Source organism: Triticum aestivum, chromosome 3B, assembly GCF_018294505.1.
Source record: "Triticum aestivum cultivar Chinese Spring chromosome 3B, IWGSC CS RefSeq v2.1, whole genome shotgun sequence".
Classification (NCBI taxonomy): domain Eukaryota; kingdom Viridiplantae; phylum Streptophyta; class Magnoliopsida; order Poales; family Poaceae; genus Triticum; species Triticum aestivum.
In genome coordinates, this window is record NC_057801.1 from 48968743 (window position 1) to 49040242 (window position 71500).

Genomic DNA, 71500 nt, shown 5'->3' on the forward strand with positions numbered 1-71500 from the left:
ACACGTACACTTACGTGAGACAGGTTCCACCGACTTACATGCACTTGTTGCATAAGGTGGCTAGCGGGCGCCAGTCTCTCCCACTTTAGTCGGATCGGATTCGATGAAAAGGGTCCTTATGAAGGGTAAATAGCAATTGACATATCACATTGTGGTTTTTGCGTAGGTAAGAAACGTTCTTGCTAGAAACCCATAGCAGCCACGTAAAACATGCAAACAACAATTAGAGGACGTCTAACTTATTTTTGTAGGGTATGCTATGTGATGTGAAATGGACAAAAAGAATGTGATGAATGATATGTGATGTATGAGATTGATCATGTTCTTGTAATAGGAATCACGACTTGCATGTCGATGAGTATGACAACCGGCAGGAGCCATAGGAGTTGTCTTAATTTATTGTATGACATGCGTGTCATTGAACAACGCCATGTAATTACTTTACTTCATTGCTAACCGGTAGCCATAGTAGTAGAAGTAATAGTTGGCGAGACAACTTCATGAAGACACGATGATGGAGGTCATGATGATGGAGATCATGGTGTCATGCCGGTGACGATGATGATCGTGGAGCCCCGAAGATGGAGATCAAAAGGAGCAAAATGATATTGGCCATATCATGTCATTTTTTGATTGCATGTGATGTTTATCATGTTTATGCATCTTATTTGCTTAGAACGACGGTAGTAAATAAGATGATCCCTCATTAAAATTTCAAGAAAGTGTTCCCCCTAACTGTGCACCGCTGCGAAAGTTCGTCGTTTCGAAGCACCATGTGATGATCGGGTGTGATAGATTCTAACGTTCACATACGACGGGTGTAAGCCAGATTTACACACGCGAAACACTTAGGTTAACTTGACGAGCCTAGCATGTACAGACATGGCCTCGGAACACAAGAGACCGAAAGGTCGAGCATGAGTCGTATAGTAGATACGATCAACATGAAGATGTTCACCGATGATGACTAGTCCGTCTCACGTGATGATCGGACACAGCCTAGTTGACTCGGATCATGTAATCACTTAGATGACTAGAGGGATGTCTATCTGAGTGGGAGTTCATAAGATGAACTTGTTTATCCTGAACATAGTCAAAAGGTTTTTGCAAATTATGTCGTAGCTCGCGCTTTAGTTCTACTGTTTTAGATATGTTCCTAGAGAAAATACAGTTGAAAGTTGACAGTAGCAATTATGCGGATAGTAGAAGGCTTATGTCCTTAATGCACCGCTCGGTGTGCTGGACCTCGAACGTGGTTTGTGGATGTTGCGAACATCTGACATACACGTTTTGATGACTACATGATAGTTCGGAAATGTTAAATGGTTTAGAATTGAGGCACCAAAGACAATTTTGAAATGTTGCAGAACATATGAGATGTTTCGAGGGCTGAAATTGGGATTTCAGGCTCGTGCCCATGTTAAGAGGTATAAGACCTCCGACGATTTTCTTAGCCTGCATAATAAGGGAGAAAAGCTCAATCTTGAGCTTGTGCTCAGATTGTCTGAGTACAACAATCACTTGAATCGAGTGGGAGTTGATCTTCCAGATGAGATAGTGATGTTTCTCCAAATACATTGCCACCAAGCTACTAGAGCTTCATGATGAACTATAACATAATAGGGATAGATAATGATCCTTGATCTATTCGCAATGTTCGACACCGCGAATGTAGAAATCAAGAAGGAGCATCAATTGTTGATGGTTAGTGAAACCACTAGTTTTAAGAAGGGCAAGGGCAAGAAGGGTACTTCATGAAATGGCAAATCAGTTGCTGCTCCAGTGAAGAAACCCAAGGTTGAACCCAAACCCGAGACTAAGTGCTTCTGTAATAAGGGGAACAGCCACTGGAGCAGAATTACCCTAGATACTTGGTAGATGAGAAGGCTGGCGAGGTCGATAGAAGTATATTGGATATACATTATGTTAATGTGTACTTTACTAGTACTCCTAGTAGCACCAGGGTATTAGATACCGGTTCGGTTGCTAAGTGTTAGTAACTCGAAATAAAAGAACTACGGAATAAATGCAGACTAGCTAAAGGTGAGATGACGATGTGTGTTGGAAGTGTTTCCAAGGTTGATGGGATCAAGCATCGCCTGCTCCGTCTACCATCGAGATTGGTGTTGAACCTAAATAATTGTTATTTGGTGTTTGCATTGAGCATAGACATGATTGGGTTATGTCTATCGCAATACGGTTATTCATGTAAGGAGAATAATGGTTACTCTATTTATTTGAATAATACCTTCAATGGTCTGGCACCTAAAAGAATGGTTCATTGAATCTCGATCGTAGTGATACACATTTTCATGCCAAAAGATATAAGATAGTAATGATAGTACCACTTACTTGTGGCACTGCCATGTAAGTCATATTGGTATAAAACACATGAAGAAGCTCCATGTTGATGGATCTTTGGACTCACTCGTTTTTGAAAAGTTTGAGACATGCGAGCCATGTCTATTGGTGTATACGCATGAAGAAACTCCATGCAGATGGATAGTTTGGACTCACTTGATTTTCAATCACTTGAGAAATGCAAATCATACCACATGGGCAAGATGACTGAAAAGCCTCGTTTTCAGTAAAATGGAACAAGATAGCAACTTGTTGGAAGTAACACATTTTGATGTGTGCAGTCCAATGAGTGCTGAGGCATGCAGTGAATATCATTATGTTCTTACTTCACGGATGATTTAAGTAGATACTAAGTATATTTACTTGATGAAACACAAGTCTGAATTATTGAATGGTTCAAGTAATTTCAGAGTGAAGTTGAAGATCATCGTGACAAGAGGATAAAATGTCTATGATGAGTTACGAGCTTTGGCACGCAATTAAGACATTGTGGAAATTGTTTCACAATTAATACCGCCTGGAACACCATAATGTGATGGTGTGTCCGAACATCATATTTGCACCCTATTGGATATAGTGCATACCATGATGTATCTTATCGAATTACCACTATCGTTCATGGGTTAGGCATTAGAGATAACCGCACTCACTTTAATAGGGCACCATGTAATTCCGTTGAGACGACACCGTTTGAACTATGGTTTGGAGAAACCTAAGTTGTCATTTCTTAAAAGTTTGGGGTTGCGACGCTTATGTGAAAAAGTTTCAGGTTGATGAGCTCGAACCCAAAGCGGATAAAAATGCATCTTCATAGGACACCCAAAACAGTTGGGTATACCTCCTATCTCATATCCGGAAGCAAAAGTAATTGTTTCTAGAAACGGGTCCTTTCTCGAGGAAAAGTTTATCTCGAAAGAATTGAGTGGGAGGATGGTGGAGACTTGATGAGTTTATTGAACCATCACTTCAACCAGTGAGTAGCAGGGCACAGGAAGTTGTTCATGTGGCACCTACACCAATTGAAGTGGAAGCTTATGATAGTGATCATGAAGCTTCGGATCAAGTCACTACCGTACCTCGTAGGATGACAAGGATGCGTACTACTTCAGAGTGGTACAGTAATCCTCTCTTGAAAGTCATGTTGCTAGACAACAATGAACCTACGAGCTATGGAGAAGCGATGGTGGTCCCATTGATGAAGTCATGTACCTAGGGTAGGGTCATAGGCCTGATCTAAGTGCCCTACCCAAGGACACCCTTAGAAGAAACTGCCTTCCAGTCGACCAAGAGGGACATCACTCGACGTACTCGAAGGACTCAACCATGAAGACACACTCGACCACCAGGAGATCAAGAGGCACTCTGCATCCAAACGGTCTGTAATCAAGTAGTCTTTATGGCATTTAGGACACTTTATGTAAGGCGTTACCAGTAACGCCTAGACTTAATGTACTTTAAACCCTGCATTACTGAGGGCCGGAGGGGTCTGGCGGACACTATATAAGCCACCCCCTCCTCAGTGTAAAGGGTTCGCACCCCTGTAACTAATACACATATAATCCAGTCGACCGCCTCCGGGCTCCGAGATGTAGGGCTGTTACTTCTTCCGAGAAGGGCCTGAACTCGTACATCCTTGTGTTCACAACTGCTCCATAGCTAGGATCTTGCCTCTCCATACCTACCCCCCATTCTACTGTCAGACTTAGAACCACGACAGTTGGCGCCCACCGTGGGGCCGGTGTCTTAGCGACTTTTGGAGAAGTTGCATTTCTTCCGATCACTTTCATCATGGTTGCTGGTGGAGTTTTGGTCGAGGGCCGCGAGATCCGTCTCGGTGCTCTCGCCTTCATCGCCGACGATTCCGCTTGGCTTCAGGAGGCTCCACTCGACATCGATGCGATCCCCGTCCGCGGGGCGACGCACTTTCGCGCATGTGTCTGCGGCGTTCTGCTGCGGCAACCATCGACTCCATATCGGTCGACTCCTCTGTCGTCATCCCTCCCTGTCTCCCGCCAGCACAAGCGTTCTGGTCGGTCGAGACTCCAGCGGTGGGTACGGCACGCAGTGGCTCGCCAGACGGCCACCACTCAAGTTGCGGCGATCGAGCCCGACGAGTCCCTCTACGGCATGTTCGATCTGTCGACTGGCTCCGTAGAGACTGCATCCGAGTGTGATAGCAGTGATCCAGCGGCAGAAGTTTTGATGGTCAACGGGCCTCGCAGCCCTCCCGGTTTCCCCCGCGAGGACGGGGTAGACGGTGGAGGCAACCCCGCTCAAATCCACGAGGAGTACCAACCCGAGCCACTTAATTCCCTGCCAAGGGAAGAACTTCGTCGCAGGAACATGGATGCCTTACATACTCCCATCGCGAGAGAAACCCCCGAGGCTCGCGCCTTGGAGGAGGCACGTTTGGCTAACTTGGTTGAACGCGCTCGTCTGGAGAACCTTCAGCGAGCACTCGACGAGCGCGCGCGGCAACGAGTACCCGACTCCAGTCGACGTCAACTCTTCCCGCCGACTCAGGTATATCGAACCCCGATTCAAAATTTAGCAGCTGCAACCCGAATAGCAGAGTCGATTCAGCCCTCTCAGTCGGAGGCTGGCAGAGGCTTGATGCAAATCAGAGATTTGCTCCGGGCAGCAGGAGATCAGAATTCAGCCATGTCGCAGTCGCGCAATAGGATTCACAGTCGATCCGTCGCTGCGAATACGGTTCAGTCGGCTCATAGCCCCAGATCGCCTCCGCGGCGTGAAGGACGCGAGAATCGACAGGACCAATATGGTGACCGATTTGATTGTGAGGATAGGCGTCGAGTGCCCACTCCTTTTCCGAGAGGCGGGTCTCACGCTCCTCGGCAGCAAGATGACAGGCGTCAGTTCAGCGTGGGGCGAAGAGCTCCGGTCGACCCCCGGGAACCAGGCTTCGACGCGCGGTCTATCATCGTGCAAGGCTTGGTCGATCGGAACAGGGCTCATCGGGGTAACCATGACAGAGACACGCCCACTAGCAGCCGAGTGCATGTTTCTGGTCCGGAATGTTTCAGCAGGGCAATCAGAGCCGTGGTAATTCCCCCTAATTTCCGGTTGGCGACTGGAGTAAGCAAGTTCACGGTGAGTCTAAGCCTGAAACTTGGCTTGAGGACTATCGAGTGGCTGTACAGATCGGCGGTGGGAACGATGAGGTAGCCATGAAACATTTGCCTCTCATGTTGGAAGGTTCGGCCAGGGCGTGGTTGAATCAGTTGACTCCAAGCAGCATTTACACTTGGGAAGATCTTTCCCGAGTGTTCGTCAGAACATTTGAGGGAACTTGCAAGCGACCAGCTGGATTGACAGAGCTGCAAGTTTGTGTACAGAAGTCGAATGAGACCTTAAGAGAGTATATTCAGAGATGGATCACTTTGCATCATACCGTGGAGAACGTGTCTGATCATCAGGCCGTCTGTGCCTTCAAGGATGGTGTCAAGAACAGAGAGTTAAGTTTGAAGTTTGGGCGGACTGGAGATATGACTCTGAGTCGGATGATGGAAATTGCCACCAAGTACGCCAATGGTGAAGAGGAGGACCGACTCCACAGCGGCAAGTATAAACCGAGTCAGTCGGAGAAGGGAAACTCCAGTCGGAAGCAGAAGCGGAAGGCCGAACCAGCGGCTCCTGGGGAGGCTCTGGCCGTGACTCAGGGCAAGTTCAAGGGAAAGCCCAAAGGATCCTGGAACCCCAAGAAGGTGAAGGATAAAGAAGGAAATGACGTGATGGATATGCCGTGTCACATCCACACGAAGAAAGACGAAGAGGGTAATATCATCTACCCGAAGCATACCACTCGCCAGTGCAGGCTCCTGATCCAGCAGTTCCAAGGTAAGCATCCCAAGGACAAGGAAAAGGAGTCGGACAAAGCTGAAGACAAGGAGGACAGTGAGGGAGGATACCCTCATGTTAACTCCACTCTGATGATCTTTGCGGATGTGGAAAGCAAGAGCCGGCTGAAGGTTATTAACCGTGAGGTAAACATGGTCGCCTCGGCGACACCCAGCTATCTGAGATGGTCCCAAACACCCATTACATTCGACCAGTCTGATCACCCGACTCATATAGCCACCCCTGGGAGGCAAGCTTTGGTGGTCGACCCGATTGTCGAAGGCACTCGACTGACGAAGGTGCTAATGGATGGTGGTAGCGGACTGAACTTGTTATATGCAGACACACTGAAGGGTATGGGCATTCCGATGTCCCGACTGAGCACCAGTAACATGAGTTTTCATGGAGTCATACCCGGAAATAAAGCCGAGTCACTCGGCCAAATAGCTCTGGACGTGGTGTTCAGTGACTTGAAACATTTCCACAAAGAGAGGCTGATGTTTGAAGTCGTGGACTTTCAGAGCGCTTACCACGCTATTTTGGGGAGACCAGCTTACGCACGATTCATGGCTCGACCATGTTATGTGTACCTCAAATTGAAGATGCCCAGTCCGAAAGGCGTGATCACTATCACTGGTGATCGGAAAAAAGTAGAAGAGTGTTTCCAGAAAGGCTCGAAAATTGCCGACTCCCAGGTGACAGCGGTCGAGCTAGAGGGATACAAGCAAAATGCGGATCCGAGTGATTTGCTGCGAGCCAAGAAGCCTGCCACAGAGTCAGCATTTTAGTCGTCCGGTGAGACGAAACCCGTCCACATTCACCCAACCGACCCCAATGCAGCTCCGACCCATATCTCCACAACACTCGACCCGAAATAGGAAGAAGCGCTCATCTAGTTCCTCCGTGAGAACTGGGACATCTTTGCATGGAAGCCTGCTGACATGCCGGGTGTTCCCAGGGGACTGGCTGAGCATCGCCTTAGAGTCGACTCAGCAGCAAAACCAGTAAAAGAACATCTTCGACGGTCCGCCGTCCAGAAGAGAAAAGCAATTGGTGAGGAAGTGGCTCGACTATTGGCGGCAGGATTTATCCGAGAGATATACCACTCCGAGTGGCTCGCCAATGTCGTCATGGTTCCTAAGAAGGACAACTCACTCAGAATGTGCATTGATTTCAAGCACATCAATCGGGCCTGCCCGAAAGATCATTTTCCTCTCCCTCGCATTGATCAAATTGTTGACTCGACCGCGGGATGCGAGAGATTGTCTTTTCTAGACGCTTATTCCGGGTACCATCAGATCCGTCTGTACGGACCCGATGAGATAAAAACAGCTTTCATCACTCCATTCGGGTGCTTCTGCTATATCACCATGCCATTCGGCCTCAAGAATGCCGGAGCCACGTTTATGCGAATGATTCAGAAGTGTTTGCTCACTCAAATCAGTCGGAATGTGGAAGCGTATATGGATGATATCGTGGTCAAGTCGCGAAAAGGTTCCGACCTGCTGACTGACCTCGCCGAAACATTTGCCAACCTCAGGAGGTATGATATCAAGCTCAATCCTTCAAAGTGCACATTCGGAGTACCTGGCGGGAAGTTACTCGGTTTTCTCGTTTCCGAACGGGGAATCGATGCTAACCCAGAAAAAATTGGCACCATACTCCGAATGAAACGCCCCGTGCGTGTGCACGATGTCCAGAAGCTTACTGGATGCTTGGCCGCGTTAAGTCGATTCATCTCTCGCCTCGGTGAAAAGGCGTTGCCCCTTTACCGACTGATGAAGAAGGCAGACAAGTTCGAGTGGACTCCAGAAGCTGATGCAGCGTTTGCCGAGTTAAAAACTCTGCTCTCCACCCAGCCGGTGCTTGCTGCTCCAATCAGCAAAGAGCCTCTGTTGCTTTATATTGCAGCCACAGGACAAGTCGTCAGTACAGTACTTACGGTCGAGCGGGAAGAAGAAGGGAAAACCTTCAAAGTTCAGCGCCCAGTATATTATCTCTCTGAAGTTTTGACCCCATCGAAGCAAAGATATCCTCATTATCAGAAGCTCGTATATGGGATCTACATGACCATGAAGAAGGTTGCCCATTATTTCTCTGATCATGACATTACAGTCGTCAGCGACGCACCATTGTCAGAGATTCTGCACAACAGAGATGCAACTGGTCGAGTGGCTAAATGGGCGATTGAACTCCTTCCCCTTGATATCAAATTTGAGGCAAAGAAAGCCATTAAGTCCCAAGCAATAGCAGATTTCCTTGCCGAGTGGATTGAACAACAGCAGCCGACTGAAGTTCACTCGGAGCATTGGACCATGTTCTTTGATGGCTCTAAGATGTTGAATGGTTCCGGTGCTGGGGTTGTCCTAGTTTCCCCCAGAGGAGATAAGCTCAGATATGTGCTCCAGATTCACTTTGACTCCTCCAACAATGAGGCAGAGTACGAGGCCCTCTTGTATGGGTTGCGCATGGCCATCTCACTCGGCGTCCGTCGCCTTATGGTTTATGGCGACTCAGATTTGGTGGTCAACCAAGTGATGAAGGAGTGGGACGTTAGAAGCCCAGCTATGACTGGATACTGCAATGCAGTGAGGAAGCTGGAAAAGAAGTTTGAGGGGTTAGAGCTCCATCATATACCCCGACTGAAAAATCAAGCGGCTGATGATTTGGCGAAGATAGGTTCCAAGAGAGAAACCATTCCCAGTGGTGTGTTCCTGGAGCATATCCATACTCCATCAGTCAAAGAAGATCCTTTTACTGAAGAAGCTCCGCAGCCCAAGAGTGCCACAGATCCGACTGAAGTTGAAGTTCCAGCGGTGGTCGACTTGGTCATGGAGGTTTTAGTGATCACTCCCGAGTGGACAGTTCCATATATCGCGTATATCCTAAGGAAAGAGCTCCCAGAGGACGAAGAAGAGGCTCGACAGATCGTCCGCCGATCCAAAGCCTTTACTGTGATCAAGGGGCAGCTATACAGAGAGAGCGTGACTGGAGTTGGTCAGAAGTGCATAACGCCAGAAGAAGGTCGAATAATCCTTGATGATATCCACTCGGGGACCTGTGGTCATCATGCGTCCTCTCGGACCATCGTGGCCAAAGCATACCGAGCCGGATTTTACTGGCCAAGGGCGAATGAAATGGCAAAGGAGATAGTGGACAAGTGCGAGGGATGTCAGTTTTACTCCAACATGTCACACAAGCCTGCGTCAGCTCTGAAGACCATACCACTCGTCTGGCCCTTCGCAGTATGGGGGTTGGATATGGTGGGCCCCTTGCGAACAGGTCGAAGCGGTTTCACGCATGTACTGGTGGCAGTCGACAAGTTCACCAAGTGGATCGAGGCTAAACCCATCAAGAACCTTGACGCCGGTACTGCGGTTAGCTTCATCAGAGAACTAATATTCAGATATGGAGTCCCGCACAGCATCATCACAGACAATGGATCAAACTTCGACTCGGAGGAATTCAGAGAGTTCTGCACATCTCAAGGCACACGAGTCGACTACGCTTCGGTCGCCCATCCACAGTCGAATGGGCAAGCGGAGCGAGCCAATGGCTTGATCCTCAAAGGATTGAAACCCCGACTGATGCGTGATCTCAAGCATGCGGCTGGAGCATGGGTCGACGAACTTCCCTCAGTGCTTTGGGGTCTGCGGACCACGCCTAATCGGTCGACCGGAAGAACTCCATTCTTCTTGGTCTATGGAGCTGAAGCAGTCTTGCCGAGTGATCTTCTCCACAATGCTCCTCGAGTTGAGCTTTACAACGAAGCTGAAGCGGAACAAGCGCGGCAGGACGCAGTCGACCTTTTAGAGGAAGAAAGGGAGATGGCTCTGATCCGATCGACCATCTACCAACAAGATTTGCGTCGCTTCCACGCCAGAAACGTGAAGAGTCGAGCCTTCCAGGAAGGAGATTTGGTTCTCCGAGTGGATCAGCAGAAACAACACAAGCTTGCTCCTTCTTGGGAAGGACCCTTCATCGTCACCAAGGTTCTCCACAACGGAGCGTACCGTCTCTACAATGTCAAGCACAATATCGACGAGCCCCGAGCTTGGAACGCGGAGATACTCCGCCCATTTTACACTTAAGATTTCACTCGGATGAGTTGTAATAAAAGTACTTCTGTAGTCCATATTTTGCAAGATAATAGTGTCATAATTTCCCCAATGATTTTTGTCACTTTTATTTGTTCAGTAAAAAATTCCCACCCAGTGGGTGACTTAGCTGCGAATCCGTTTCGCCTAGGTTTGTAAAAAAAATCCTTACCGAGTGGTGAGCCAGCCTCCCACTCGGGGGCTTAGCTGCGAATCCGTTTCGCCTAAGTTTCAATAAAATCCTACCGAGTGGTGAGCCAGACTCCCACTCGGAGGCTTAGCTGCAGTCCAAGTACTCGCCTAAGTTCCAATAAAATCCTACCGAGTGGTGAGCCAGACTCCCACTCAGGGGCTTAGCTGCAGTCCAAGTACTCGCCTAAGTTTCAATAAAATCCTACCGAGTGGTGAGCCAGACTCCCACTCGGAGGCTTAGCTGCAGTCCAAGTACTCGCCTAAGTTCGAATACAACGTGCAGTAGCAAGGAAGACGAGGTGCAGGTCGACTGCGACCCTCTCCTCCGAGCTACACCACAAGTACAATGTGCGGTAGCAAGGAAGACGAGGTGCAGGTCGACTGCGACCCTCTCCTTCGAGCTACGCCGCAAGTACAATGCACGGTAGCAAGGAAGACGAGGTGCAGGTCGACTGCGACCTTCTCCTCCGAGCTACACCACAAGTACAATATAAAAATCCTACCGAGTGGAGAGCAGACCTCCCACTCGGGGGCTTAGCTGCAGCCCAGTGCTCGCCTAATATATAAAAATCCTATCGAGTGGAGAGCAGACCTCCCACTCGGGGGCTTAGCTGCAGCCCAGTGCTCGCCTAAGTTGTAAAAATCCTACCGAGTGGAGAGCAGACCTCCCACTCGGGGGCTTAGCTGCAGCCCAGTGCTCGCCTAAGTTGTAAAAATCCTACCGAGTGTAGAGCAGACCTCCCACTCGGGGGCTTAGCTGCAGCCCAATGCTCGCCTAAGTTATAAAAGTCCTACCGAGTGGAGAGCAGACCTCCCACTCGGGGGCTTAGCTGCAGCCTAGTGCTCTCCTAAGTTATAAAAATCCTACCGAGTGGAGAGCAGACCTCCCACTCGGGGGCTTAGCTGCAGCCCAGTGCTCGCCTAAGATACAAAAATCCTACCGAGTGGAGAGTAGACCTCCCACTCGGGGGCTTAGCTGCAGCCCAGTGCTCGCCTAAGATATAAAAAATCCTACCGAGTGGAGAGCATGCCTCCCACTCGGAGGCTTAGCCGCAGCCCAGTGTCTGCCTAAGTAAATTGGGGAACAAGTCGACTGCAATAAGCATCTCGCTTTAACCTGCAAAAGACATCTCAAGCCAAATTCAAGCATATTCGAACGTCGAATCCAAGTTCGGATAAATACCTAACGGAACCGAAAGTGCTCAGGCGCTAAGCCTGTTAAGGTTTATCGGTTACAAAACTCACTCGGCATACCGAGGTAAATTTAAAGTATCAAGCTCAGAAGTTTTTTACCCCTCCTGTGGAGGGCTGGAAGGTGCCACAAACTCGTCCAGATCAGTTCCATCTGCAATCCGAGTGGCAGCGGCAATGAAGGTCTCCATGAAAGATCTAAAATCGTGCTTCTTGGTGTTGGCCACCCTGAGAGCCGCCAGCTTGTCCTCTCGTGCATCCTTGCAGTGAACGCGGACCAGAGATAGAGCAACATCCGCGCCGCACCTGGCCGAAGATTTCTTCCACTCCTGCACTCGACCAGGGACTGCGTTTAGTCGAGTCATCAGAGACTCGAGGTCATTTTGGAGCATCTCCCCGGGCCAGAGCATAGTGTCGATGCGGGAAGTAGCGACCTTCAGCCTTGCAAGATAGTCAGTGACAGCAGCAACGCGAGACTCGAGCCGGAACACATTCATGGCGACTTCATCATTCACCGGAGAGTTGATGGGGTCCAGGTTTGGTTCCAGTCGACTAGTCTCCTCTTCAAAGTTTTGGCAAAATTCTGCAAGTACAATCGCCGAGTCAAGGCAATGGTCGAATGGAAAGATCACTGTAAAAACGATTGTTTGGCGCAAAGGATTACCTTCGAGCATGAGGAACAACTTTTTGGCGAGTCCGCTCAGATAGGCCTCCAGATCATTCTTCTTCCCAGCCAACTGACTGGCCTTGTCATTCAGAGCAACTTTGTCATCTTTTAGTCGACTGACCTCCTTGTTGGCAATAGCGAGAGCAGCTTTCAGATTGGTGTTCTCTTCTTCAAGCCTGGTGACTGAAGTCAACTTCTCGTCTGCAAGTTTGGTCTTCTCTAAAGCTGTTCTCTGCATCTCAGCCAACTCAAGGTCTTTCTTCTTCTGGGCCTCCTTCACTTTGCCTGCAAAGTTGCAGCAAGGTCAGAATTTGAATCAATTAAGGGGCAAAAGCAGTCGTCGGAAGCCTCACCAAACATACCTTTAGCTTCTTCCTTCGCCTTCGCCAGATTCTCCTGGACCAGCTTCAGATCAAGCTCGGGCTGGATATGCTTGTTCTCCAGCTCGGTGTAACGAGCCGCAAGGTCACAGGATTTCTGCGAAGAATCAATCGACAGATGTCAAAAACAGTTCACTTCCGAGTGACTAAGGAAAAATCATACGTTTCTAAGACTACAGCCGAATACAAGCATTCGACCGTAGTCTCGGGGACTACACCCAGTGGGTGCACTCAGCATGCCCCCACTAGTTCTATCAAGGAAGAGTCGACCAGTCGACCAGCAAAAAAAAAGTAGGACATATTCTTCAGACTGTAGCCGACTACCAGTAGTCGACCACAGCCTCGGAGACTACACCCAGTGGGTGCACTCAGCGTGCCCCCACCGGTTTGGAAATCCATTCGACCTAGTCGAATGAAGGAAGAACTTAACTTATAAAGCCTATGGTCGACTGCCAGCAGTCCACCATAGCCTTGGGGACTACACCCAGTGGGTGCACTCAGCGTGCCCCCACTAAACCGGAATTTCAATCGACACACCCAGTGGGTGTAGGGCTACTACGGATTTCAGAAAGAAGAATTTTCAGAGATCATATCCTAACAGAACAGGCGATGACCGACTGACCTGAACGTTGCTTTGAAGGGCGGAACTGGCGTCATAGGCTGCCTAACTAGCTTCCCGGATGGCCTTCACCTGCTCCATCATGACTCCCGCCTGGCGTATCGCTTCTTTTGCAGCACTGGCTTGGTCCTCTGGGACGTAGTGGGTCGAGAAGAGTGAAGGCTGTGCGGCACTCGACGACGCGGGGTGAGCACTCGTCAACGGCACCGCGAAAGATACGGTGTGCCGAGTGGTGTTCTCCTCCTCTGCGACCAGTGTCTCGGGTGCTGGCACGTCTTGAGTCACCCTGCCAGCAGACGCTTTCCTGCCCCTCCTGTGCTTCAGCGGTTCCTCATCATCGTCGTCGTCGGGAAGGGTGATAACGACACTGGATGGAGCTACAGAAAAGAATCAGAATTAGAGACCAAGAGCCAATTGACTAAAAAACGGAATTAAGAGAGTGGTACCAGGTTTTGAGGTTGCAGCATCTTCCATCTCATGATCGTCAGCCCTGGCCGAGGTATCAGAAGTAGCAGCACTGCAATTCCAATAATCAGTCGGTTAACTCATGAGTCGACCAAAGATAAACTCGTGTAGAGCAAGAAGACTCAGATAGCATTTTTACCCTGATATGGTGGGAATCGACACCTTCATCTTTTGCAAGACCTTCGCCGGTTTCGACAGCGCCGTTCGAGATTGCTTCGGAGCCTTCTCATTCGGCGCCGGAGAAGTGGTCCGAGGACGCTTGGTAGACTGCGCGACAGTCGCGACCCCCTTGCCATGTTCAGTCGCAGGGTCATGAATGAGCTTCGATCGTCTTTCCGTGCGAGGCGGTGCGGTTTCCTCCTCCTCCTCCTCCTCTTCTTCCTCCCCATCGGAGTCATCATCATCATCAGCAGCAGCAGCGTCCGAGTCCCACTCCTCCTGGCTTTCGCCCCCACTTGCTTCCTCCTCTTCAGTCGGCGTCTGTGCTCCATTCAGCATCGAGTATAGTTCGGTGAAGGTCTGACAGACAGCAAGATAGGGATCAATCGACCAATTTTCAGCAAAAGCAGAACAAGTATGGCAAGAATACAATTGGAAATAAGGTGGGCATACCTTGTCTGGAGTGCTAGAATGGTCGAGTGGCGGAATCCTCCTGGCTCCTCGAGGGTTGTCCTTGTTCCCAGTGACCGCGGCCATCCACCTCTCCAGTGTGGCGTCGTCGACTGCCTCTGGATGGATCCGAGTCTCATCCTCAGTTCCACAGTACAGCCACATGCAATGGCCTCGGTACTGAAGAGGCTGGATGCGTCGCCTAAGAAAGACCTCCAGAAGGTCCATACCCGTCACTCCTTCCCGAACTAACTGGACTACGCGCTCCATCAACATCTTCACTTGGGCTTTCTCCTCAGGGAGCACCTTCAGAGAAGAGGGCTTCTGCGCTCGGTTCATAGAGAACGGAGGGAGACCACTCGACTGCCCCGGTGTCGACTCGTTTTGGCAGTAGAACCAAGTCGACTGCCATCCTCTGACCGACTCAGGAAGGGTCATGGCCGGAAAGGTGCTCTTGTTCCTCATCTGAATCCCCAAACCTCCACACATCTGAATAACCTTGGTCTTATCGTCATCTGGACTCGCCTTTTTCACGGTCTGAGAACGACAAGTGAATATATGCTTGAACAGACCCCAGTGCGGTCGGCAACCCAGGAAGTTCTCACACATGGACACGAAGGCAGCAAGGTAGGCGATAGAATTCAGATTGAAGTGGTGGAGTTGCGCCCCATAGAAATTCAAGAAACCACGGAAGAAAACACTCGGAGGCAGAGAGAACCCACGGTCGACGTGGGTAGCCAGAAGAACACACTCACCCTCTTCCGGCTGTGGTTGCCACTCGTTCCCCGGGAGCCTCGCTGCTCCGTGGGGGATCAAACCATCGTTGGCCATATCAGTGAGATCCTTCTCAGTGATGGTCGACCGGATCCAATCCCCTTGGACCCAGCCTTGCGGCAGGCGGGACCTGGACGAAGACCCGCCCCGACTGGTCGCTCTCCCTTTCGCCTTCCCCGTCGCCGTCGCCTTCTTCGCGCGCTCCAGCGCCGCCGTCTTCTCCTTCACCATTGTTGCCGGCGAAGCGTACGAGGAGCGATTGGGCGCGGGCGAGAGCGGGCGCAGCGGGTGGAGGCGGAGAGGGCAGGGGGAAGAATGGAGAGATACTGTTCAAAAACCCTCGCTGGGCACTTTTATAAGAGCACTTCCGAGTGAATGACAAGTGGGCCCAGGCAATCCAATCACATCCCGCAACAGTCGCGCGTACGCGATACGTGGCGAAAAAGGTGGCGCGGGAATCGAGGCGTCTATGCCCTATCCAATCCGAGCGCCGCGGTCCGCCCCGCTTCGCGCGCTTCCCCCAAAATTCGGATCCCACAAAATCCGCTAACAGCAGATCGATCTGTCAGACGAGAGATTTCCTGCGATCCGTCGCTCGGAAATTACTAAGTTCAAAAGTTCACTCGACAAGAGAAAAGAATGGATCAAGGCGACTGAAGAAAAGTTGTTGTTATCAACGAAGAGATTATTGGTCCAAGACAATGCATATCCAGAACACAAAAGCAGGTCGGAAATATTATCAACTCCTTCCTCACTCAAACCTCGATCCATTCGGGGACTAATGATGAAGTCATGTACCTAGGGTAGGGTCATAGGCCTGATCTAAGTGCCCTACCCAAGGACACCCTTAGAAGAAACTGCCTTCCAGTCGACCAAGAGGGACCTCACTCGACGTACTCGAAGGACTCGACCATGAAGACACACTCGACCACCAGGAGATCAAGAGGCACTCTGCATCCAAACGGTCTGTAATCAAGTAGTCTTTATGGCATTTAGGACACTTTATGTAAGGCGTTACCAGTAATGCCTAGACTTAATGTACTTTAAACCCTGCATTACTGAGGGCCGTAGGGGTCTGGCGGACACTATATAAGCCACCCCCCTCCTCAGTGTAAAGGGTTCGCACCCCTGTAACTCATACACATATAATCCAGTCGACCGCCTCCGGGCTCCGAGACGTAGGGTTGTTACTTCTTCCGAGAAGGGCCTGAACTTGTACATCCTTGTGTTCACAACTGCTCCATAGCTAGGATCTTGCCTCTCCATACGTACCCCCCATTCTACTGTCAGACTTAGAACCACGACACCCATATTCCGACAAATGGTTAGAAGCCATGAAATCCGAGATAGGATCCATGTATCAGAACAAAGCATGGACTTTGGTGGACTTGCCCGATGATTGGCAAGCCATTGACATAAATGGATCTTTAAGAAGAAGACAGACGTGGACGGTAATGTCACCGTCTATGAAGCTCGACTTGTGGCGAAGAGTTTTTTCACAAGTTCAAGTAGTTGACTACGATGAGATTTTCTCATCGTAGCGATGCTTAAGTCCGTCGGAATTATATTAGCAATTACTGCATGATTTATGAAATCTTGCAGATAGGATGTCAAAACATTGTTTCCTCGACGATATCCTTGAGGAAAGGTTGTATGTGATACAACCAGAAGGTTTTGTCAATCCTGAAGAATGCTAAAAAATATGCAAAGCTCCAGCAATCCTTCTAAGGACTGGAGTAAGCATCTCGGAGTTGGAATGTACGCTTTGATGAGATGATCAAAGATTTTGGGCTTATACAAAGTTTATGAGAAACTTGTATTTCCAAAGAAGTGAGTGGGAGCACTATAGTATTTCTGATGAGTATATGTTGTTGACATATTGTTGATCAGAAATGATGTAGAATTTTTGGAATGCATATAGGGTTATTTGAAAAGTGTTTTCAATAGAAAACCTAGATTAAGCTGCTTGAACATTAAGCATCAAAATCTATGAGGATAGATCAAAAACCGCTAAATGGTACTTTCAAATGAGCACATACCTTGACATGATCTTGAAGGTGTTCAAGATGGATCAGTCAAAGAAGGAGTTCTTGCCTGAGTTGTAAGGTATGAAGTTAAGAGTTAAAACTCGACCACGGCAGAAGAGAGAGAAAGGACGAAGGTCGTCCCCTATGCTTCAGACGTAGGCTCTATAGTATGTTATGCTGTGTACCGCACCGGAAGTGTGCCTTGCCATGAGTCAGTCAAGGGGTACAAGAATGATCCAGGAATAGATCATTGGACAGCGGTCAAAATTGTCCTTGGAGTAAATAAAGGACATGTTTCTCGATTATGGAGGTGATAAAGAGTTCAGCGTAAAGGGTTACGTCGATGCAAGCTTTAACACCTATCCGAATGACTCTGAGTAGAAAACCGGATATGTATAGTGGAGCAACCATTTGGAATAGCTCTAAGTGGAGCGTGGACAGCAGCATTTACAATATGACCTAGAGAATTGCGAAGTACATACGGATCTGAAAGTTGCAGACACGTTGACTAAAACCTCTCTCACAAGCAAAACATGATCAAACCCCAGAACTCATTGAGTCTTAATCACATGATGATGTGAACTAGTTTAATGACACTAGTAAACTCTTTGGATGTTGGTCACATGGCAATGTGACGTGTGAGTGTTAATCACATGACGATGTGAACTAGATTATTGACTCTAGTGCAAGTGGGAGACTGTTGGAAATATGCCCTAGAGGCAATAATAAATTAGTTATTATTATATTTCCTTGTTCATGATAATCGTTTATTATCCATGCTATAACTGTATTGATAGGAAACTCAGATACATGTGTGGGTACATAGACAACACCATGTCCCTAGTAAGCCTCTAGTTGACTAGCTCGTTGATCAATAGATGGTTACGGTTTCCTAGCCATGGACATTGGATGTTGTTGATAACGGTATCACATCATTAGCAGAATGATGTGATGGACAAGACCCAATCCTAAGCCTAGCACAAAGATCGTGTAGTTCGTATGCTAAAGCTTTTCAAATGTCAAGTATCATTTCCTTAGACCATGAGATTGTGCAACTCCCGGATACCGTAGGAATGCTTTGGGTGTACCAAACGTCACAACGTAACTGGGTGGCTATAAAGGTGCACTACAGGTATCTCCGAAAGTGTCTGTTGGGTTGGCACGAATCGAGACTGGGATTTGTCACTCCGGTTGACGGAGAGGTATCTCTGGGCCCACTCGGTAGGACATCATCATAATGTGCACAATGTGACCAAGGGGTTGATCATGGGATGATGTGTTACGGAACGAGTAAAGAGACTTGCCGGTAACGAGATTGAACAAGGTATCGGGATACCGACGATCGAATCTCGGGCAAGTACAATACCGCGAGACAAAGGGAATTGTATACGGGATCGATTGAGTCCTTGACATCGTGGTTCATCTGATGAGATCATCGTGGAACATGTGGGAGCCAACATGGGTATCCAGATCCCGCTGTTGGTTATTGACCGGAGAACGTCTCGGTCATGTCTGCATGGTTCCCGAACCCGTAGGGTCTACACACTTACGGTTCGATGACGCTAGGGTTATAAAGGAAGTTTGTATGTGGTTACCGAATGTTGTTCGGAGTCCCAGATGAGATCTCGGGCGTCACGAGGAGTTCTGGAATGGTCCGGAGGTAAAGATTTATATATGGGAAGTCCTGTTTTGGTCACCGGAAAAGTTTCGGATTTTATCGGTAACGTACCGGGACCACCGGGAGGGTCCCGGGGGTCCACCAAGTGGGGCCACCGGCCCCGGAGGGCTGCATGGGCCAAGTGTGGGAGGGGACCAGCCCCAGGTGGGCTGGTGCGCCCCCCCCCCCCCCCCACAAGGGCCCAAGGCGCCTAGGGTTTGGGGAGGGGAGCGCACCCACCTAACTTGGGGGGCAAGTTTCCCCTCTCCCCCCCCCTTGGCCGCCCCTCAGATGGGATCTTGGGCTGGCCGCTGCCCCTAGGGTGGAACCCTAGGTGGGGGCGCAGCCCTCCCTCTCCCCCTATATATAGTGGAGGCAAAGGAGCAGCCCAACACACGAAGTTCTTCTCATGTTGGCGCAGCCCTACCTCTCCTTCTCCTCTCCCGCGGTGCTTGGCGAAGCCCTGCAGGATTGCCACGCTCCTCCATCACCACCACGCTGTTGTGCTGCTGCTGGACGGAGTTCTTCCTCAACCTCTCCCACTCTCCTTGCTGGATCAAGGCATGGGAGACATCACGGGGCTGTACGTGTGTTGAACGCGGAGGTGCCGTCCGTTCGGCACTAGGATCTCCGGTGATTTGGATCACGACGAGTACGACTCCTTCAACCCCGTTCTCTTGAACGCTTCCACTTAGCGATCTACAAGGGTATGTAGATGCACTCTTCTTCCCCTCGTTGTTGGTTTCTCCATAGATAGATCTTGGTGACACATAGGAAAATTTTGAATTTCTGCTACGTTCCCCAATAACTTCACCATTATTTGGGCCTAGAGGAAGGCATTGGGAAGTAATAAGTAGATGATGGGTTGCTAGAGTGACAGAAGCTTAAACCCTAGTTTATGAGTTGCTTTGTAATGGGATGATTTGGATCCATATGTCTAATGCTGTGGTTAGGGTTACGTTAATACTTCTTTTGTAGTTGCGGATGCTTGCAATAGGGGTTAATCATAAGTGGGATGCTTGTCCAAGAAAGGGCAGTACCCAAGCACCGGTCCACCCACATATCAAATTATCAAAGTAACGAACGCGAATCATATGAGCGTGATGAAACTAGCCTGACTGTAATTCCCATGTGTCCTCGGGAGCGCTTTTCTCATTATAAGAAATTGTCCAGGCTTGTCCTTTACTACAAAAAGGATTGGGCCACCTTGCTGCACTTTATTTACTTTCATTGCTTGTTACCCGTTACAAATTATCTTATCACCAAACTATCTGTTACCTACAATTTCAGTGCTTGCAGAGAATACCTTACTGAAAACCACTTGTCATTTCCCTCTGCTCCTCGTTGGGTTCGACACTCTTACTTATCGAAAGGACTACGATAGATCCCCTATACTTGTGGGTCATCAACTCGCCGCTACCCCAACCAAAGATACGAGCGGGAAGATCCCGCTTTTCGCATCCCTGGGCGGCCCCCAGTGTCGAGACCCAATAGGCCGTCCAAAACTGGCCTCCATTGACTCATCATCAGTGCCGGGCGCGAGACGAGCATGGTCCTGCTGCCGGGTGCGAGACAAGGTCAGTCCTGCTGCCGAGTGCGAGACGAGCTTGGTCCTGCTGTCGGGTGCGAGACAAGTGATGGACCGCAGTTGTGGAGGGCCAACCCTTCGACGAAGATAGCGGCCGGAAGCTGAGGTGAGGGGGAGAAGGTTGAACCGGGCCACCTATAGACAAGCCAACGCCCAAAATTCAGGTGCCGCCGCAGCCGACCCGCCGAGCTACCGTGATGCCGGCTCGGCGAATGGAAGCCCCCATGCCAAGAGGGCCGAGCCACCTCGCTGCCGCCACCCACAACTAGAGCCGCCGCCACGCCGGGCCACACTGCCCCAACCCGCGCTGCCCACCGGAAAAGCTGTGTTAGATCCGGCTGGCACACATCCACCTCGGCTGGCCAGAGCCTTTCCAGCATGCCATCCACCCCCGATCAGGTGCAGCCCGACGCGCCACCACCACCACCCTCCATCGTAGCCGGTCGCCCAAGATGCCAACAACCACCACCGGCCGGATCTGGCAAGGAACCCCAAATCCGTTGCCTACATGCCCCTCAACGGGCCTGAGCTCACAAAGGCGAGCCAAGGCGCAACGGGAGCGGGGCCACGCTAGGAGAGGTCCCAAGACGTCGGGGAGGAGGTCAGAGCCAGGGACGAGAACCGCACCATGCCACGGCAAGGAGGGCAAGCCACGCATCGCACCATGCCAGCCAGGGGGGAAAGCAGCCCCGTCGTCGCCGACGCCGCGCGGGCTTTGCCCAGCGGTGCCCGCCGGTGACGGCGAGGGGAGAAGGGACGAGAGGAGAGGCATTTAGCCGACTGCGGAGAGGGGCTCTCGCGGGTCGCCCACGGGGGGAGCTGACACGGGAGACGGGCCGGACCATGTTTTGATTGAATAAAATCTAGTGACACTCATCAAAAAGAAGATGACATTTCGTATGCCCCTCAAAATCGTTCCAGAAGCAATGGCACGCTTCCATGGAGTAACTAGTTGACGAGCGCTCCTTCAGGAATCTCACAACGATTAGCGCCACTTGGCGCGCTCTCAGCCGTCTGCCATGTGTCGCGCTCTGGGCGCTCCCTCTGGATTTTATTTTTTATTTTTCCGCACGTGTTTTCGGCTTTTAAACGGGGGTTTCTGGTTTTTTCGATGTTTCGGTTTTCCACTGGTTTTCCTTAGCATTTGGATAATAAAAATTTGATTTTTTTGCACGAAAAATGCGTTTTCTTTTTTTTCTTTCTACGAGAGTCACGGTTTTGCTTTTGCAAGAGGCATGATTTTGCTTTCGCCAGAGTCACGGCCGTGCCTCTCGGAAACAAAAAAACATGTTTCCTGTTTTTTTCCTTCCGCGAGAGGCACGCCCGTGCCTCTCGGAAACAGAAAAAAATGTGTTTTCTGTTTTTTTTCTTCCGCGAGAGGCACGGTTTTGCTTCCGTGAGAGGCTAATGCGGCTTGAACTACATCGGTATTTCCCCATAGAGAAAGGGATGATGCAGCATAGCTACGGTAGGTATTTCCCTCAGTGATCAGACCAAAATTATCAAACCAATAGGAGAACCAAGCATCACTATGTAAACGGTACCTGCATACAAGGAACAAATACTTGCAACCCGACGTGTAAGAGGGATTGTCAATCCCTCCCGGGTAAAAGATAGATTTGTTTTATAGTAGATTGGATAAATAGATCTTGCAATAAAACAAAATAAAATAAATAAAAGAAAAGTACAGCAAGTTATTTTTTGGTTTGTGGAATAATAGATATGAAAATAAAAGCGAATAAAAATAGATCTCGGAGGCAAATATGATAAAGAATAGACCCGGGGCCCATAGATTTTACTTGTGGCTTCTCTCGAGAAAAATAGCATACGATGTGTAAACAAATTACTGTTGGGCAATTGATGGAACTTCAAATAATTATGACGATACTAGGCAATGATTATTATATAGGCATCACGTCCAAGATTAATAGACCGACTCCTGCCGGCATCGACTACTATAACTCCACACATCGACCGCTATCCAGCATGCATCTAGTGTATTAAATTCATGAAGAAACAGAGTAATACAATAAGAATGATGACATGATGTAGATAAGATCTATTCATGTAGGAATACACCCCATTTTGTTATCCTTAATAGCAACGATACATACATGTCATGTCCCCTTCTATCACTGGGATTGAGCACCGTAAGATCGAACCCATCATAAGGCACCTCTTCCCATGGCAAGAAAAATTGATCTAGTTGGCCTAACTAAACCAAAGATACGAAGAAGAAATACAGGCTATAAGTAATCATGCATATAAGAGATCAAAACTCAAATAACTTTCATGGATAAAATATATCTGATCATAAACTTAAAGTTCATCGGATCCCAACAAATACACGCAAAAAGAGTTACATTAAATAGATCTCCAAGAGATCATTGTATTGAGAATAAAAAAAAAGGAAGCCATCTAGCTACTAACTACGGACCCGAAGGTCTACAATGAACTACTCACACATCATTGGAGAGGCATCAATGAGGATGATGAACCCCTCTGTGATGGTGTCTAGATTGGATCTGGTGTTTTTGGAACTTGCGGCGGCTGAAATTGTGTTTCGTCGACTCTCCTAGGGTTTTTGGATTATCGGGGTATTTATAGAGCAAATAGGCGGTGTGGGAGGCGGCCGAGGTGGGCACAACCCACTAGGGCGCACCTGGGCCCCCAAGCGCGCCCAGGTGGGTTGTACTCCCTTCGGAGCCCCCCTCTGGTACTTCTTTGGCCCCCAGGTGCGCCCAGGTGGGTTGTGCTCCCCTCGGAGCCCCCCTCTGGTACTTCTTTGATCCAACAAGTGTCTTCTGGTTCAGAAAAAATCACCAAAAAGTTTTGTTATATTTGAACTCCGTTTGGTATTGATTTTCTATGAAGTAAAAAATAAGCAAAAAACAGCAACTGGCACTGGGGACTATGTCAATAGGTTAGTCCCATAAAATGATATAAAGTTGCTATAAAATAATTGTAAAACATCCAAGATTGATAATATAACAGCATGGAACAATCAAAAACTATAGATACATTGGAGACGTATCAGAGGCACAGTTGTGCATTCGCAAGAGTCACGGCCGTGCATCTCGGAAATGGGAAAAAAATATGTTTTTGTTTTTTTTCCTTCCGAGAGAGCCACGGTTTTGCTTCCGCGAGAGGCACGGCCGTACCTCTCCGAAACGAAAATAAAACGCGTTTTCTATTTGTTTTCCTTCCTCGAGAGAACGGTTTTGCTTCCGCGAGAGGCACGGTTGTGATTTCGCGAGAGGCATGGGCGTGCCTCTTTCAGAAAGGAAAAAACTCGTGCTCCCGTTTCTGCTTTTTCGTTCGGTTTTTTCGTGAAAAAACAGTTCGTCAAAACCTATCAACATGAGATCTAGTTTTGAAATCTCGACGCGAGGGATCCAAGGTGAAAACGGTTCGAGATTTGGATGCACGGTTTAAGAGATAAACATTTTGAATAAACGTATCTATGAAAAAAAAAAGGAAAACTCTCAGGTTGCGACAAGTGGCGCGGAGGTGAGAGTGATCTTTGCAATGAGTACTCCTCAATTAGTGATTTCAGTTTCCATGGGAATAGCCCTTCCTTTGTAATTTAAAAGTTTCCCTGTCCAACCACACAGTACTTTCAAGATCTTGTCTATTATAGGATGCACGTCATCTATACTTAGTTTGTCATAATGTAGAGGGACTCTCCCAAATAATCTAGCTTGACGCTTAACTTTAGATAGTCTGGCGGAAGTGCCATTCTGCTCCCTGGTGCAAATGTACCCTGCACCTAGGTGAATAGTAAACTCCTAAAAAAACTACGATGACATATGTTGACGACCTTTCTTTTTCTTGAGAGATAGGCCAGGCAACCATGAGCACGGGGCTGTGCACTACTCCGTAAACTTTCCTTGGGCAGTAAGTACACCGTATTTTACTTTCATTTTTGACACGAGTAGTACTCTATACTATTATTATACTCCCTCTCTTTCAGTTTACAGAGCGTGCGCGTACCTTTAGATCGTCAATTTGACCAGCCTAATACAAGCATATGTTACAAAAGATAAACCAATATAAATTTGACAACCTAGGCATACGTGTAATACTTGTAAACTGAAATGGAGGGAGTAGTTAACATGGAAAGGTAGTGGGAGTATACTCAGATTAATAAATTAGAGCTACTTTCTACGTTGAACTGATCTCCTCATGGGACGTTAGCATATACGGCCGGGACGTCCAGTCTGGTTCCGTTCGTCATTGATGACGTTTGTCATCTGTAGCATAATGCGCCTTCGTTCATAGGATGATCGTCATATATTAGCATACTATATACGGACAAAGTGAGCATCCAGGTTCTTTCGGTCTGCCACCTTGAAGCAGTAGAGTAGAAGCTGAAGAAGGTTCGGTGACCATTAGGGGTGTGTTTGGTTGACTGGGTGCATCTAGCATGCATTGCATGAAGGAGCTTGGTTGGGGCTGGCCTGGTTGAGCCCATGTAAAAATGAGTTAAGATGTGTGTTTGGTGTACTGCATGAGATGAGCCTGGCTCAGCTCATATTTTGTTTGGTGTATTGCATGAGATGAGCCTGGCTCAGCTCATATTTTGTTTGGTGTATTGCATGAGATGAGCCTGGCTCTTTGCTGTTTGTATAAGTACACAAGCAGTTTATCCATATGGTCCATATTACAGTCTGGCACATCCTAGAGTAAACATATTAGATAGCCACAAATCCATATTTTCCATATTACAGTCCAACAAACGAACATAACATAAGGTCCATGTTATATTCCTTACATCACATATATAGGGGCATGGTTTTTCCTGACCAAATACAATAAAATATGGTCATCTTCCTTAGATGAATTAGCACATATTTGCACACAAAACAGCAACCAAACCAGCAGCTTGCACTATGAGCGTATCTCGGGTCTTGCCGTTGTCATCCATCTATATAAATTCATCATAGAATTATAAATTCATAAAGGCATGGGATAATATTGACAACATTTGCATCATCAAAGCAAAATAAAATATATGCACAAATTAGCAAACTCTTACTTAGGAACAGATCACACAGATCCATGATAATTACAAAAAGCCAACTAGCTCCCATAGATGCATGCATATCACACAGATCCATATGAGGAGAAGGATGTTCGGGCCAGAGCATATGCATGGCGGCTGTGCATATGCGTGTGTGTGTGTGTGCAGGGCAGGGGTGCTTGCGCATGGGTGTGTGTGTGGGTGCTCGTGCCTCTACAGGAGCGAGGAGAGCACCTCCCATGGCCACGGCAGCCATGGCCAGGAGCTCGGGTCCGACCGCCGGCTCACATCTGCATCGGCTGAAGCAGCAGCACAAGAGGCAGAGATAGATGAGAGGGTCTGAGGGGAAGGGGACAGATGGAAGAGGGATGGGAGGAGGGGCGTTCAACCCCTGCGTGGTGAGGATCCGCGGCGGCGACGTGCTCGCGAGGCGACGGGGCGGCGAGATCTGTTCGCAGGAGACATGAGAGGGGTGAGGAGGCGGCGCGAATCGGGTGTGAATCGACAGGGAAAGAAACCCTATTCCTCTTCGCTCGCGTGGGTGCTCGCGCGGATGCAGGCTCGCGGAAACGGCCAAAACTTGCGTGCGAGCTCAGCCTGGCTGGGGTGCCTATTTTGCATCAGTCGGGCCTGGCCCAAAGCGACGTGCAGTCTACCAAACGATGCGAAAACTGCATGGTGGGTGTGATGCAGGTGCGAGCAGAGGAACCAAGCACGCCCTAGAGTAACGGGGATGCATGCAAGTTCAAACACAATCTCCCCCTGACCTGGGCAACACGGTTGACGGATATTTGAATGATAGTTCTGGACAACTGGGGGATGTTGGGATCACGTGTCCTGTAACTCTATTTAAATTACTTGAAATTGTTAATATTCAGAATGCCCCGTTGTGAAATTATGCATGAAAATACTTTGCATGTTTAACATGAAATTAGTACTTGTTGAAACGTATTGAAGTACTATATACTTCCTCCGTCCGAGAATACTTGTAAGAGAAATGGATGTATCTAGATGTATTTTAGTTTTAAATACATCCATTTTTTATCTATTTCTTCGATAAGTATTTTCGAACGGAGGGAGTATATGTTTAAGGAACCTAGTCGATTATCAGTGGAACACAATATACTATGTACATTGGAAAGACTATGTGGGTACACCGATAATTGAAAGAAACTAGATCGATGGTTAGATTACAACTCTGACTATGGAAGCAGATTTGTAGCACCCGGGTGCTAGCTCCACACCCCTATACTATATACATTAAGTTTAAAAAAGTGCCGAGAAATTTGAAAAAAAAATCTGAGATTTTAAGATATCAAACCTGGGTTTTCGATCTACTCCCGCGTGAAATTTCGTGAAAAAATACCAGGAAACGTATCTCCCCATGGGACATTAGCACATACGCCCGGGACGTAAAGTCTGATTCCGTTCGTCATTGATGACGTCGTCCTTTCTAGTAGCATGATGTGCCTTCATCGGATGATCACCATATATTATACGCATAAAGTGAGCATCCAGGTACTTTCTGTCTGCTACCTTGAGGCTGAGAAGGTTCGGTGCCCATTAGAGTAACGGATGCAAGTTCAAACAATCTCCACCTAATAACCTGGGCAGCACGGTTGCAATCCATGTTGGGCCACTATAAATGTCCGGTTTCTCTTGGTCATCTTCATCAATCACTTGCCATCCTACCACCTTGTGACATTCCAAACACAAACCTACACTCCACAACCCGCACCACATATCAACAACGAAAGTTCTTGTTGCCGACATGGACGGCGTCACAGCCAACACCACCACGATCAGTCCCCGGAAGCTGCGGGTGATGCTCTACTCGTCCCCACTCATGGGGCACCTCGTCCCCATGATAGAGCTCGCCAAGCTCTTCGCCGCTCGTGGGCTAGCCATCACGGTCGTCCTCATGGACCCGCCGTATGATACCGGCGCCACGGGCCCCTTCCTCACCGGTGTCTCCGCGGCCAACCCCTCCATTTCTTTCCATCGTCTGCCACAGGTCAAGCTCCCAGAGTCTGACGACTCCGTGATGCCAGCCTTAGCGTTCGCCCGTCTCTCCAACCCACACCTACATGACTTCCTCGCTGGTGCATCTCCGGACTTCCTCGTGGTGGACTTCTTCTGCAGTGCCGCCATGGACGTAGCCGCGGAGCTCGACATCCCCGCCTACTTCTTCTCCACCTCCGGCGCCCAGATCCTGGCTTTCTTTATGCACCTCACGGTTCTGCATGGGAAAAGCACGAGGAGCTTCCGGGAAATGGGCGAAGAACTCGTGCACGTACCGGGGATCACCCCGTTTCCGGCGACGCACTCCATCCAGCCACTCATGGATCGTGACGGTGCGTCCTACCAGGCATTACTAAATGTGAGCCTCAACCTATTCCGATCACAGGGCATCTTCATCAACACCTTCCGCTCGCTGGAGCCTCGTGCCATGGACACCATCCTCGCGGGGCACTCCGCCCCAGCTGGCCTCTCGACACCCCCAGTCTACTGCATTGGGCCGCTAGTCAAGTCAGAGGAGGTGGGCGTGAAGCGTGGAGACGAGTGCCTCGCGTGGTTGGACACGCAACCCAAGGCCAGTGTGGTGTTCCTGTGCTTTGGCAGCCTCGGCCGGTTCAACGCCGAACAAACCAGGGAAGTGGCAACCGGGCTGGAGGCTAGTGGACAAAGGTTCCTCTGGGTTGTGCGGAGCCCGCCGAGCGACGACACGACTACAGAGCCGGACTTGGATGTGCTGCTTTCGAAGGGTTTCCTGGACCGGACCAAGGGCAGGGGCCTCGTCGTGAAGTCATGGGCACCACAAGGTGATGTTCTAGCACATCATGCCGTGGGAAGTTTTGTGACACACTGCGGGTGGAACTCGGTGCTCGAGTCTACTATGGCAGGTGTGCCTATGCTGGCCTGGCCATTGTACGCGGAGCAAAAGATGAATGCGGTGTTCCTCGAGAAAGAGATGGAGTTGGCTGTCATGATGGAAGGGTACGATAAGGAGATGGTGGAGGCAAAGGAGATTGCCAAAAAGATCAGGTGGATGATGGATTCGGAAGGCGGGAGGGTGCTCCGAGAGCGGACTCTAGCGGTGATGCGGCAGGCCAATGAGGCTCTACTCGAGGGTGGAGAATCAGAGGCAACGTTGACAGAGCTTGTTGATGTGTGGGTTAAAGCTTGACATGTGCAACATCATTTATAAATGATCGTGGAAATAAAGAGTGAGCATTGGGTCTTAAAAGTGTGGTTTTAGTTTCTTGCTCTCTATAACACGTACTATCAACACACAATAGAGAAATTTCTATACTGCCACTCTTTTTTTTTGCGGAAACACTCCAAACTTGGTCGTATGCTTATGCATCGGATTACACCTAGGGCTAAGTACCTTGAATGATGCACTTTGATGATTTTTTCATACTTTTTAAGAAGAAATTATAAGGGTCATCGTTCCTAAGCCTAGAGCTATAGCCCTACTTGCCATAGGCCTATCTCCGCCCCTGCTTATATGCCGTCTCAAAATTTATATCCAGAACCATGTTAGGCATTTATCATATCGGCTATCTTACCACCTTCCCTCCCCGCGAGTCTAGGAGGTCAAAAAATGAAGAGATCTGACGTCTACTAAAAGATGTGGCACATTTTGAACTCAACCGGCTGTCCAATCTGAGCGGCGACAGAATTAAAAAGGCCCCCTACATGCACCAGTCAATCTGCTTCCTCGCCCCGGTCCGTGACACCGCTGCCAGACTTGGTGTCCCTTGTCTAGGTCAGTTCAGGCGAGGCCTCACCAAGGACAACGCGTCGAGGCCATCTCGTTCTTGGCGTTGCCTTGCTCTCATGTGTGTGAATCGACGGAACGCGTGAAAATTTCCAGGTGACCATTTAATCGCAAATGCGACTGGAGATATGTACATGTTGCCTACCACTAATGTCAACTAGTCGTTGATCATGTAGCAGATCCAAAGCCTAGTTAGATTTTTCTCAAATTGGTCATCCTACACCCCTGAGTCTTGGAGGTCGGTGAATGGAGAGAATTGACCGCCTACCAGCCAATGTGGTGTGTTTTTACCCAGTGGACGATTTTAGTGGCATCTTTGTATCCCTGAAATTTTACCGTGTGGGTAGCTCGAGTGTTTCCTATAAAAAGGATCAGTTCGTACTGCACAGGCTTGTCCGAGTTGGTACCGACACATACCCATGCAGCTTCGTGAACCTGGCTGGCTGGCTCCATGAACCGGATCGGCAGCATGGGGCATGTCTTACTCGCCAGGTCCCCCCCCCCCCCCCCCCCCCCCCCCCCCCATGATGGCCACCAACGTGTTGGATGAGGCACAGCTCACGTGATGCATGAGCAGGAATCATGGTAGATTGATCTGCGACTGCGAGAGGTGCTCGAGCTCAGGTATTTTTTCTAAGGCTGGGGGCAGCTACCCCCTAGGCCCGGCTTGGAATGGGTGTAAATTTTTACACCTGTATTTATTTTACATATGTAAAATGCCGGTCACAACTGATTTTCTGTCTGGAAACAAGACGACCAGTCCAGGTGTGTATCCTAAACTAACCGAATATGGACGAAAACGCTAATCAAACTGGGGCCTAACTAGTACCTAACTCCACTATTTGCACTAGAGTAAGTGTGCTACTGGTCACAACTGGCCCGAGTGTAGCCTCGATAGTTGGACCCGCAAACTGCAGGGTCGCAGCCCGAGTGGTGACCTACCAGGGACTGCCTTGACAGTTTCACGACCACAGTACGTACCATCGGTCTCTGAATAGGCCGCTGGCGGAGGTTAAGTTAACCTCTCGGCGTGCATGCCCTTTGGAGAAGATGAAACAGTGAAATATCTGAAAATTTAGATGGTCAACAACGAACTTGCTCTATAACTTAGGTGGTTACTGCCTAAACTAATTTTGTAACTAACGCCAATTTCAAAGTTGATAGGATGTGTGGTATAGAAAACGTAGTGTCTTGTGTGGTAACTAAACATACATCCTCTCCCTAACTCAAGATACGGGCCCAACTCTAACATGCTTTCTAGTTTCTACTTTTATACACATTTATACCTTATTTGGTTCACAGGAAAATTAAAGAAAATGAGATGACATGTCTCAATTCAATTCCTCTTATGCACACATCTTGCTTTTGCTCATCTATTCCTCTTACACCCCCTCTTGCCCACCTGCCTCTCAAGCAGAGCAATATGAACCGCGCTCACACTGCAAACTAGTAGTTGCCATTAATTACTCAAAAGGCAATGACGAAACTATGAGTTGCCGCCGAGCCCTCACAGGCCGGCACCGTCGTTGAAGCGCCTCTCCACCATGAGCTGACACCCCATCCTGCATCCTTGGAGCCGCTTCCCCAGTTGTTGTCTGGTTCCATTAATATAATGGAACCGGGGGTGGGGTGGGGTGGGGGTCGGGGAGGGCCCCCCCTCCCCCACCCATTAGCATTATAATCACAGGAGGCAGATTAGCGATGGATGTATTCCTCCCTGTGTTCAAGTGCTCGTCAACATGCAGCGCGCACCCCGCCACGCCCGCACTCCCTGTCTTTCTGCAGCTCCCCGCCTACATCGCGAACCCAGCGCCGAACAACTCACCAGGTACGTGTTGTTGGTTATGATTTACTTAAAAGGGTGAGCTGCCATCCATGCTCGTATGCACATCTGCATGAAACATAAACCATAACTAGAGATTTTCTAAACTATCATAGAAACTCATAATGTTAGGATCTGTCGGTGGAATTTTTTTTCATTAGCATGGAAGCTCTAACCTTCAAGGGCCAACTAGTACTCCCTCCGTCTCAGTTTACAAGTCCTACGCGTATACCTAGGTTGCCAATTTGATCACCCTAATATAAACTATATAACATAAAAATTATATCTTTTGAAAATAGAACATCTGAAGTTTATATTGGTATATTTTTTGTAATATATTACTGGTATTAGGTTGGTCAAATTGACGACCTAAGGATACACGCACGCCTTGTAAACTGAGAGAGAGGGAGTATTGGTCATTTGCTTGCTTTGCTTGAGCCAACACCCGTGTACTGCTCAGCCATTAAAGCATCGATCTGACCTGGTCGGCCCCAGGTGGACCATCTCATTCCTGGGTTGGCCCCACGGCGCTTCTGGCTACCAGAAACATTTGATTTTTTTTTGAAACTATGATGATTTTTATAGCAAATTCGGAAACTATACATCCTAATGGAGAAAAATCAAAACTATCACCCCGTCGGCCTCCTGTTGGCCGAAAAGGGACTTTTCGGCCTACCGTTGGCCAAAGAGTCCCTCTTCAGCCCTCTACTTTTTAAAAAATTCATATCAAATAGGATTTTTAGTATTTTCATTTGATTCTTTTTGCATTAGATTAGAAATTTTATGAAGTTTCTGTAGATATCAAGTTTGACTAGATTTGAAACTTTGAATTTGAATTTTCAGTGATTTGAGAAAATTCATAAAAATTCAAATTCAAAGTTTCAAATCTAGTCAAACCTGATATCTACAGAAACTTCATAAAATTTCTAATCTAATGCAAAAAGAATCAAATTAAAATACTAAAAATCCTATTTAATATGAATTTTTTAAAAAGTAGAGGGCTGAAGAGGGACTCTTTGGCCAACGGTAGGCCGAAAAGTCCTTTTTCGGCCAACAGGAGGCCGACGGGGTGATACTTTTGATTTTTCTCCATTAGGATGTATAGTTTCCGAATTTGCTATAAAAATCATCATAGTTTGAAAAAAAATCGAAACATTTTGCTGCAAGTGCCCCGAAATTACTAGTTAAGAAATACTCAAGAGTTGATAAGTGATGCATTGTATGCGTGTGACTTTTTCCAACCTCAGAATTTTTTTGGACCCTCATAACTGCCACAAGTCACATACCAGCACATGGCAACTCCGAACATTATCTACAGCAAGTTAAGTTGCCAAGCATGGCAACTTTCATGCTTCAGTTTATTTTTGACAGAAACTTGTCGTGTTTCACTGGAAATTGCCATCGTTGCGTGACTGGAACTGCCATCGAAAAACGTCAGGGCTAGAGTTCACCTGACGTGTGGCACTTATCATTTGATTTTTTTTAGGTAGATTCGTTTTTCAAAATATTTCATCTCTTTAACCGTCGGTCCAAATCCCGATCCATTTTTACCATTGGATTCCTGGCGTCGAGATCTTCAAAATTAGATCTCATGTTAATAGGTTTTGACAAACTTTTTTTTCATGAAAAAATGGGCAGAAAAACGTAGTGGGAAACAGACTTTTTAACCTTTTTCCCTTTCCAAGAGGCACAGTTGTGCTTCAAGCAGAAGCAAATATAGGCCTCCACGCGAAACAAATTTGCGCCTCTCGTGGAACCAAAAGAGAAGAGAAACACCTTTTTTCCTTTCGAGAGGAATAACGCAAATCTGTGTCACCACCAGAAGCAATTCTTTGTTTCTAGTGAAAGCTAGAAAAACGTGTTTTTCCATTTTAGGGAGGCACAACTTTGCCTCTCCCGAAGTAAACCTGTACCGCTCGTATAAGGAAAAAAATACGAGAGGCAAAACTGTACCTTTCGTGGAAGCAAACTAGTACCTCCGCAAGATCGTGGAAGCAAAAAAGGATTCCTTTTCCGAGAGGCACACCAGTGCCTCTAGCGGAAGCAAATCTGTGCCTCCATGAGAGACAAAATATGTACCTCTCGTGGAAGAAAAAGACACGTTTTTTCATGCATTTTCTTTTTTGAAATACTTTTTGTCCAAAATCTAGCGAAAACCGGGCAAAAACCAAGAAGCCAAAAAAAAATCTAACCCCTGAAAACGCGTACAGAAAAAAATGAAATCCCGAGAGAGCGCCCAGCTCGCGATATGTGGTGTTGCTGAGAGCACGCCAAGGGGCACAATTTCAGCCCCCCCCCCCCCCCCCCCCCCCCCCCCCCCCCCGAAGGCGACCTTGCAGGGCTCCCACAAGGGTACTCCTTGATTGATTGCTCCCCAAGTGCATGGATCCTATTTGTCGGACGAAAACCCGACCCCTACTGGCAAGGGGATTGGGCCAGCCCGGTTGGCCTTTTTACTTCCTGTTTCCCTTTTTCTTGCTTTTGGATGTAGCTTCTTTTTGGTGTTTTTGTTTCAGTTTTTTATTTCTTTTTCTTTCGCCTTATTTTAAAGCACACATTAAAAATGATCGTACACACGGTGAGTTATACAAAAAAGTTAATTGTACATTAAGAAATTATTCTTTGCATTTTAATAAAATGTTCACTGTATACTACAGAAACATTTCACCTTGTATTTAATAAAATGTGCACCGCAATGTTTGTCGGTTTCCAAATCATGTTTTGATCGAATAAAATCTAGAGACACCTCTAAAAAATATGACATTTTCTATGCCCCTCAAAATCATTCCACGAGCAAGGGGGGTCATTTGTGTATTCTGGAAGAAAGAGAAAAGATAAATAGGAATGCAGGCTAGTCACGCTTCCATGAGAACAGCTCTTCTTCGTTTGTAATTCAAAAGTTTCCGTCTCCAACCCGAAATTACTTTTAAGATCTTGTCTATTATGGGATGCAGATCATCTATACTTACTTTATCATAATGTGGAGGGACTCTCCAAAATAATCAAGCTTGACGCGTGACTTTAGATAGTCTAGCGAAAGTGCCATTATGCTCCTGGGTGCAAATTCACCCTGCACCTGGGTGAATAGTAAATTTCTTAAAAAAAACAACTACTTCTAATACACAAGCGATGGCATTTGTTTAGCCACCTTTCTTTTTCTTGAGAGATAGGTCAGGCAACCATGAACACGGGCCTGTGCAGTCCTCCGTATTTTACTTTATCTTTTGACACGAGTAGTACTATTATTATTATAATTATTATTATTTTGAAACTGAGTAGTACTATTATTATATTTAACGTGGAAAGGTAGTAGGAGTATACTTTGATTAACACACAGACACAGTAATTAAGAGTTGGTTTCGTACTAAAAAAAGAGTTGGTTTCTACTATGTTGAACCGATCTCCTCATGGGACGTTAGCACATACGTCCGGGACGTAAAGTCTGGTTCTGTTCGTCATTGATGACGTCGCACTTTGTTGCATATGTGCCTTCATCGGATGATCATCATAATACTATATGTACGGATAAAATGAGCATCCAGGTCCTTTCATTCTGCCACCATGAAGCTGTAGAGTAGAAGCTGAGGAGGTTCGGTGCCATCAGAGTGATGGGGATGCATGCAAATTCAAACACAATCCCGAAGCAGGCTTTCGCTTCACTTTATATACAAAGCAACAACCAAACAAAGTACATGAACGAACAATATAAGGTGATGAGTTAGTCCTCATAAACCGTCAATTCTATGATAATTATATCATGCAGGACGCACGCAACTACGCTACAGAAAGAGATCACAAGAAGAACTGAGTACAACGTCACACTACTCCCTATAACCCCTAGGCTCCACAACAACGTCCCTAGGAGGGAGAACGACTCTAAGTGTCGCCACTATCGATCCCACAATTGGACACAGGTTTTCACCCCGAAACCCAGACACGGAAAGGAGTACCATGACAACTTCAAGAATATATATAGTGGCGTCGTCGCCGGCAAAGTGCGGAGCTTTCGCTCGGCAACTCCTTCATGCCACCACGAGACCTCCAGAACAAGTGCGACGAGTTCAGAACTCCAGTTCTGGATTGGGGTGTCTTCATTGCAAGTGACAGAGAGCACTCCCGAGCCACCCGCCGTTCCCCCTCTTACCGCCCACACGGCCAAGAGGGAAAGACACCACCGCCACCATGGTGCCTGCCGGAGAGCTAACCATCTGCACTGCCATCTAGGGATGCCTCCCTAGCATCAATGTCTGAGACACCACCCACCACCCACATCACGGTGCACGCACCACGGTAGGAGGACTAAAGGCGTCTCCCTGCACTCCTAGCCCGACATCAGCCACGTGGTCTGGATCGATGCCTCATGGTAGGAGGTGCCCACGCATGCGTCTCCAACTAGTCCCGATGGATTGGGGAGTCGCAACCTCGTGACTACCGACGGCCGTCGCCAAGCACGCTAACATGGCGCCAATCCATGGTCATCAACGCCGATCCTCTCGACATAGAAGTGGGTCCTGACCACCACCAACAACCACCACACCTGTGAGGAGAGAGAGCTCACCGCTCACGGGCACCACCCGGACCGTGCCCAACTTCACTTACCCGGAGCGAGAGCCCCGACCGGCCTCTGGCCCAAATCTGGTCCGCCCAAGCACGAGCCCCAGGTCAGTGCCACCACCACCGCGCATGCCACGGGTACCGCATGTAGCACCTGCCGAGCCCCGCGCGCCGCCGGCTCGAACCCATGAGAAAAAAAGGCTGTACCACCATCCCGTGCTGCCTGCCGGAACATGGCCACAAGATCCACGCCACCATCACCAACACAAGCACATACCCCCCATATTCGGCTGCTCGCAGCCGCACGAACCCGCTAGAACGAGCCAACTGAGCCGCCATCACCTCCACGAGCAAGCCCCACCATGCCGCCGCCTCCACCACACCGTTGCCACCTTGGGAGCGATGTGGTACGGCAAATGCGAAGGAGTTCAAACACAATCTCCACCTGACCAGGGCATCACTTTTGTGATCCATGTTGCGCCTCTATAAAGTTCTTGTTCTTCTTCGTCATATTCGTCTTCATCAATAGCTTGTCGTCCTACTCGTGACATTCCAAGAAGAAACCTACACTCCACAAGTCGCACCATCGATCGGGAACGGAAGTTGTTGTCCATATGGACGGCACCACAGCCAACACAACCACCATGACCAGTCCCCGGAACCGGAAGGCGCCTAGATCCTGATTGTAATAAATCTTAACTTAAAATAAGGAAGCATATGTACAGGAGTACAACACACACACACACCCTTTTCATTTGAAACAGAAAGTACTGCTGCTTCTTTTTTTTGACATGTGGTTAGCAAACTAAAAATTCATATAGAAAGTGTGCTGCTTCTTTTTCTTTGACTAAAAAAGTACTGCTACTAACAACAAGTGATGACGTACGTTCACCGAACCGCTGCTACCCCATTATTATTTTTCTTGGACAGAACTTTTGGATCTCGCGTGCGAGCGCACCCTGTATGCACAATTCTTTTTAATAATTTTGGAAAAGTCGAAAAATGCCGAATCTGTTTCGGAATGAAATATGACCAAGTATTGTACTCGTATAAAAAATTTGGTCAAGAAATGATTTCCGTTGACTTGAGGGCAAAAAAATAAATATATGACGATAATATAGTGTGAATAATATTTGTATATAGTGTTTTTTGGCGAATTTTAACCCAGGATATATTGAAAAGTCATTCCTTGGTGAAACTTTTTATATGAGTAGAATACTTGATCATGTTTGATCCGAAAAAGTTTCAAATTTTTTGACTATTTCTCAATTATTCCCTCTGTAAAGAAATATAAGATCATTTAGGGAGGATCATGATCTTATATTTCTTTGCAAAGGAAGTAGTAAATTATTTTTGTATATAGGGTCCGCTGGCACCCAGAGCACCAGTGTATTTCCTAGTACACTACTCATGGGACGTGCAAAGGTAGTAGGAGTACCACACTTTTTTTTTAAATAGGAGTACCAGACTTTAATAATTAAGTGATTGCTTCTATGTTGAACTGATCTCCTCATGGGACGTTAGCACATACGGCCGGGACGTAAAACTTCTGTTCGTCATTGATGACGTCGCCCTTTTTTAGCATATAATACAATGCGTCTTCATCGGATGATCATCATATACTCCCTCGGTCCGGAAATACTTGTCATCAAAATGAATAAAAGGGATGTATCTAGATGTATTTTAGTTCTAGATACATCCCTTTTTGTCCATTTTGATGACAAGTATTTTCGGAGGAAGGGAGTATTAGCATACAATATACGGATAGAGTGAGCGTCCAGGTTCTTTCTGTCTGCCACCTTGAAGCTATAGAGTACGTAGAAGCTGAGAAGGTTCGGTGCCCATTAGAGAGTGAGGGATGCATGCAAGTTCAAACACGGTTGCGATCCATGTCGCGGCTCTATAAATGTCCAGTTCGTCTTCTTCGTCTTCATCGATCACTTGTCATCCTTACTCCCCTGTGACATTTCAAACACAAACCTACACTCCACAAGCCACGTTCCTGTTGCCGACATGGACGGCACCAAAGCCAACACCACCACGACCGGTCCCCGGAAACCGCCGCGGGTGATGCTCTACTGCTCCCCGCTCATCGGGCACCTGGTCTCCATGGTCGAGCTCGCCAAGCTCTTCGTCGCCCGTGGGCTAGCCGTCACCATCGTCCTCATGGACCCGGTGTACGACACCGGCGCTACGGGCCCCTTCTTGGCCAGCGTCTCCGCAGCCAACCCCTCCATCTCTTTCCACCGCCTGCCACAGGTCGAGCTTCTGGAGTCCGACCGCTCCATGATACCGGCCTTAGCCATCGCCCGCCACTCCAACCCGCACCTACGTGACTTTCTCGCCGGCGCCTCCCCGGACGTCCTCGTGGTGGACTTCTTCTGCAGTGCCGCTGTGGACGTGGCCGCGGAACTCGGCATACCCGTCTACTTCTTCAACACCTCCGGCGCCCAGATCCTAGCTTTCTTCATGCACCTCCCGGTTCTGCATGGTAAAAGCACGAGGAGCTTCCGGGAAATGGGCGAAGAAATCGTGCACGTCCCGGGGATCACCTCCTTCCCGGCGACCCACTCCATCCAACCGCTCATGGATCGTGACGGCGCGTCCTACAATGCGTTCCTAAACGTGAGCCTCAGCCTGTTCCGGTCAGCGGGCATCATCGTCAACACCTTCCGCTCGCTGGAGCCTCGTGCCATGGACACCATGCTCGCCGGGCTCTCCGCCCCACCCGGCCTCTTGACACCCCCGGTCTACTGCATTGGGCCGTTGATCAAGTCGGACGAGGTGAGCGTGAAGCGCGACAATGAGTGCCTCGCATGGCTAGACGCGCAGCCCAAGGCCAGTGTGGCGTTCCTATGCTTTGGCAGCCTTGGCCGATTCAGCGCTAGCCAAACCAGAGAAATGGCCACTGGGCTGGAGGCTAGTGGACAGAGATTCCTCTGGGTCGTGCGGAGCCCGCCAAGCGATGACACGACGACAGAGCCGGACTTGGATGTGCTGCTTCCAAAAGGTTTCCTAGAACGAACCAAGGGCAGGGGCCTTGTCGTGAAGTCTTGGGCGCCACAGGGTGACGTGCTAGCACATCACGCCGTGGGTTGCTTCGTCACACACTGCGGGTGGAACTCGGTGCTCGAGTCTATTATGGCTGGCATGCCTATGGCGGCATGGCCGTTATACGCGGAGCAGAGGATGAACGCGGTATTTCTCGAGAAAGAGATGGAGCTGGCCGTCCCAATGAAAGGGTACGACAAGGAGGTGGTGGAGGCTAAGGAGGTTGCCAAGAAGGTCAAGTGGATGATGGATTCAGAAGGCGGGAAGGTGCTCCGAGATCGGACTCTAGCGGTGATGCGGCAGGCGAAAGAGGCTCTCATCGAGGATGGAGAATCAGTGGCGACATTGGCGAGGCTTGTGGATGCGTGGATTCATGCTTGACACGTCATATAATTGTTTGTGAAAATAAGGAGTGAGTGTTATATATTTCACTTTCAGGTGTGATTTTAGTTTCTTCATTTCTGTAACATGTACTGCCTACACATAAATTTCCATACATGCCACTCCAAGCTTCCCATATGCTAACATTTTGTCTAAAAAAATCACAGATGCAGAACCCTATCAGATTCTTCTCATATTGGCTATCTTACCCTGTGAGTCTAGGAGGTCAGATAATGGATAACATTGACGGTAAACTAATAGATGTGGTGCATTTCAAACTCGACCGGGTGGCCAATCTGAGAGGCGATCAGAAGTAAAAGTCCCCTACCCGCACCGGTCAATCTGCTTCCTCGCCCCTGCTGGCGACGCCGTTGCCACACTTGATGTTCCTTTCTCCTGCGTGCCACATCGAGGACGCCGTGTCGAGCCTGTCTATGTCTCAGTGTTGCCTTGCTCTCACATGTGGGAATCGACTGAACGTTCCAAAATTTCCTAGATGACTGATTAATAGCAAACGCAAATAAAAAGTTGTACCAGTTGCTTACCACTATCAATATTTGATCATGTTGAAGATCCAAAACCCAATCGGATTTTTCTCAGATTAGCCAGAGGTCGAAGAATGGAGAGCATTGACGGTCTAGAAACCGATGTGGTGCGTTTTTACCCCATTGATGATTTTAGTGGCATCTTTGTATTCCTGATGTTTCACCATGTTGTTAATTCAATTTCTTTAACTCGATACATGCTGAACTCCAACTGTACAGAAACTTGCAGCTAGCCCAATAGATATTCCTCCATGGTTCCTCACGTCCTTGGAACCATCTTATTATATGACGAAATTGACACATACTGTAGCACATATATATGTTACTTGTGTGGTTGTGCCGCATCGTTCTCTAGAAATGTGGCTTTAAATAATCAATACGCGACTAAAAAAAGAACTGTATTATTGTGCTTTCTATAATTTTTGTCAGAATAATGAATTACATGTACTTAGCTTAACAAAAAATAACTATAATTAGTTTTTCTAAAATTCCACCGAAAACCTATTTTCTAATATTTCTCATCTAATTTTGGGTACCCAAACAACCAGTGATAGAGGTATGCCCAATCTAGCATAACATGCCTTGTGCTGCAACACCACTTAAGATAATTGGACTTTCCCATCTAAGCATTTCCAATGGTTTCCCTTTCCCCTAAACAAACCCTGATATAGGAGAAGTTGGCACAGGAAACACGCGCAAGTAGCTCCTGTATACCCAAAATGTTTTGGGTGATCACCTAAAAAACACCCCGTCCATCTTCCCCTATAGCATAGGTTATGTTGAGCTCCCTTCCTCGCCTCTTCCTGGTTGAACTCCCCATGGAAGCCACTCCTCCTACTCCTCCTCCTCCTTCTCTTGCTGCTGCTGCTGCTCGAGCTCTCCATGGACCAACGTGACGACCTCATTGGATCCACCCCACCGTCGCCTTCTCGCCGTGCGTGCTGGCTCTAGCAAACCAGCTCGCGGTAGCCACCGATGAGGATGCGTCGCCAGGACCGCATCCTACTCGAGTCCCCCCACGGGAGCCACTCCCAAAGGACACGGTGCCACACCCTCGCCTCCCACCGCGCTCAAGGTTTGTGCCACCATTGCCTCTATCACGGGTGCCGACAGGAAGGGGGGAGATGGATGTCGAAATGAGAACGTAACTACAGGGCGGTGTGGTGGTGAGAGGATATATGGTCCTGTCGGTGATTCCAAGGACGTGTCGGCTGACGTGTCGACCCGGCCTGATTCAAGATTCATGTTTTCTATTTGACGGCTGTTGGCGCGTTCACTAGGAACTCCCTCCGAGCGAACGTTCCCCAAGTAATATTTCCGTTTTTAAAATGGAAAATAACTGGTACAGTACTACTACTAGAAACAAACCAGTGGACTGTAAGCTGCGCTGCCTATCCTTCCACGGTTTCCACCTACCCACCGGTCAGCTGCTCAGTCCACGGCACCGGAGCATGCTCTCCGTCGGCGGCCGCTTCCAGGGCGGAGCTCCCCCATGGCGACGGCCCCGGCCACGCTCGCGCCTGGCGTCGCCGCCGGCCTCCAGCAGCGGCGCCGGCGACTCCGAGTTCGACCCTCGCTTCCACCGCTCCCTTTCTTTCTTGAATTCCTGCCGCAATTTCTCATTCTGATGGAAACGTGTCTGGCTCCTGCAGAAAGGCCAGGCCTTTGCTCGTGGAGAGGTACCGGGACGGCGCCGCCAAGAGGTCTCTTCTCTTCTGAACTCCATGTGTTTGCTGATATGCCTGACTGAATCTGCAAAGAGTTATCAAGTCTGTATCTGCGACGAGTTTCTCGTCGTCGTCTGATTGATGTGGCGAGCAGGTATATGTTGGACGGCGACTCTAAGCTGCAAGTTCAGTGGGAGAAGCATGATGAATCTTCGGTGAACACCGTCGAAGATGAAAAGGCGAATTCTCCGATTCCCCGGGCTGTTAGTGATTTTGTACTTCCAGCTGGGTTTCCAGGTGAATGCTGGCATCCCTGTGTGGTTTGGTTATGGATCTATGCCATGCTTTGCTTTTGCTCTTTGTCATGGAGTATGGACTGTGGAGGTTCAGGTTTACAATCTAGGAAATGCAGTGATTGTGGTGTTTTCTAATCATAATGCAGCAAACAAATTGTTTTGCAAGTTCTGTAGTTTTTTTTTTCTATCTTACCATTCTTATCAAGTACTGTCAAATGTAGAGCTTGATTTTGTATATGCATTTTCCTCAGTTTCTCTCAGTATGCTGCATAAGAGGTCATCATTGCAATTTGCAAAGTTGTAGACTGACACTATGTCTGAAACTACATACCACTTCTCAAACCTATAACTCCCTGTTGTCCCTCGTTTATATTTCAGAATCTGTCTCGGATGATTACCTGCAGTACATGCTCTTGCAATTCCCAACAAACGTGACAGGATGGATCTGCCACACGTTGGTTACATCAAGTCTTCTGAAGGTACCCCATAATAATCTATTAATCAAGATGTTTGCAGAAGTAAATAATGTTTTAGTGACTGAAACGATGGGCTGATACATCTTATGTGATGTGATATATGATCATATGGATTGCATTATTTGATAGCTCCGAAATGACTTCAAGATTTTGCCACGTGCTCTCAAACAATCGTAGTCTGAAAAGACTTCCAAGTCATACTCTTCAATTATTATGTCAAAACTGATGATTAGCTGATCATAGATTGGCACAGGCTGTAGGTGTTGGGTCCTTTACAGGAACTTCAGCAGCTGCTGCTGCCGCTGCTATCAGGTCATTACCATCTTTGCTATGTTTTATGGGCTATTAGAAACCCTGAACTTTAGTATTAATATATGTTCTTTGGAAGACAAAAGAATCTTGATTTAGGTTTTTAGCGTAGCTATGTTTCATCCAGATTTGATCACCCTTATTATATTTTTATACACAACTCAAGTCTTTACCAAATATTGGAGTATTAGCTATTCAACATACCAGAGGGCACATACCAACATCCTAACAGTCAACATGAAACATGAATGCGAGTGGATCGGCTCATTTTATGCCCGTGGTTAAATCACCTACTTTGTTTGTGCTGATGTAAATCCTCTTCTGTAGATGGGTATCAAAAGATGGCGTAGGAGCTTTTGGACGTCTTCTTATTGGTATGATTGTGCACGACAATTTATTCAGAATAGTTTATCCTGGAATATCTACTAATGACTTGTTTTAGGTGGACGATTTGGAACACTTTTTGATGATGACCCAAAAAAGTGGCGGATGTATGCTGATTTCATTGGGAGTGCGGGAAGGTTCATGCACTAACTGTTAAATTATAACAGCAAATGTATAAAATCAAGTGAAGAAGCAAAACCCGCTTAATATTATCTATTTATCTGTGCAATATGGCAGCATCTTTGATCTCACCACTCCTCTCTATCCTGGCTACTTCCTCCCACTTGCATCATTGGGGAATCTTGCAAAGGTATATTGAAAGCAGCAGACTAAAGCCTTACTCGAACTTTGTAGAGAGCTCCCTTAGGAAATGATTGACTCTGGACTTCTTAAGCAGGCTGTAGGAAGAGGATTTCGAGATCCTTCCAATCGTGTCATCCAAAATCACTTCGCAAAATCGGGAAATCTAGGGGAGATTGCTGCAAAGGTACTAGCTACTTCAGTACTCTTCTCTCTAATAGTCAGTTCAGTCTCCTATTTTTCAGTCAATTCTGTGAAACCACAGAAAAATGGTTCTAGCTGTGTAGGAAAAATAATAATATTATTATGACTATCCAAGAGTTCCTTTGGAGTTTCATGATCAAATGGACTTAAAACTTATTTCATTACGCACCATTAATTTTTTTTGGTTCAGTATATAAAGATATTGCTGAATAATTTTGCAAAATTTTCACCAACCAACTGTTATGTATTTTTTTCAGGAGGAAGTATGGGAAGTAGGAGCTCAGCTGGTAGGCCTTTCTATCGGTGTACTTATTCTGGTAATACTATTTATTAAGTTCTCTTTATTTGTAATAACCAAGCTCCTCCAGTATAACAACCTTAACTTTCCTCACTGTTTGACGATTCTTTGGTATTTCATTCCAGGACACGCCAGGTATACAGTCTTCATACTTAACTCTTACTCTGACATGGCTGGGTGTTCGTCTTCTACATCTTTGGTTTCGCTACCAGTCCCTAGTAGTTCTCAAGTTCCGCACAGTAAGGTGCTGGACTTAAGTTATGTTTGCTCAATTTAATAAAGCTCCATGTTTGCATTTTTAGACCATGTATTTTCACCCATATACACAAGTGTATAATATTAGTGTACTAGTTTTTGACTCATTGCCTTTATTCCATCCTCATGTGTATATTGGTAGGTTAACCTAAAACGCGCTCGGATTCTTGTGAGGTCACATGTTGCAAATCATACAGTTCCTGGTGACATGTTCTTCACTTCTTGATTTTACTTCTTTTTTTCTTGGTTGCTTTTGGAAAAATTGTTGATACTTGTTTTGTCCTTCTGTTCTAGGCTATGTTGCTTGCAATGAGGGGGAGAATATCTTAACATGGGAGAGATTCTTGCAACCCCGAATTTCTTTTGGTGTGCCCATGGAGAGGATGCTCGGTGGAGAGGAATCCACTCACATGGACATGGTTTGTGTCTTTAGGAAAAAAAATTCTTTTATGGTATGATTTTTCCAAATGCAAAGCTGGGAAGTTGGTTCTTGACTTCATCATTACAATGTTTTTTGTAGTTGAGCTTCCTTGGTAACTACTCCCTCTGTAAACTTCTATAAGAGCGTTTAGATCACTACTTTAGTGATCTAAACGCTCTTATATTTCGAAACTGCTCGATGCACGACATAAGTGGACGATCTATGCACGATATATAAATCCAGCGGCCGGCGCCCTGTTCAGTCATACGTATGTCCGGCCAGATTTTACCATCGTCTGTGCGTTGTCCATGGTTTATCGTGTGCATAGCACGACTCCTTATATTTCTTTACAGAGGGAGTAGTAGAACTGAAGGGACAAAAGGGAGTTTGCTTTGTTAAATATCTACACAGTGACATGTATAGTCGTAACAACTGTTTAAGGACTTGTCAAACACCTAATTTCCAACGAGACACTGGCATCAATTTGCACCCAGTTTTGAACTTAAAAATGTAACCTCAAGTGGAACTCACAGCCAGAACCTTGTAAATTTGCCTACCACACCAAGCTGCGAACTTCTCCCCATTAATTCAGTCATTTCACAATAGCGCGGTGAAGTAAAACATCTTGCATCAAAGACCATGTAAAATTAGTCAGTGTTACTAGCATAAACCAGCTGTATCATAGTCTGGTAGAGTTGAAATCACCAGAGCCATTTGCTGGTGGTTGCCTTGCAGTTTCCAAGTGGTACTTGCAACAAATTTCACAACTCCACATATGGTTTTTGGTACCACTTGCTCATGCGTGTTCTGAACTCCCAAAACAGGTGAATATGCTGCTGAAGCTATACAAGTATGAGAAGTACATCCTCTGTGTTGAGCAGCTTGGGTCAGAGGAGGCAACATACCTGGTTACATTCAAGGTGATGTACTGCTGAAACATTTGTGTATGAAAATAATCATGCATCATGTATCAACAAATGCGTGCTTGTTTTCAGGAGGCGGCAACGAGCATGTCGGTCCTAAGAAGCCTATGGCAAGCGCATTGGCTTCACCAAAATCGGCTGAAGCAGGACGGCGTTGTCGCCTGGCTAGAAGAGAGCCTTACTGCATTGGAGGATGGATTTGCTGACTTCATCAAACAAATGGAGGAAGCTGGCTGGGATCAAAGCCAAATCTTCTTGAAGGTGCCAAAAGAACCTGTCTTGGTGTTGGAACACCTTGACCAGGAGGTGTGAGACAACAGATGGACCATTTTTGGGGTTTGACCAGTGCTAACCAATCAGTTCCAACCGAACGACAAACCGAAGCTCAAAGCATGTGATGGTAGATGTTTGGTGAGCTAGTAAACAATCCACATTGCAAGAAACATTGTTTGGCATGTGGCTCAATGTTTTGTGCTGTCAAAAGCAGAAATTCACGGTTAATCTAGCACTATTCAGCAGTCAGTATAGTGGCATATTGGTGGATTTCTGACCCCAGTGACATAATCTCAGTCATTCACATGATGGTACACTGTTGTCCAAGTTGCTATATTAGGTTATTTTGCCTAGACATACCATTTGTGCATATTAATTGCTTCACTTCATGGACAAGAAGCAGACAACGAACACTGAAACACATAGAGCAGATGACAACAAACACTGAAACACATAGGGCAGATGATCAGTAACTTGCGTTTGAAATTGCATTCAAGCAACTGAGTAGAAGCAGATATAAGGAGCATATATATACAGATTTACCCCCAAAAGCACATCAGGATTCAAAAGCAACACATACCTAATTCTAAATGTTTGTTGCTTAAGAGGGCTGTGGCATACTGCCATAGTACCACAAGGCTTCGGCACACCAGGATTCAAAAGCAACACAAAACTAACTCTAAAACGTTTGTTGCTTAAGATGATCGTGGTATACTACCATGGGGCTTCAGCGTGTTAAGCTAGGACTAAGACGCGAGATGGTACCCAAAATGAGCTCCAGCAGCGGCTGTCAATAGGTTCTTTCTGCCAAAATAGCTGCTGCACTAACTACATCTATCATCAAGCTTTGGATTTGCCCTTTCCCTTTGCCGTATGAGTGAAGCGAGTCTTCTTCGCCTTCTTGCTCTTTCCACCACCACCATCCGAGTCGTCATCACTACTGTTGTCGTGCTTGCCATTTGGTTTCTTCCGCGAACCTGACCCGTATACATATTCCTTGACCTTCTGGCTGGTCCTCTCTTCCGTGGGATCGACCTCATTTTTTGGTTTCCAAATGAAAATGGACCTGCATGGACAGAACCCCGTAAGAGTGAAAAAAATCGTCCACTGGTAGATAGATATGATGGGTAAATACGGATCGAATGGTCTACCTTGAGCTTCCTGTCGCTAGGATGTCATCTTGAGGATGTAGCTTGTTCACTGGGCTGATAGTGGTTATGTCAGGGTCCATCACCTCGGCCAGAAGCTTCCCTGTGCTGGTGTCTATGAAATCAATGGGGTGTAGAGCAACCCCATTGTAGTTCTCACTTATGTAACGACCAATGACTGCAACTGTTTCTGAGTAATCCTGCAGAACATTAACATTGCGTATCAAAATTGGCATGTTAGCTTTTGCAACTTGGCAACAAAAAACCTGGAAGGAAAAAAACAATTTGTAGCGAGAACTGAACCTTTGGATCCCACTCCGCTTTGAAGGGAGTCAAGTGACGATTGAAATCATGGCTGTGAACGATTTCTCTACTTGGGGATTCCAGATTACCAAAAATATAATCCCAAACACGAATTCGATTGTCCTGACATGTTGTCATGATCTTATTCCCACTTCGTGGAGAAAAATATCCTGAATTAACAACCCGTCCATGAGCAAGGCTGGCAAGAGCGGACTTGGGATCAAGTTTCCTTGTATCCCAAATACGGGCCTATAATCACAGGGTGATGTGAATTATTAGATATATAGGGTAAAGAAAGGGATTTGTACGTATGCAGAGCAGAGCACACTTACAAAGTGATCATTCCCGCTGCTCAGAAGAACTTCAGGTTGTGCAGGGTTGCAATGAAGGCCAGTTACCTTGCTACCTTTTTTATGTATAAGAATTGGTTGCCCGATTCTTTCCTTCGACCGTCTATCCAATCTGTGAGAATTAACGTGTAAAACAGACATATAGCTCGCATGCAAGATACTCTGATAAGGCAAAGGCGTATATGGTATATGTCACATATGACAATGTACAATGATATCTCTGAATCACATATGACAGTATCCACCTATATCTTGAACTCAAATAAAAATAGAAACTCATCCATTCATAACTTCATTTGGAATTGAGTTCCCAAGCAAATGCATGGAATACACCATATTAAAATCCAAGTCAACAGTTTCAAAAGAAGCTGCATATACTGCATGTAAGCTATTAATTTCAGAGAAGGTATGAAAAAAGCTCCTGGAGATACTCATTTACTCACAAGTAAAGAAACCCAAAACTATCCGCCACCAAAAGAAGACCTTTCTCGGTGTTTAAGTCCATCCCATATATCATGCGCCAAGTGCTTGGACCCTGTTAAAAGCAACAAACAGGGTTGATTAAATCAAGCCCAAAGTGGATGTGAAAAATAAACAGAACAATGCAAAGAAATGTTCACCTAACACAGCACGAGATGTATAAAGATAATATCAAAATGCAATGTGTAAAAAGTCCATTTTAGCGCAGCAATCTGTATAAGCTTGATCAGAAAGCAATGGGGATAACTTACACTCCAACCGTCTGGGTTTAGATTTAACAAGGGCGCACCAATTCCAGTGTCTAAGTCTGTGCTGCTGATAGTCCCATCAGAAGAAGCTGTGTATAGCACTCCATCATTGGCAGTGTCAAACCTGAATAAGATCATATCAAGTTGCCATATTTCATCCTTGGATAAAAGAACGGATAATAGCCATCAAGCTAAGCTCTTACTTCATACTGTTCAGAATGCAGGAGTGCACAGAATCATAAGTAATCTTCTCATGCAACTTAACATAATCCCAGATGCCTAGTAGCCCTTTCTTTGTGGACAGAAAAACAAAGGAATTTTTAGTCGCCTATAAATACCTGCAATGTGACCATACTTATATGGAATTAAATGGCCAACAAAGCCCAGTGGTAGGACTGTAATACCTTGTCTCCTGATAAAAGCACATTGTTCTTAGTTGGATGAAATTCCAGGCAGGTCACACGTCTTTGGTGAAATTTTATGTTGCCACACTCCAATTGGTTAGGTACCAGAAACCGAGGCTTAACCTAAAATTACGGAGAGGAATTTATTTTAAACATAATTTGTACTAGAGAAAGCAGTGATATTTAGTGCTGCAACTGATAATGATGCGGAAAAAGGACAGTGGTCATCAACTCACGCACCATGGAGATCTTTCCTTTCACTTGACTCTGAAAGACGTAATCCAGTGAAGTGTTTGTGTTCCTTCTAGGGGCTGGGATAACACCATGCTCCATTGCTACCCTGTGTGGGCAAGTCAAGGTCGTATGACCTGCAAAGCGCAAACGGCGAAAACATCATAGTATCAGTGACTCGGAAAGTCTCCATCCATGTCAAGCTTTCAGTTACTAAAATGACAATACATAAATACTGTCAAACAGTCAAAGGAAACAGTTATCTAAGACACCTGTCCGCAGATGCATTTGAAAACAATATGTGGCGGTTCATCAATACCATCCAATTTGTATCCCTCTTGTCTCAATAGAAGTGGAAAATTTTACTTATACGTATCTGGAACAAGCAGTTAGACTAAACTCCTGTGAGCATGTACACAAGGAAGCACTAATTCATACTAAAACAGAGTTCCTGAACTACCCTCTTCTCACTGGGATATACTGTCAGTTTCTAACTCAGCAACTCAAATTAGTATACTATTGAGTTCATCTACTCACCCAATCCCAAAGTACAAACAAACAAGCATACATAGTTACAGATATCAGAACCTGGCATCTTGCATAGGAAGCAAGGCTTCATGGGGCAATCGATGTACACCGCGCCCTTGAACCCTGCCTCGTGCCCCGTCTTCTTGCACACCTGCAACCAGACATAACAGAGCACACATCAAAATTACTAGAGTAAAAGAACACTGACATAAAAAGTTCAGACAGCATCAAGGATAGAAATCTTTCCAAGAAGAAGCTTGAAATGATGCTGGAGCGGGCAGATCCTAAATTAGTCCTACTAAATGCGGAATGGAGCAGCCATTTCCACCGCACACGCTAGGGGATAGGGGAGGCAACCGCCCCTGCTCTGAACTGAAGTCCCAAAACATCCGCGGAAGCGACTGCGCCACGAAACTTAAGCCCGAAATCTCGGAAATACACGTTCTTTATGGGAAATCATGGACAGCGCATGGCAAAATCGGGAGCAAAAGGCTCCGAGAAAACAGGGGAAACCCCGGCGGCGGCGGCCGGCCACTACCTTGCAGACTTTCTTGAGGCTGATGGTAATCGGGCCCTTCCTGCCGCCCCTCCCCGCTGCCGCGGGGGACTCCCTGGCCGCTGGCTCGTCGGCGACCGCCTCCTCCTCCTCCTCATCGGAACCCTCGACCTCCATCTCCTCCTCTTCCTCTTCCCCGCCGTCGTCGTCAGAGGAGGACGAGGAGGAGGCGTCCTGCCGCTGGTGGCCCTCGTCGTCGGAGTCGTCCTCGTCGGCGCGGCGGCGGCTGCGGTTGTGGACGAAGCGGGCGCGGGCGGGGGCGGCCATCGTGGGCCCCGTGTGTCGGCGGGGCGGCGGAGGGAGGCCTCGGGAAGCGGGAAGAGCGAGGGGGAGGGAGGAAGGTGTGGTGTGGGCAGAGACGCGACGGCGAGAAAGGGAGAAAAAGCGGTTGGGGTCGAGTCGGTTGGGCTCGCGCCGTTTGGGCTTGCGCAAGGGAGTGGTCTAGGGCACACCTTGACAGACTTTCTTAAATAATTCTTAAAAAAAGACTAACTTTTTTTAAGAAAAAATGCTTTCATATTTCCTTCGTCTGGGTTTATAAGTCTCACTAATATAATTTTAAAAATAATAATCATACATTTGACTAGAAAAATATAAGTCATACGTCACAAAATTTATATCATTTAATTTTTACTCGAAAGAAATTTTGAATTACTCAAAAGAAATTTTAAATGGTATTCTTTTTTATTCAGACGGATGTATCTAGTATTTAATTAATTAAACTTAGCGCCAGAGTTCGACACCGTATATGAAGGGGGCTAATAAACCCGGGCAAAGGGGTGCCTTGCAAATAAAGTTTTGTTGCAAAAAAAGTTCCTAAAAAGAAGTGTGTTTGCAAAAAAAATGTTTAATCCAAAGCAAAGTACAACTGCAACAAATAACAAAATAAATCTGTTGCAACAAATATAAAATATTAAATAAAACCAAAATAGGTAAAAGAAAGAAGTTGACTAAAACCTTAGAAGAGATGGAGGCATCATTTGTACTCTCTATCTCTATCTTTATCTCTATTAGAACAATGCCCGTGCGTTGCAACGGGATATTAATATTCTAGTACGTTAGCTTGTGATTTACCTGTCAATAATAATGTGATTGTGTAAATAAATGTTCATCAAATTCTGACCGTGAATTACCTTATATTTTGATTAGAAGTTTGGTAAGTAAACTAAAGTGAAATTGGTTGAGAAGGTAACTAAATTAAGGTGATTAATTATCATATACATGGAAGGTTGGACGAAGGGATGGTGGGAAGAAAGGTGAAATAAAAACCTTACGTTCTTTTTAAGTAGTAATATAGATAATATAGATATAGATAGATAGATTAAGTAGTATAGATAGATAAACTATTTAAAAAGAACTTTTCTTCCACCTCCCCTTCATCCAACCTTTCTAGTATGATAATCAATCACCTTAATTTCTAGTATGATAATCAATCTCTACTCCTAATGGAGCAGTTGGTGAATAGTCTCCACGGTTTATTTTCGCTAAAAAAATTCGTCTCTCCTCCCACCACCCCCTCCCATCCTAGTCCATCGGTTTATTTTTCTCTCCACTCTTTATTACAACCGGGACTTTCCTAACATATAACAAATCACGGATCTAACTTCCTTAAGTTATTCATATCAATCGATTCCTTTTATTGGTTCAATTTATCTTAGGAAACAAATAACAATTTTTTAAGAAACAAATAATAGATTTGAATCTAACTTTCCTAACTTATCTAAATCAATCGATTTCTCTCATTAGTGAAATTTGTTTTAGGAAACAAATAACAGACACGTCACAAACTTTCCTCCCAATAAATAGTTTCTTAACATTTGCAAACTTTCCTAATCAGACACGTCACAAACGGGCAGCTACTGATATCATGTTACCAAACAATAAAAACCCCATTTGCATAGAAATCAGTTCAAAATCCTAACTTTCCTAAATTTTTACCTTTCCTTGATAACATCCAATATTTCCTATGTTTTCCACCTATTAAAGGAAATCACCCCTCCATCGATATTAGCATTTTTTGGAATGAGATCTCCGGGTTATGATTTTTTTGCGATTCTTTCCAATTGTGACCTCTCCTTCCGCTCCGACTCCTTCTCGCATAATCACCTCCACCACAATCAGCTGACGCCACCCTAGATCTCTTGCCTCTCCACACCTTCTCCGCCACCTCCTCCTCGTACTCCATTGACAATCCCTCCGCCACGTTTGTCCACGGCGGTGTCGAGGGCATGGCGCAACAGCGTACCAGTGGTAGAGCAGCGCATAGCAGCAGGAAGAAGCACGCAGCAGGCGAGGCGAGCGACCGATGGTGGAGGGCAGAGATGCGGCCAGCGTGGCTGAGGGGGCGGCCGACAGAAGATGGCCGCGACACGAGGCGGCGCGAGGCAGGGGCGCGACAGCGGGGCGAGCGATGGGATATGCGGCAGCAGACGGGGTGAGCGCACCCAGCGAGAGTGTGACGCGCGGCCAGGGTGTGCGTCGCGCGGGGCACAGTGGTGCGGTGGCTGTGGCGAGCGTGACGGCAACGACGGGCGCGACGGACGCGGTGTGGCACGTGCGTGGGCATGGAGAGCCAGAGAGGGAGTGGCCCCGCGAGCGCGGAAGAAGAGCTGAAGGCTCGGGCATGGGCGCGCATAGGAACGGGCATGTGCCGCGGGGTCAATCTGAGGAGCTTAGTGGCTACCTCTGCAATGGCCATGGCGGACGGCTGTTCTCGGCCACGGCGAAATACCTAACGAGAGCAAACGAGAGGGGAAACTGGGGAAAGGCAAGAGGAGATTACGGCGGTGTCAATGGCACCCTAGGGGAAGACAGGGGAGCTCAGGGCGGCGCTGATCGAACGACAATGTCGCGGTGGCCGAAGGTTGAGGAAGATGGCAACGACGTCGATCTGGGGGTGCTGGACTTGATCTCGTTGGCGCAGACGAAGTAGCGGAGGCATTCGGAGCTCCTTGACAAGCTCCTAGCCAACAGGGAGGGCAGTGGTCGTGTGGACAGGGTCAGTCATGGTGGCCGTGGCATCTGACTTCGTCCAAATCACCGGGATCGAGCAAGCGAGGAGGAGAAGTGGATCTGGGAGGGGGCGTCGAGGAAGAGTGAGGCCATGGGGGCAGGGGAGCTGAGCGTCACCCTTATCCATTCCCCTTCGATGCTGGCGAGGTGGTCGGACGGGAGCCCGGCTCTGTAGCGACGGGCCCGGGGAACAGGAGAAGACGACCGTGCGGGGACTGGACCACTGGGCCGGTTAGGTGGCAAGGCCCGGGGGGTAGGGGAATCCCCCTTTTCATCGTCCTATAGGTTTTTAATGTATTCTAATCCGTTTCTCCTTTTTTAACACCATTTTCTATTTATTCTTATATCAACTAAATGGATTTTGTTAATTGTGAAACTATGCACACAATTCGAGCACAATATTTTTAGGTGGCACAAAAAGTTTGGGGCCAAAAGGAAATACATAAAATTAGGTTTATATTTAATTGGTTATTTTAACTACTGTTGGACCTCTTATTAATTTGACGAGATTTAATTTTTGGGTCAAATAATGTTGGGCTCAACATGTGAAAGATCAGTAGAATTTATAGAATATGGTGAACATTTTAGTTTTACTGTTTGACGAAATAATTTATTTGACTTTATTTTAAATTTGAATTGGGCTTTGATTTTTATCAAGTGGCAGTTTGGCTTAGCAAGCCTAATGACATGGCATCATTAGAGGGAGGTCACTGTAGCTAACGACTTGCGGTGTTACATAATCTTCCCATTTCTGAAATTTTATTGTTAAATGATTGGGGAATATATCACACTATCCATTAGTTCAGTCAAGCTCACCACAAGTCCACACATTATTGCCAATTGAGTAAGTCTTATTGGAGGGAAGAATAGGCTATGTGTGTGTGTGTGTTAGAGAGAGAGAGAGAGTGAGGAAGAGGGAGGGGGGAGAGAGTGTGTGTGTGAGGATTTGATGGTAAAAAAGGTCGCCAATGTCGTAATATTGAACTCTTAAAGTTAATGTGACCCGTTGCAGCACACGGGCGTTCTTTTAGTCACCTTAATTTACTTATCTTTTGAACCAGTTTCACTTTAATTTACTTACCAAACTTCTCATCACAATATTAGGTAAATCACGAGTAGGATTTGATAAACATATTTACATAATTGCATTAATATGGGCATGTAAATCACAAGTTAACGTTACTACTCCTTCCATCTCAAATTACTTGTCGTTCAAATGAATGTATCTAACACTATTTTAGTGCTAGATACACCCATTCGAGCAACAACTAATTCGGAACGCAGAGAGTATAATTTTTATATCCTGTTGTAACGCACGGGCATCGTCCTAGTTGAATATAAAAAGTGGCGAAAGGTGTGTTTGCTTAGTGTCCCATGGTAGCCCTTCTAAAAAGATGGTTGTCTATCATATTTTTGGTCTTTGTTTGGTTTCTTGAGGAAAAAAATAATTGCAAGTGAGCATGAAGGTTTCCTTGATAGAAAATTCACAAGCTGGTTCTTGCCAACGTTAGGTAGGACCCAAGGGGGCATAAACCAAATATACCCTGAAAAAAGTGATATCACCTAAACTTATGTTGACATATGTATAAGTACCCTTTTGCCTCCTCATGTGAGTACACGGGCGGCTAGGGTTTTTCGACCTCGTGCCGCCATCGGTCCGCTTTGTCTCCAGTGGCCTTAGGTCCATGGAGCGCATGGTGGACATTGGCCCTTGCTAGGTGGGAGGGTTCCTACTTCATTTTAGGTGATTTTTGAAGGTTGATTAGGGTTTGTGTCCTGCTTAGAAAGGCATGGTGGCGGCAGCTCCCTGAAAATAGAATAAAGTCCTCCCCGCCTTGCCCTTGTCCTAGTGGTGCGTCTAGCATGATTGAAGGGCGTGTGAATGTGTGCCTCGACGAATCATGTGGGATTCGGTCGGTATTGGTCTACGATGGATGTATGTGGATCCATTCTTTGTTCGTGTGTCTATATGTTGGACCCTTTCGATCTACGCGGTGACAATTGATGTTTTAGTGTGTTGGTCCTGTGGGGCTTAGTACGACATCTTTCTGAATGTCTATTACAACAAGTTTTGTCTAGCTTTGGCGAGGCAGGGGCAATGACAGCAACACTCCTTCGGCTCGCTCTGGTGCATGTCGTCGCTAAGTGGTCTATGAATCTGGATATAATTTTTATTATTTCTGATGTTTTTTGTATTGCCATGACAAACGATAAATAGATGTGAAATTTTTCCTGCAAAAGATATTAATAATATGAAGTATTTGCATTTACGATAACTTGGTAAAGATGTTCCTGTAGGCGGCTCATTCGACCGCAAAGGCAATGACTCATGCCAGACATGCGAATGGGATGACTTGTTTGCATGCATGAGAGATGCCGGCCAAATATCACGTCTGCTGGCTTGGTCTCCCTCAACCAATTTGGCAACAACAATTTCTTCTACATCTCCCTCTACCATAGCTTGAGTTCCTGCCAATGTCGTTTAAGGGACGACCTAGGTGCATCAAGGGGTCGTGTTGCAGGGGTGAAGCACACTAACCAGTACGTGATGGAAGGTATGGCATTGGACTTTTTTAAAGATCTTTTTACTGCTGATGCCTCTCTCAATGCAGACCGGGTGGTGTCCTTATTTGAGCGAAAGATTACGACAGATATGAATGACCAACTGTGTGCTCCATTTACTGATAAGGAAATTAGCGACGCGATGTTTTAGATTGGTCCTCTCAAGGCCCCAGGACCTGACGGCTTCCCGGCAAGATTTTTTCAGAAACATTGGGCTATTGTCAAGGAAGATATTATCTCAGCACTGCAGTTGTTTTTTGCGTCAGGACAAATGCCAGAGGGAGTCAACTTGACTACCATCGTATTGATTCCCAAGATTGATGTGCCGGTCAAGTTATCAGATTTCCGCCCTATCAGCCTTTGCAACGTTATATATAAGGTGATTTTTAAATGTTTAGTCAACCGACTAAGACCCATTCTGGGAGACATTATTTCTCCGGAGCAAAGTGCATTTGTACCTGGAAGGCTTATTACTGATAATGCCTTTATGGCATTTGAGTGCACCCACTTCATCCGACATGAGAAAAACCCGGACAAAAGCTATTGTGCATATAAGCTTGATCTTTCTAAGGCTTACGATAGAGTGAATTGGGTATTCCTGGAGCGAGTGATGCAACAGTTGGGCTTTGATCATCGATGGGTGAGATGGATAATGGCATGTGTCACCTCGGTGAGATACACGGTAAAAATTAATGGAGCCCGCTCAGATTCATTCGCACCGTCGCGAGGGCTACGGCAGGGAGATCCTCTTTCACCATTCCTCTTTCTCTTTGTTGCGGACGGACTAGCGGCCTTGCTGAAGAAGGAGGCGCAAGAGACACATATTTCGCCACTGAAAGTGTGTCCTAGGGCACCCAGGATTTCACACCTATTGTTTGCCGATGATACACTTTTGTTCTTGCGTGCAACAGAAGGTGAGGCGCAGCGCATCAAGGGAGTACTGGATGTTTATGCTAATGCTACCGGACAATTAATTAATCCTCAAAAATGCTCCATCCTTTTTGGTGAACATTGCAATCAAGGTGACAAGGATAATGTGGTTCGTGTACTGGAAGTGCAGAATATTAGCTTCGAAGAGAAATATCTCGGACTTCCCACTCCTAATGGGCGTATGAGTAAGGGTCGTTTCCAGAACATCCAGGAAAAGTTTACAAAGAGGTTCATCATGTGGTGTGACTCGATGGCACAAAGCGGGAGAGAGGTGCTAATAAAGTCCATTGCCCAAGCACTACCTACATATCTAATGAGCGTCTTCAGGTTGCCTGCGTGAACTTGTGATGATCTCACCCGCATGGTGCGTAACTTCTGGTGGGGTGCTGAAAAAGGGCGGCGGAAAACGCATTGGCGTGCATGGGAGAAGCTGATCCGACCGAAGTCACATGGAGGCATGGGGTTCCGTGAGTTCCGCTTGTTCAACCAAGCTTTGCTGGCACGGCAAGCTTGGCGAATCCTCTCTAACCCGGACAGTCTGTGCGCACAAGTGATGAAAGCTAAATATTTTCCATCTGGTCTCCTTGTGGACACTGTTTTCCCGTCCAACTCTTCACCAACTTGGCAAGCAGTGGCGCATGGGCTGGAGCTTCTGACGCATGGTATTTTATGGCGGGTAGGCAATGGGCAATCCATTCGTATATGGAGAGATTGTTGGATCCCGAACGGTGGCTCTGGCAAGCCTATCACCGTGCAGGGGCGATGCCGTCTGAGAAGAGTTTCCGAGCTGCTGGATGAACGTGGTGCATGGCTTATGGACCTTTTACAACAATATTTCAATCCGGTAGATGTCGAGCAGATTGTTAAAATTCGGACTTCTCCACGGCTCGAAGAGGATGTCCTTGCTTGGGAACCAGAGCGTAATGGTATCTTCACGGTTCGGAGCGCGTACCGGCTTGCACTTGATGAACGTCTTCATCCATCTTCAGTCGCGGCGAGCAGGGCACCTGACGGGCGACGAGCCGTCTAGGCTTTTTTATGGAGGTGCCCTGCTCCTCCTAAGGTGTGTGTGTTTGCTTGGCGGGTGGCGACGAACTGTCTGGCCACATGGACTAATAAACATGCTCGTAGCCTTGAAGTATCTAACTTGTGTCCTGTTTGTGCTACCGAACCGGAGGACACTTTTCATGCTCTCTGCAGATGTCCTCATGCGATCGCCTTGTGGCAAGCTATGGCGCGGCAATGGAATATTCCAGACATCCGTCAAGTCATGCACACTGGGCCAGAGTGGCTTTTTCATGTGCTCGCGGACTTATCACCAGAGGAGCGGATGTATACACTCATGACGATTTGGCGTTGCTGGCATGTGAGGAATGAGATCGTCCACGACAAACGACCACCGCCGGTCGAAGCCTCGACCAAATTCCTATCCAGCTATATCAACTCATTGCTAGCCATCCAGGCGTACCCTCATGGAGATCACATCAAAGGAAAAATGGTGGCTGCACCTTTGTATAGCAGGAAATTGTTATCACATGTAGAGCGTGAGAAGCCATCAACACTTGGATGGGAGGCACCGTCAGTCGGCTGGGCTGCGCTCAATATCGACGGGTCCTTTTCTGCCAAGGACGGAACTGCAGGAGCTGGCATGGTCCTCCGGGATGAACATGGAGATATTATTTTTTCGTCTTGCCGTGAGTTAAGGCAGTGTGCATCACCACTAGAATCTGAACTTGCTGCATGTTCAGAAGGCATCTCCCTGACTACCCAGTGGTCTCAGCTGCCTTTTGTGATTCAAACGACTGCGCAGAAGTGGTAAAACTAATTGAAGGAGGTACTGGCGACCGGTCAGAGCATATGATGTTGATCCGCGAGATTACTTCGCGTCTTTGGGAACATGGTGAATTCTTAGTTAAGCTTGTGAGGCATGAACAAAACGTGGTTAGTCATTTTTTAGCGAACTTTGGTCGAATAAAGCAGCGCACTGCGGTGTGGCTTCACTCTGGGCCGGACGAGGTTCCGGACCTTTGTAATGCAGACATGGCTGCCACTTAATTAATGAATTCTTTTTTCCCCGCAAAAAAGGGGTCGTGTTGCGCTGCCAACATGATAACCCTAGACGCACGGACCCTTACATGAGTTTTACAAAATCTTCTTCTAACTAACAACAACCCCCCCCCCCTCCTGAGTAATGCTACACGTACAAACGAGTTACAAGGTTTTACAAAGAGAGTTTATTTGATTGGTCAATAGATGGGGAGGCGGCCCACACACGTAAAAATCAGGGGACGGGGGTAAGTTTGTGATTGGTTAGTAGATGAAAAAATCCAAGTCAACATGTAATTGCGTGTAACTCTTTGTATATTTAGCATTGTTGCCCCCCCCCCCCTATTTTCAGATGCGATGGGCCCCATCCTCTCCTAGTTTTAAATCTTATTGGTCCACAGTTGATAGTCCAGGCATCGGCTGGATTTGCTAAAACAAGTCTCAAGATTTTCTCAAATCAATATTGGACCGACACATGTTATTCTAGCCACCTACCCTGTTGTCGAACCATCTTGGCGCACTTTCATACCCGGTTGTCACCATACGTACGACACATTTGGTCCATTTGTTGTGTTCATATTGTTAAACCATTAGAATGTTAAATTGTTAGATGAATGTTAAAATATACATAACTAGACAAATATATTAAATTTATTGAAAAAATCCACATGACCTTCACTAACAGTTAATCAAATTGGGTGCCAGAAAATTGACAAATCAACATTTTGCCAAAATATTGGCATTCATGTGTATTTTCCTGAAAAGGGAACCACACAGCGCAATACACATATCACAATTGTTTTTTCTGGGCTTGATGGTTGTTATCATATACTCCCTTCATCCGGAAATACTTGTCGAAGGAATGGATGTATTTAGACGTATTTTAATTTTAGATGCATCCATTTATATCCATTTTTGCGACAAATATTTCTGGACGGAGGGAGTACATGGCATACACACATAACCATTCATACATATACACGAAGAAATCTACTATACCTAAATAGGAGCACCCCACTACTTGATTTCTCTTGACATGCAGGCTATCCACATCAGCAATTAACATGCAGCCATTGACCTAATTCCACCTCAATAGTTTAGCCACGTCGTTAATTCCAAATACACCTCATATTCACGTTATTTAATTTCTCTTTCTCTGTGCTCTGTTTCTTCATCGAGAACCGCTTCATTATCCCCAGAAGGCCCACAGCCACAACTCTGCCCGAGCGCGCCGCTTCTTCATCTCCATGGCAGTTTCTTTCCCCAAGAGAGCATTATTTCTTTCCCCAGATTCTCCGTCGCTATTCCTGCTTCTTCAATCTCCACGCAGCCCATCTCTCTATTCACCTTCTTCAATCTTCGATTCCCCATCAAATTCCACTACTGTATTGCAGATTTGATTTTCTTCTCCCTTCTTATGCATGGGTACAGATGCAGTTCACCTTCTCTTTAAGAATTGCCGCCTGGGCAGCGGACATACGTGCACGCGGGAGGGCATCGTCTCGGAGGACCCGTCAGGAGCCATGGCGACGGCCATTGCGGCCATGCCGGAAGGTTTCGCCGTGCGACCGAAGCACTTGCACGCGTGAGGGCATCGTCGCGGAGGACCGGTCGGGAGCCGTAGCGACTGGCCGGTGCGGCCATGCCGGAAGGCTTAGCCTTGCGACGCCGTTGGCTGCCTCTGTGGTCAGACTCGCTGATACGTCTCCGTCGTATATATAATTTTTTATTGTTCCATGTCAATATTATTCAACTTTCATATACTTTTGGCAACTTTTTATACTATTTTTGGGACTAACATATTGATCCAGTGCCCAGTGTCAGTTCCTGTTTATTGCATGTTTTATGTTTCGCAGAAACCCCTATCAAACGGAGTCCAAACGGGATAAAAACGGACGGAGATCATTTTTGGAATATTTGTGATTTTGGGAAGAAAAACCAACGCGAGACGGTGCCCGAGGGGGCCACGAGGCAGGGGGCATGCCCCTGACCCTCGTGGGCACCCTGTAAGGCGGTTGATGCTCTTCTTTTGCCGCAAGAAAGCTAATTTTCGGAGAAAAATCTGGGCGAAGGTTTCAATCCAATCGGAGTTACGGTTCTCCGGATATATAAGAAACGGTGAAAGGGCAGAATCTGAGAACGCAGAAACAGAGAGAGACAGAGAGACAGATCCAATCTCGGAGGGGCTCTCGCCCCTCCTACGCCATCGGAGCCAAGGAACAGAGGGGAAACCCTTATCCCATCTAGGGAGAAGGTCAAGGAAGAAGAAGAAGATGGGGGCTCTCTCCCCCTTGCTTCCGGTGGCGCCAGAACGCCGCCGGGGGCTACCATCATCACCATGATCTACACCAACACCGCCATCATCTTCACCAACATCTCCATCACCTTCCCCCATCTATATCCAGCGGTCCACTCTCTCGCAACCCTCTGTACCCTCTACTTAAACATGGTGATTTATGCTTCATATTATTATCCAATGATGTGTTGCCATCCTATGATGTCTGAGTAGATTTTCGTTGTCCTACCAATGATTGATGAATTGCTATGATTGGTTTACTTTGCTTGTGGTTATGTTGCTGTCCTATGGTGCTCTCCGTGTCGCGCAAGCGTGAGGGATTCCCATTGTAGGGTGTTGCAATATGTTCATAATTCGCTTATAATGGGTTGCTTGAGTGACAGAAGCATAAACCCGAGTAAGGGGGTTGTGGCGTATGGGATAAAGGGGACTTGATACTTTAATGCTATGGTTGGGTTTTACCTTAATGATCTTTAGTAGTTGCGGATGCTTGCTAGAGTTCCAATCATAAGTGCATATGATCCAAGAAGAGAAAGTATGTTAGCTTATGCCTCTCCCACCACTACAAAAAAAAGACACATCCGTGACATTTTGGGCTGAACGAATTTTTTCTGTCATACTTATGACACTTCTATGACGATAATTGTGACAAAATCCGGTATCATCATAGATGTGGTGGGCTCCTACTTCTATGACAAAAAATCATGACTGAAGATGGGTTTTCGTCCTGGGCGGGCCGGAGACGCAGCTGCATGACATTCTTTGGGCCGTCCATGACGGAAAAAGCCGTGGTAGAAGTGAGGGCGAGGAAAATTTCGGGGAGTTCCCGGTTACGGTGGGTGGCCGGGAGCCGAGCGATGCGCGTTTCTCTCGTATACAAACGCGCGTGTGTGCGAGGCGTTGGCTCTAACTGAACCCGAGCAAGGCGTTGGGCTCTAACTGAACCCGAGCGATTGCACTGCAGGCTACGCGTTACTGAACCCGAGCGATGGATCGATGGCTGTTAACTGAACCCGATCGAGCGATTCCTTCGCTACTGCTGCTAACTGAAGCCGATCAATGCTGCCTCTAGATGAACAGTGCCCGTTGCGGGGGGGGGGGGGGTCGATGAACAATGAGCGGTGGGGGTGGATGAATAGGACCCCGTGGCGTTGCCTCTGGATGAACAGGAGCCCGATTGATCGAGCCGGTTGGGGTTGGATGAACAGGACCCTGTGGAGGGCTGGATGAACAGGACGACCCCGTGGAGGGGTGGATGAACAGTAGACGGTGGAGGGGTGGATGAACAGTAGCTCGTGGAGGGTGGTTGAACAGGAGCCCGTGGAGGGGTGGTTGAACAGTAGCCGGTGGAGTAGCGCGCGGTGGAGGCTGAATGAACAGGAGCCCGTGGAGGCTGGAGGAGGTCGACTGTGGATGAACAGTAGCCCATGAAGGCTAGAAGAGGTCGACGGTGGAGATGAACAATATCCCATGGAGTCCCGTTTTACTATACGCCAAACCCCTCCCGATGAACAGGACCTCCATTTCGACCGTAGCGCTCCAACACAAGTCCGTTTCGTCCGTTTTGCGGTACGTCACACCCCTCCCGATCAACAGGACCTCCGTTTTGACCATAGGAGGTCCGTTACCTCTGTGTTGCGGTACGCCAGACCCCTCCCGATGATCAGGATCCCGTTTTGAACGTGGCCGGTCAAACACAAGGCCGTTTTCTCCGTTCTGCGGTACGCCAGGCCTCGTTTCCATCGCCTATTCCGTTCAAGCCATCCCGATGAACACGACGACGCATTCCGTTCCGACCCAGCCGGTTAGCTCCCCATGAACACGACGACGACGCTGTTTCTCCATTCCGACCCAGTCATGTACACGAGCCCTGGCCGTACGTATGCGCAAGTAGGCGTTCGAGACCCCGCCCGTATGTACACATACGTGGCCGTATTTTCTTTCTTGCACACTGGCCGCTGTACGTACATGTACATGCTACGTGCGCGCCTCTACTACGACACGTGCGCGTCTCTACTACGATACGTGCGCGCCTCTACATCCACTAGTATGTACATACACGTTTGCGACCAGAATGACAACGCTACGTATGCTTCGACCAGGTGGGTCCCAACTGTCAGACACTTCTTTGCGTGCGAAGATGTAGATGGTGGGTCCCAGCAGACAGGGGGCGAATCGTTTTTTCCCCGGACGCACCTCCTTGCGTGCGAAGATGTAGCTGGTGGGTCCCAGCAGTCAGGGGGCGAATCATTTTTTTCGCGAAATACGGTGGCCCGTCCGGTGGGTCCCCGCTGTCAGGTGGAGGAATAATTATTTTATGTGTAATAAAGAGGCACTTCCTTGCGGCTGTCGCGGACCCAGCTGTCAGCCTCTCCACATATAGTACTCTTCTGATGGAAGTCGGTCGTTGACCACACTGACCACGCCGCACCGAGAGCACCACGGCGGTGGACGACAGCGAGGCCTAGGAAGGGGACGGCGCGGAGCCGGGGAAGACGTGGCAGTGGATGCCCATGCGAAGAGGAGTACGAGGGTTCACTGGTTCGGCTACAGTGTGAGGCTGTCATCGCCGCAGAATAACAGGGGGTGTGGGTGAGTAGAGGGATGGCCTGGCCAGCGGTGGGAGTAGTAGGGGCGGTGAGGCCTCCGCGACATCACAGCCGGCCACGGGAGGCAGGAGCATGCGGCACGACCGGCGCTGCTTTGGGTGGCTGGAGCACGAAGACCAGAGGTTGAAGAAGCACTACGGCCGTTGGATAGACATCGTACGATCACTGGAGCTAGAATCGTTCATATTGACTAAGTTGACAAAGCCCTCCGTCCCCGTTAACTTAGTAGGCCCACAAGTCAGCCTCCCACCAAGGTGAGTCCCAGCTAGCAGGGGGAGTATTCATTTTTTTGTGCGTAATAAGGAGGCATTTCCGGTGGATCCGAGCTAACAGCGGGGGGAACGTTTTTTCGCGAAATACAGAGGCCCTTCCAGTGGGTCCCAGCTATCAGGTGAAGGAATCATTATTTTGCGCATAATAAGGAGGCATTTCCCTGTGTGGACCCCTACTATCAGACCTCTTTCGATGGCTGTTGTTTGTTGACCATGTTGACCTCGCCGCGTCGAGAGCACAAACGCGGTGGACGAAGGCGAGGCCCAGGAAGAGAACCACCCAGAGCCGGCGAAGCCACCGCAGCGGATGCCCACACTGAGGGGAGTATGAGCGCTGACTGGTCGGCTGCAGGGTGAGGCTGACGTCGCCAGAAAATAACAAGATGTGTGGGTGGTTAGAGGGATGGCCTGGCGGCAGCACAGCCACCCACAGGAGGAGGGAGCAGGCAGTCCCGTCGGCGCTGGTTTGGGCGGCTGGAGCAGGAAGATCAGAGATTGAAGAAGCACGACGGCCATTGGATGGACATCCAACAGTTACTGCTGTGTGTTGACTAAGTTGACAAAGCCTTGCGTACGCGTCAAAAAAAATTTCAGACAGCGTCATCGTCAACCTAGTAGTCCCAGAAGTCAGCCTCCAAATCTGTGGAAAACAACATACAACCCATTAGCCATTATTTTCAATAATTTACAACCCATTTGCTAATTCTTAAGGATATTTGAAGCCCATATTCTTTTTATTAGCATTACAGACCATATATTCTGGGCACTACTAGAAAATTCAACGAAATTTTGCATATTTCGGTGGGGTCCGAACTCTTTTAATCACGAAATTTTGAGTCATGTTAAAAATAATTTTCAAAAAATTATATCAAAATAAATTTCAAAATCAATTCTCCGCAAAAAAATGAATGAAATTTAGAATCTTAACTAGCAAGATGCCCGTTCGTTGCACGGAACATGAAGATGCATTTGTATGAGTAGTTTACCTTGTGGGAGAAAAGATGATATTTTAATGTAATTTCCAGTTGGCTTTGGTTTTTATAAGAGTAGAGAGTAGAGAAATCCTGAAAAAAATATTATTTTTAATGCAATTGCCGGTTGGCTTTGGTTTAAAAATTTACAGCCCATTTCTCACAACTTATAGCCCATTTTCTGGAGAAGCCCATATCTTACAACTTACATCCCTCTTCGTCTTGAAAGATTTGCAGCCCAGCAGGGCTGAGAAAAGCAAGTAGGCCTCGGTTTTGGTATTCTAAAAAAGAAAAAGAACTAGGCTAGCCAATTTCAGAAAGAAAAAATATATCAACTGGGCTCGTCATGTGCTTAATCAAAGCGTAAGCGTGGGCTAGACGGGCCACAGCCCCCGCACAACGCACAGTTGAGCTCCGTCTCTGAAACTAAAAAAACAACTGGGCGAGCTGCTGGGTCCCTGGTGTTATCCGCTTGTTGTGCAATTTCCTCGTTTATTGACTACATTGACAATGGCGTGGGACCTAGTTGTCAAACACTTAGGAGGAAGTATTTTTTTGGCTTGTAATAACAAGGCACCTGCTTGTGAAATGCAATAACCCTGATGGGTCCCTACTGTCAGCCTCTCCACGTACAGTCATCTCCTGATTCCTCTTGGTTGTTGACCATGTTGACAACGCCAGACGACGGCGGGCACAGCGAGCGAACCAAGGCAGAGAACGACGGCGAGGCCTCGGACGGGAACGCACAGCAACCATGGAAGATGCGATAGTGTAGTGGCAGGTGGAGGGGAGTACGAGGGCAACAACATGCAACTCAAGCATACAAATGGTACAAAAAGCCCAAGGATTAATTGTTCATCAAATTTTTAGACAAAACCCAGATTGAACATGACAGTAACATCTAATCCAACCACTCTTTTTTACAGTCACAAACAAATGGATCGGTCTGATCCATAAAATCAACATCCTGTGCAAAAAAATTATTCCAGGATGACTACAACTTGTTGTAAATAGAAGCCGAGCACGTTTAGAAGCCCATTTGTCCACCTGAAACTTCTTTTTTTTGCTGTTCAACATGTCCGTCTGTGAGAAATCTCTTGTTGTAAAAATTAAGCCTCATGGACAATAGTAACCTCGCATTCAACAGGAAGAATGTGACAAAGCTTCTGTTTGCCTGGTTGGATGCATATCGTCCCATCGTTATTGTCCTCAAACGGATGTCATGAGAACTGAGAAAATCCTTGTGCTTATTACGCCACTGATTGGTTATATGTTTTTCTCCATGTGGTTCTGCCTAAGTAGACATGAATATTGAAAACAGTTAAGGTCTGAAAAAGAGTATGTCGAAAGAACGACAGCTAAACAGTTAATTCTAGTACAATATATACGGGCTTCCAATGTGCATGAAATCATCACCTCTATGTATAAATTCTCCAGAGATTGAAAGCATCACAGCAAGCCAATAATTATGCCCAGATCAAAGCTATACATTCTGATATATATGATCTTGACAAAATCCAGCAGCATTGATATGTTATCAATGGACGAACTCTTCATTGAGCATATAACATAATATTAGTTCCCAAAGTGTACTCCAAGATGATATAAAACTTACGCGCACAAATGAAAAATGCAGCATATGATTACAAATGTGTAGATGATAATATACGGTACCTGAAAAAGTGAGGAGCCAAACACGAACTCCTTGTGATTATTAAATGGGTCACGAGTTACACCCAAGGTCTCCAGTTTGGGCGTAGAGACGACAATTATTTCTGAAGGTGTATAGCAATTATGAAGGAGCAACCTTTCAAGTGAAGGGGCATTGAGGGAGTTCTGGACTAGGGGGTGTCCGGATAGCCGAACTATCATCATCGGCCGGACTCCAAGACTATGAAGATACAAGATTGAAGACTTCGTCCCGTGTCCGGATGGGACTTTCCTTGGCGTGGAAGGCAAGCTTGGCGATACGGATATGTAGATCTCCTACCATTGTAACCGACTTTGTGTAACCCTAGCCCTCTCCGGTGTCTATATAAACCAGATGGTTTAGTCCGTAGAATAATAACAATCATACCATAGGCTAGCTTCTAGGGTTTAGCCTCCTTGATCTCGTGGTAGATCTACTCTTGTAACATCCACATCATCAATATCAATCAAGCAGGACGTAGGGTTTTACCTCCATCAAGAGGGCCCGAACCTGGGTAAAACATCGTGTCCTTTGTCTCCTGTTACCATCCGCCTAGACGCACAGTTCGGGACCCCCTACCCGAGATCCGCCGGTTTTGACACCGACATTGGTGCTTTCATTGAGAGTTCCTCTGTGCCGTCGCAATCAGGAAGGATGCCTCTTCCCGTCTTTAAAGACGGTACCATTGCCAAAGGAGCTTTGACCGCCGGTCAAGCTATCCGGCTGGGTGGTTTTCTTATGACCGCATGTCCGGCCACCGCTTAGACGATGACCTCTCGGTTCATCAAAAGCGATCTTCGCATCAACTCGGAATTCGCCGAGCAGCTGGATCCGATGGAGCTCTCTTCCGTAAACGAGCTCTTCGATCGCATCGCCGCCCTGGGAGTCGCTACAGACTACGATCAGATTGGGCTTAAAACCGATCTAAGAGAAATTAACTCTCCCCAGGCTACCCACCATGTTGCTGTGGTAGAAGAACAACGCGGCGACTCTTCCCCTATGTTAAGAACCAGTTATGTCCGGATTCCCGATCCCTCCATGCCGGATTCCCGCGGAGGGACGGACGTCAATCGAGTACTGAACCTAAAGTCAGGCAGCGAACTAGATTCATTGGACGACCTCCAGCAATCCAAGCTTCCAAATCCGGAAATTCCTCGGCCTTTGAGCCTCAGATTGGGCGGGGCTCCGAATTTAGTTCCACCCGCCCACCCAAACACAAGCGATCTATCTCAAATATGGCAAGAGCCCGATGAAACAGTACATCATTACTGGGCCAAATTCCTCCTGGTTATGGACAGGATAAAGGACTGCCATGGGGAAAGCACAATCTCTATTTTCTGAAGTAATTGCACGGACAAGGGAATCATGAATGCCATAAGTCGTCGCGAGGTCACGCGCTTCGCCGACCTGGCGACCATAGTACGAAAATACTATGCAATAGAGAGTGCCTGGAAAACCGAAACTAGATTTTGGGGCAATCCGGCCCTGAACACAACCTTAGTCCGGAATAAAAGGGTGCACCACGCTAAAGCACCTGGGTCAAAAACCAAAAAGCAAAAACACCCTAAAGGGTACGAAACCGTACTGGAGGGATGGCTCAGCGGACCCTGCAAAATCCATAATGCAGAAGGCGCCACTCCAACACATAGCCTCCGGGCATGTTGGATACTACGGCAGGTGGCCAAAAGGGGCGAAGGGCTTTTAGCCCCGGACAACCAGCCCAACAGCACCAGTACGGTATCAATAGTCTTTGAGACTTTCGCATCAAATAATATGCGGAAACGAACGATCTGCAGCCTTGCCGAAGTCTACCAAGTAGTAACAACAAATCCATGGAGCGACACGGCTATCACCTTCAATGCCAGCGACGAACCTAAATTCCGAACAGCCCGAGCACCAGCCGCATTGGTCCTCAGTCCCATAGTGGACGGCTTTCGTCTTACCAAGGTACTCATGGATGGCGGCTGCGGATTAAACCTCATCTACGAGGAAACTCTCCAAAAAATGGAAATAGACTGGAGCCGCATTGAGCGAAGCAGCACAACCTTTAGAGGAATAATCCCTAGTCGGGAAGTACGCTGCACAGGAAAAATCACACTAGATGTGGTGTTCGGCTCGCCGGACAACTACAGGTCCGAGGAAGTCACGTTCCAAGTGGCCCCGTTCAGCAGCGGATATCACGCTCTATTAGGGCGAGAGGCATTCACAATTTTCCAAGCCGTACCCCATTACGGGTACATGAAGCTCAAAATGCCCGGGCCCAATGGAATCATCACTCTGATCAGTGATCCGGACATAGCACTCCGCGCCGAAAACAAGACAGCCGCACTAGCCCTAGAGGCACTATCCGAAGCACTAGCGGCAGAAGAACTCACGGCACTACGCTCCATGGTGAATAGGGACGATGTGATACTCGACAAGAGATCTAAGTCCACGTCTTTCAAACCAGCAGACGAAATAGTCAAATTCCAGGTCCATCCTACGGACCCCACAAAGACGGCCTCCATTGGGGCACAATTAAACCCTGATGTAGAAGCCGCACTACGAGAATTCCTTCGGGAAAATTGGGACATTTTTGCCTGGCACCCTTCAGATATGCCAGGAATCCCACGCAGGCTGGCAGAGCACAGCCTAAATATCCTAAAAGGATTCAAGCCAGTCAAACAGGCTCTTCGACGATTTTCCGAACCCAAAAGACAGGCAATGGGAGAGGAGCTAGCCAAACTATTGGAAGCCGGATTCATCAGAGATATAAAACATCCGGACTGGCTAGCAAACCTGGTAATGGTACCAAAAAGGACAAATCCTGGCGCCTTTGTGTGGATTTTAAAGACCTTAATAAGGCCTGTCCAAAGGATCCTTTCCCTCTCCCCCGCATCGACCAAATCATCGATGCTACCGCGGGGCACGATTCATTGTGTTTCCTCGACGCATACTCCGGATACCATCAAATCAAGATGGCGGAAACAGACCAGGCCGCAACGGCATTCATTACTCCATACGGACCATTCTGCTTCAACACAATGCCCTTCGGACTTAAAAACGCCGGCGCAACATATCAGCGCATGATTCAGACATGTCTGGCTACCCAGATCGGCAAAACAGTGGAGGCATACGTAGACGATGTGGTCGTCAAAACCAAACACGTCGAAACTCTAATAGACGATTTGAGGCTCACATTCGACAACCTCCGAGCATATGACATTAAGCTTAACCCGGAAAAATGCGTTTTCGGCGTACCAGCCGGAAAGCTCTTGGGCTTCATTGTATCCGGTAGAGGAATTGAAGCAAACCCAGCCAAGATCCGAGCTCTGTCACAATTGGACATCCCAAAAGACCTCAAACAAATACAAAAATTGACTGGATGCGTGGCGGCCCTAAGCCGCTTCATCTCCCGTTTGGGAGAAAAGGCATTGCCCCTCTACCGCCTCCTCAGGCGCACCGAACACTTCGAATGGACGGATGCTGCCACAGCCGGACTCGAAGACATAAAGGCCATACTGGCAACAAATCCGGTCCTGGCCGCGCCCAACTTGGGCGAACCAATGTTGTTATATATCGCGGCAACACATCAAGTTGTAAGCGCGGTGCTCGTCGTCGAACGAGAAACAGAAGGGCACAAATTCCCTCTTCAAAAACCAGTGTACTACGTATCCACTGTCCTAACTCCATGCAAGTCCCGGTACCCACATTATCAAAAGATAGCGTACGCGGTGTTCATGGCATCCCGGAAGCTGCGACACTACTTTCAAGAGTGTTCGATAACAGTGGCCTCCGAAGTACCTCTCAACGACATCATAAACAATCGCGACGCGACGGGCAGGATTGCAAAATGGGCCATTGAGCTTTTACCATTCGATATAACCTACAAACCGCGGCGAGCTATAAAGTCGCAAGTTTTGGCTGACTTCGTCGCTGAATGGACTGAAGCCGAACTCCCTAAAGAGTACGGCGCATACTCCAATTGGATTATGCACTTCGACGGCTCTAAAATGTTGGCCGGCTTGGGGGCTGGCGTCGTCTTGACGTCCCCAACCGGAGATACAGTCCAATACGTACTTCAAATAATGTACACGGACTCCAACAACGCAGCCGAATACGAGGCCCTTCTACATGGTCTCCGGATGGCCATCTCCATGGGCATTCAACGCCTAGAGGTCCGCGGGGATTCAAACCTCGCAATATCCCAAGTAAATGGAGACTTTGACGCCAAGGATCCGAAAATGGCAGCCTACCGTAACGCCGTCTTAAAAATGTCAGCTCGGTTCGAAGGACTCGAATTCCACCACGTAGCCCGGGACAACAACCAGGCAGCCGACGTGTTGGCACGCATCGGCGCAAAACGCGACGCCGTCCCTCCAAACATCTTCCTGGAGCGGCTCTTTAAGCCATCCGTACTATGGGAAGAGGAGTCCGGAAATAGCAACCCGGAACCAACCGCGCCACCCAACACGGAACATTCTGACACAATCGGTGGCTTAGCCAATGAAATAACACCCTCAGCCCACGAAATAATGGCAGTAATCGCCCCGTGGACGGAACCATTCCTAGCCTACTTAACTAGGCAGGAACTCCCCGAAGACCAAAATGAGGCCCGCTGCATAGTTCGGCGATCTAAAGCCTACAAGGTCCATGAGGGAGAACTTTATAAGAAAAGCACAACCGGAGTCCTTCAAAGGTGTATCTCCGAAGAGGAAGGGCGAAATCTCCTGGCTGAAATTCACGCCGGACTCGGTGGGCACCACGCCGCAGCCCGGGCCCTTGTAGGCAAGGCCTTCCGTACAGGATTTTATTGGCCAACTGCCCGGGCAGATGCTCAGGACTTAGTCCAACGATGCGTCGGTTGCCAGCTCTTTGCTAATCAAAGCCACATGCCACCCACCGCCCTCAAAACTATACCCATCACCTGGCCGTTCGCGGTCTGGGGGCTTGATATGGTTGGACCCCTTAAAGGGGGAACCCACAAGCAAAAATACCTATTGGTCATGGTGGACAAATTCACCAAATGGATAGAGGCCAAGCCAGTTAAAACGGCCGAATCCGGACCCGTGATAGACTTCATATCCGGGGTAGTACACCGTTATGGTGTCCCCCACAGCATCATCACTGATAACGGCACGAATTTCACGGCCGACGAGGTTAAACTCTGGTGCAAAAATATGGGCATCAAGCTCGACTACGCTTCAGTCTATCACCCCCAAACTAACGGTCAAGTCGAACGAGCAAATGGTCTAATCATGAGCGGCATCAAACCCAGACTAGTGCGGTCCCTCAAGGAATCTAACACGCACTGGGTAGAGGAGCTCGACTCCGTACTCTGGGGGCTGCGGACCACGCCAAACCGCACTACCGGATTCACACCATTTTTATGGTGTACGGCGCAGAGGCAGTTCTGCCCTGCGATATAATTCAT

At 47.5% G+C, this 71500-nt stretch overlaps 4 protein-coding genes across 5 annotated transcripts; 3 read left to right on the forward strand and 1 right to left on the reverse strand.

Annotated features, from left to right (window-relative positions):
• Nucleotides 1-27201: 27201 nt before the first annotated feature.
• Nucleotides 27202-28695, forward strand: LOC123064651 (UDP-glycosyltransferase 88B1-like). The gene has a single exon (XM_044488088.1). It carries the CDS (start codon nucleotides 27280-27282, stop codon nucleotides 28693-28695), a length of 1416 nt encoding a protein of 471 aa, XP_044344023.1. The 5' UTR covers nucleotides 27202-27279.
• An 8986-nt stretch (nucleotides 28696-37681) lies between these two features.
• On the forward strand, nucleotides 37682-39100 carry LOC123064652 (UDP-glycosyltransferase 88F3-like). Its single transcript, XM_044488089.1, has one exon. It carries the CDS (start codon nucleotides 37682-37684, stop codon nucleotides 39098-39100), a length of 1419 nt encoding a protein of 472 aa, XP_044344024.1.
• A 1926-nt stretch (nucleotides 39101-41026) lies between these two features.
• On the forward strand, nucleotides 41027-45765 carry LOC123068493 (protein root UVB sensitive 5). Of its 2 annotated transcripts, none has more exons than XM_044491077.1 (15): nucleotides 41027-41209; nucleotides 41298-41348; nucleotides 41467-41609; nucleotides 41987-42087; nucleotides 42338-42396; nucleotides 42721-42767; nucleotides 42836-42914; nucleotides 43015-43087; nucleotides 43175-43264; nucleotides 43539-43598; nucleotides 43705-43818; nucleotides 43977-44037; nucleotides 44129-44286; nucleotides 45080-45175; nucleotides 45251-45765. In XM_044491077.1, exons 1-15 carry the CDS (start codon nucleotides 41097-41099, stop codon nucleotides 45488-45490), a joined length of 1485 nt encoding a protein of 494 aa, XP_044347012.1. In that variant the 5' UTR covers nucleotides 41027-41096; the 3' UTR covers nucleotides 45491-45765. The 2 variants fall into 2 exon arrangements, with proteins under 2 accessions (XP_044347012.1, XP_044347013.1); XM_044491078.1 differs by having other exon boundaries at nucleotides 44129-44253.
• Nucleotides 45766-45912: 147 nt separating this feature from the next.
• On the reverse strand, nucleotides 45913-50062 carry LOC123068492 (DNA damage-binding protein 2). Its single transcript, XM_044491075.1, has 11 exons — nucleotides 49682-50062; nucleotides 49204-49294; nucleotides 48625-48752; nucleotides 48385-48507; nucleotides 48184-48272; nucleotides 47984-48104; nucleotides 47696-47787; nucleotides 47235-47364; nucleotides 46903-47151; nucleotides 46603-46799; nucleotides 45913-46517 (listed from the first exon to the last, which is right to left on the reverse strand). The coding sequence occupies exons 1-11, from the start codon at nucleotides 49964-49966 to the stop codon at nucleotides 46292-46294; spliced, it is 1731 nt and encodes a 576-aa protein (XP_044347010.1). The 5' UTR covers nucleotides 49967-50062; the 3' UTR covers nucleotides 45913-46291.
• Nucleotides 50063-71500: the final 21438 nt, after the last annotated feature.

Bases quoted from the DNA above. Each gene is read 5' to 3' on its own strand.
- LOC123064652 (XM_044488089.1), top strand. From the start codon at position 37,682: ATGGACGGCACCAAAGCCAACACCACCACGACCGGTCCCCGGAAACCG.
- LOC123064651 (XM_044488088.1), top strand. From the start codon at position 27,280: ATGGACGGCGTCACAGCCAACACCACCACGATCAGTCCCCGGAAGCTG.
- LOC123068492 (XM_044491075.1), bottom strand. From the start codon at position 49,966: ATGGCCGCCCCCGCCCGCGCCCGCTTCGTCCACAACCGCAGCCGCCGC. The intron at 48,508-48,624 runs GTGCGTGAGTTG...CCGTAATTTTAG, and splicing joins TGAAAGGAAAGATCTCCATG to GTTAAGCCTCGGTTTCTGGT. The intron at 48,273-48,384 runs GTATTACAGTCC...CTGTCCACAAAG, and splicing joins TGCTTTTATCAGGAGACAAG to AAAGGGCTACTAGGCATCTG.
- LOC123068493 (XM_044491077.1), top strand. From the start codon at position 41,097: ATGCTCTCCGTCGGCGGCCGCTTCCAGGGCGGAGCTCCCCCATGGCGA. The intron at 41,349-41,466 runs GTCTCTTCTCTT...TGTGGCGAGCAG, and splicing joins CGGGACGGCGCCGCCAAGAG to GTATATGTTGGACGGCGACT. The intron at 44,038-44,128 runs GTGACATGTTCT...CTTCTGTTCTAG, and splicing joins TGCAAATCATACAGTTCCTG to GCTATGTTGCTTGCAATGAG.